This window comes from Eumetopias jubatus, unplaced genomic scaffold, assembly GCF_037043125.1.
Source record: "Eumetopias jubatus isolate StellerSeaLion01/CBP00866 unplaced genomic scaffold, mEumJub1_p1.0 scaffold_5, whole genome shotgun sequence".
Taxonomy (NCBI): Eukaryota; Metazoa; Chordata; class Mammalia; order Carnivora; family Otariidae; genus Eumetopias; species Eumetopias jubatus.
The window spans coordinates 153697953-153754086 of NW_028274811.1; the positions used below are offsets into that span (position 1 = coordinate 153697953).

The following is a 56134-nucleotide window of genomic DNA, read 5'->3' on the forward strand; positions in this document are numbered from 1 at the left end:
CCACAGGCACTCAGATGGGACCGGGCCCACCCCTGCTTCCTGGCAGGCCAGAGCGGCTGCCCTTTCCCTGGCCACTGTGGAGGGAGCCGGAGCCCCAGGCCCTGCCTCTGCTGGGTGCCCCCCAGCCTCTGGCCACGTCCCTGGGTGAGCCCCGGCCTCAGCCACCAGCTGTTCTGTCCTCCCTGGACCATGCTCTGGCCTCAAGTCCCTGAGGCGCATCTTGGTGATGGAGAGATTGAGGTATCATGACCTCAGCACCAATGGCAGAGAAAACCCCAACCGGCGAATAAACGGGGACCACGAACAGAAGGCAAAAGTGTTGGGACCCCAGGAGGCGTCTCCCCACAGCAATCCCTGGAAGAGCCCTCTAAGGGCCACTTCCAGGTTAACGATGACGTGCGTGGCAAGGACCAAAACCACACTCCTGAGATGAGGGTGAGCAGCTACAAGGGTGAACGGGACACATCAGGGATAAAACGAAACGCTCAGCGCCTGGAATACAGAGCTCGGAGCAGGCGAGGAGCTTCTGGAGGCCCTAGCAGTGGCCCCTGGAGGGACCAGGCCTGGGCGGAGCCCTCATGGCCATGAGGGGTGGAAGTCGGTGCTGCACCTGGGGCCACGGGAGAGAACAGACCACACAGATGGAAACATAACAGCGAGTGTCCAGGTTCCCAGAATTAAAGAAAAACAAGACTGGCCCAGAGAGATGGACAGCAGACGATCCCAGCCTGCGGCCTAAAACCAGAGGGCATGAACCAGGGAGGAAGTCCAGGTGATCAGAAGGGGGGCCGCCAGCGAGGATGCTCGGAGTCCCGCGTTTGGGGCCACAGAGCCCCTGTCCGAGAAGCTTGTGGCGGGGCTGGAGGGGGGTGCGGACCGCGATGAGTTCAGGGAGTCGGTGGGAATAGTCAGGGCAACAAAGGACAGACCCGGAACTTTCCAACCAGCCGAGGACAACCGGTCTCGGCAGGGGCCGGCGCTAAGACAATGGGAGGGAGACAGGTGCACGTGTGGAAGTGGAAGACAGAGGAGACAGAGTTGGAGGACACAGCATGTGGCGGCAAACTGCCACGGGGGGCGGTTTTAGCCACTTCTGCCCCAAAGTCATTCCGCCGTTGTTCAAAATCCCTCAAGACAAGGAATACTCGCAAGGCTGGCTAGGAACGGGAGGTCTCGCGGGCTGGACCGGAGGGTGGCTGGCTGGGGCCGCAGTTGCCCCACTCTGTACGCTGCACCCTGTGGGGCCCTGGGCCCCCATGCTGGCCTGCGACCCTGGTTGGGTGGCTCCGAGTCTGTCACTCCCTAATGGGATGCAGGTGACGGCACAGAGGTGTTTGATTTTAGAACAAGGAGAGGGGCAGACCTGTTGTCCTGCATCACTGTTCTGGCTTTAAAAGTCTGTCTTTTCCATCAGGGTGCGGGCATAGTCTCCCCATCTGTGCATCCAACTTAAGCAACAGGTCGTCCTTCCCTTTCGTTCCAAAAGCTAGGCTGAATAAGAAGTAGCCAGATCACTTGCTAATTGTTCTCCGAAAGGGAAATAAAAGAAGCTGTGTGTCAGCAGAAAATACAATAACCCTGCTTTAGACAGTGGGTGGCCGGACCCCACCCCTGAGCGGCTCCTGCTTTCCTGACCCGGAGGGTACTTGCTCTCTGTGGCCCTCCCGTCAGCAGCCAGCTCTGCCCAGCACACCCAGGAAGGGGGACCGTCCTGCTAGATCACCACCCGTTCCCTGATTTACCCAAGTGTTAACAGCAAGTCCCCAAAGCACAGAGTAAAATAAACTAAGCCTGCCAGGTGCTCTGCTTCAGCTCACTTTGCTTTAACAGCTTAAAACTGTGTTCCTTCCCCCATCACAGGTGAACGTGCTCACAGGGGAAGGTGTTCACAGGTGAACATGCTCACAGGTGAACGTGCTCAGAGGTGATTGTGCTCAGAGGTGAACATGCTCATAGGTGAATATAGTTCTAGGTGAATGTGCTTACAGGCAAACATGCTCACAGATGAAGGTGCTCATAGGTGAATGTGCTCACAGGTGAACATGCTCATAGGCAAACACGCTCACAGGTGAATATAGTTCTAGGTGACCATGCTCACAGGTGAACGTGCTCACAGGTGAACATGCTCACAGGTGAAGATGCTCACAGGTGAAGATGCTCACAGGTGAACATGCTCACAGGTGAAGGCACTTACAAGTTGAACGTGCTCACAGGTAAATATAGTTCTAGGTAAACGTGCTCCCAGGGGAAGGTGCTCCCAGGGGAAGGTGCTCCCAGGGGAAAGGTTCATGGTGCTCAGCTCCCTGGGCACCTGTAGGAAGTATGACATACATATACTAAGTAGGGATAGCCTTAATAAAGGTGAACATCTGTGGATGGAAGAAACACCACCTCAAACACCATACAGAAAGCTGACCCAGGACACCACTGACATTAGCCTGTCCCTTCTCTTTGGTCCCAAACACAGCTGGTTCTATTTACTTCGGTTATAAATTATATGGGTCTAGGTGGCTGTTAAGCAAAAGGAGAAATTAAGATAGTCCACAGCAGGTGCCTGTCTTAAGCACAGGTCTTTAAAACTCATAAATCAATGTAAAATAACATTCTGTTAGAAAGACTCATCAAAGTTGGCTAAGCCAGCCCGGCCCCAAGAGAAGTGAACCCCTTCCAGCTCCCTGGGAAAGGAACCCAGGGTAGGGGACACAGCGGGGGACAGAAGTGGGGGAGGGACAGACGCCGCAGCACCACCCGCACACCAGTGAGGGCGGCTCCATGCTCTGCTGTCCCAGGTTCCCTGGGCTCCGTGGCACCAGGGGGGAGGGCAGAGGAGGGAGCAGATGGCGGCACGATCAGTGGTTGGCGTCCCCTCCAGACTCCTCGTCATGGTGTCCCATGCAGCAGTGAAGGTCAGATGGGGGGCAGCGCGTGGGCACAGGTGCATCCCCTCCCTGGCCCTCGGCCCTTGTGCACACGGGCGACCCTGCAGCCAGGCGAAGGGCAAAGCCCACGGCCGTCTTAGGGAACTGAATCCAGCATTAAGGGGCCAGCAGACGGGTCTTGCAATTCACAGGGCTGCTTAGCAGCTCCGGGCAACTGGGAGCAAACAGGTTAGCCCCCAGGGGTCAGTGGAGTCAGGATGGCACGTCTCACGAGGAGCTGAGGGCTGACGCAGCCTCTCCAGAGCTGGCAGCACGGCCGCGGGGCCCTTGTGACGCCGGGCTCCTGTCCTCACCACCCCTGGCCCCGGGAGAGCACGGAGGTCCCATGTGCCCAGGGCAGGCCAGCTGGAGTGGCAGGAGCCAGCTGTCAGCACTGTGACTTGGCAAACTGACCACAAGCGCAGCAAACAGCCCTTATTTTCTGAAAAACTCAAGAAGACAAAACACAAACCTATGTTAGAGCAATTGCTAACCCCGACCCAAGTGGTTGAGAGAGGGCCTCCTTTTCTTTACGGTCTCAGGAAGCGGAGCAAACGCCCTGGGAATGAGCAGACTCCGCAGCACAATGGAGTGACCTGGCCTTGTAGAGCGCTCGGCCGGCCCATCAGGGAAGAAATGCTCCAGGTGGGCTCCTTCCCAGGTGACTGCAGGGAAAAATAAAGCGGGAAAGACAAGTCTGTGCCCCAAACTAACAACAGAGTAGTCAGGACACACGGATCCACAGCTGCCATTCAATGCATTTTCTTTCTCCAGGAAAACACCACTGGGTGAGAAAACAAGAGAGGCACTAAGAGTCAACCAAGTGTGCGATGCAGAGGCTCTGGGAACACAGGCCTCCACAGAGAGCTGGAGGGGAGGCAAAGGGCTCCAACCGGCAGGGACAAGTCAGGGGCCACAGAAGGAGTATTTTCTTCCACGTATGCCAGTCAGGACATGGGGAAGAATAGTTCCTGATGTGCCTGGAAAATTAGGAGACGAAACACAAGGTTGCTGGTTGCAAATGGCAACTGGGCAGACAAGGAAGGAACATTTCCGGTTGCAAATTAGTCAGATGGCCACGAAGGACTCCCTGGTCATAAATGGCAACCCAGGCGGCAGAGAGAGAACGGCTCCCATGGCACATGGTGAGTCAGTGGATAGAGAAAGACCTCTAGTCATTAACGATAGCTTGGGGTAGAAACAGTCTGCACTCAGGCAATAGCACTAGATAGAAAAACATCATTGCGGTCATCCGTGGTGACTCAGCCAACAGGGAGAGAAGGTTCTGGTCCGAAAGGAGAATTCAGTTTTGACAGAGAAAGAATGATTTCAGCCCTACTAACCCCGGCGATGCAGACAGAGGTTTCCAGCACCACGTTATGCCCAGACGCTAGCGGAAGCATACTTCCAGGGTACACAACCAAGGTGGATACATGAGGAAAGGTGATGGAGCCACAGAGACGAGAACACAGGGGACGGCACGGAAGACCCCGTCATGAACTGTGATCCACAGGGCAGGGGAGGTTTCAAGCAGTGAGTGTGAGCAGATGAGAGAGTCTCCCGTCATAGCCGATGACTCACATGCCGGAGGAGGATTGCTTCTCATATGAAATGGTGACTGTGCGTACAAAGATGGCCTCCAATCATCGCGTATGACTCCTGGTGAGGAAAGAGACCGCTAGTACAAACGATAACTCGGATGATGGGGCGCGCAGGCTCCGGGTCGCAAGTGAAACTCCCGCGACATGGGGAGAAGGGCCCCAGGTGCCCGCGATAGCTCGGGGGATGCAGAAAGGTTTCCAGCGACCATTCACAAGTTGGGTGATGGAGGAAAGCAGACCTCGTTGTAAGTGATCACTCGTGTGGATGAGGAGGGGATTGTCAGCCCTAGCTGTGGACTCGGCAGATACTCAACAGCGTTCAGGTGACAGAGGAGGATGATTTCCAGGCAAAAATGAGAAATCATAGAGGAAGGAAGGCAGACCGTGAAGGATAAGTCAGGTGGTAAAGACAGAAAGTAGCCAGTCATTGGATTATAACTCCGGTAACCCCGAGGGAACATATTCAGCCAAAAATGACAACTCGGGAAAAGAGAAAAAAAAGTTTCCAGAAATAAACATTCAGTAAGTTGGTAGGGAAGTAAGTGTTGCAGTCACAAATGGGGATGGGAGAGAAGGGTGGGTTTCCGTCAGAAACTACAACTTAGGAGATAGAGAAGGATCCAATCATGAATGGCAAGGGAGTTTGGTCGTAAACGATCATCAGGAGATAGAGGAGAAAGATTTCCACGGGAAGATGACAACTAAGGTCACGGAGAATTCTCCAGTCATACGTGGGAGCTCAGATGAGAGTGAAGAGGGGCTGCCTCGGGAACTGGCTGACGTGATTGGCCATGTTTCCCGTCGTGGCTGGAAAGTCCGGGCACCAGTGAACTTAGGAGCCAGGGCCAGGAGGTCTGCTGTCATGGGTGACAGGCGGGAAAGCTGTCCGCTTACCGACAACTCGTGGGAGAGGCGGAAGAATCCTGGCCGGACAACGGTGTCTCACACGACAGAGAAGACAGGCTTGACTGTGACTCCTCTGGTAGAGAAGCGTTCCTGGCCCAGTGAGAGCTCACAGGAGCAGCTTGCATCTGTGACGCGTCACGCCGGGGGTTGGCCCTGTCACGTGTGGGGACAAGAGGGAGAAGGGAGCGCGGGCTCAGACTGCCTGCTGTGCCGCGAGGGGTGACGACCCCTCTCCCACCCAGGAGGCTTGAGTTTCCCGCCAGCATCCGTGAGACGTCTTTGTTCTTGACTGCCCCCCAGAGCGGTCCAAGGGACCAGGCCTTTCTCCTGGCAGGGAACCCTACCAACAGGCTAACAAAGTCCAAACCGTGGGGTCTGCTTGGCAGTCTGAAGGCCCCCACGCCCAATCCCACTTCCTGCCCGGTTGGGGTGCCCACTGCCTGGTGGGGCAGGTGCCCAGCCAGCAGGGACACAGGAGGCTAAGCGTCACTGGCACTCGAGCCGTGGGATGCACTGGCCAGAGGGGTGTGTGAAGCGCTTGGAGGAATGACAAATGCAAGAACGGTGGCACTGGGTGGTCCCTACTAAGGTGTGAGGGTGTCCTGCATGCAGGACAGGAAAAGCTGAGAGCATCAGACAACAACTGTGAAGGAGCGTGAGGGCCCGGGATTCTCCAGACACTCAGAGAAGCGCAGCTCATGTGGCAGAAAAGCGGAGAATTCTGGGGTCAGGGAGCTGGACTCAAGACGATTGAGCGCTCCGTCGAGACACCAACGTTTAGGGGCCCTGGGGGATCCCAGACCATGACCCAGGGATGGGGCATCTGCGTGAATGGGCCCAAATCTAACTCCCAGACTCCTCAGGTCTTCTGAGCCTGCATTAGTGGCCCCAGAATGAGGGCTAAGTAGCACAACCCAGCTGGGGACCTGCCCGGCCCCCAGCGGAGGGAAGACATCGCACTGCCGAGGAGCACCTGAGCCAGACTCGGGGTGTCGCTGAGGGAGCTGGAGGGAAAGAGGTCTGTGAGAATTCAGGACTTCAGGTGTTTTCTCAGGGCATGGGCTTGGATCCCCCAGCGAAGACCCAAGGGATGAGCAAACCCACCGTGCAGGAGCCCTTAGAGGCCTGGAGAAGCTGAACGTGGCCACGTGGAGCCATGGCAGCCAAGGAAGGGGAGGGCAGGCCCCAGGCCTGTGCGAGGAGGGGCCGGGCAGCCGAGGCGGGGAAGGCCCACAGGAGCTGCATCTTCCAGCGTGTTGTTGGGAACGAAACAACATGCTCAACGTTGGGTCCCTGCTTGGTGAGGAGAGCCGGGGAAAACGGAACTGACCCCCCACAACAGCTTACCCAAACCAACAGCACGTGTTGGGGAAGGGTGAGGGGTGCGCCCAGCCCATCTGTTCACTCGCTGCCTGGTCCTTTCAAGGCCAGAACCCTGTGATGACCGTTGACCGTGGACTCCCTCAGGCTTGGCTAAGTGGTGGCCCCCCTGGCCCTGGTCCCCACACCTTTGTGCCAGGCATGGCCTCGTGGCTACAGTGGTCCATGGGGTTCCCATGGCCCCTGCCGCCCCCTCCCCTGCACAGAAGTCCATGGATCAGGCCCCTGATTTGGAGGCCTCAGAAGGGGCCCAGAAAGGTGGTCACACATGCACTAACCTGCCTGTGTGGTTCTCTCTCCCACGGTTCAATCTCCTGGCCCCTGTGGGCTTCTGGAGACAGCACTCTGGCCTGTTTCACCAGTGAGGAGTGGGCTGTCCACCAGAGGAACATAGCTCCACCTGCCCCTCGTGGCCAGGAGAGCCCCTTCCCCAGCCTGGCCCCAAGCCCATGGGAGCACCTAGCCGTGCTCAGCGATGAGCATCTGTCGGGGTTTGGCCACCACCCACAAAGTGCCCATGACAGCCTGTGCCAGGGGAGGAGCCCAGGACCTGTGTCCTCTGTCTGGGGGCCCAGGTGTGACCCCCTCCTCACACTTTGGCCCACCCATCTCCAGCAGGCCTCAGGACGGCCAAGTGGGTGGGATGGCCCACATCCCTTCGCCTTACGCGTGCCTGGTGAACAGGTCCTGAGGAGGCACTTGTGCTCCCCTGGCCCTGCCGCCCTCTCCCCTGCACATAAGTCCATACCCACGCACACCCCGAGGCACAGACATGCACACGGGAGGGGTGGGGCCACAGCCTGGCAGGGTTGGCGGCCTCTGCTAAGCACCCTGTCCGCCCTGGGGCCCCCGCTGAGCTCTGGAACCCCCTCTTGCCCCACCGTACGGGGCAGTGCCACCCTCTGGTGGCTCACGGGCAGACCCATCAGAGGCACCCACAGAACCTCTGGAGCCCACTTTCTGGGAAATGGGTCTTGGTCTGGTGGACGTCCCCACCCTTAGATCTCTCGTCCTCTGCCCGCAGGATCTGGCTCTAGGGCCGCACCCCCACCCAGTCCATCCCCCTAGGCCTCTCTTCCCCCTGCCCGTCTCCCGCATCCTGTTTTTCCACCTGTCTGCACCAGCCTGGTCCCTGGCCCCTTCCTTCCATCTGGGCACCTGTGGGCATCAGGCATTTTAGTAGCAAACTCACAAGATGAGGCTGTCTCAGGGTCCCCCAATCCTGGAGTATGGCATACCCCTCTTCTCCTGACCCTAGTCCCCAAGGACTGCACTTTCACCCCCACTACAGGGCCTCAAGGAAACCACAGAATCAGGCTCTGGTCCCTAAGTAGGAGTGGGTCCAAGCTCTGAATCTGGCTCTTGGTGCCATTCCCATAACAGGCTGTCCCTTCCTACACCTCAAAGCATAAAACTGGCTAAAAGCTAAACAATCATGTGAGTAATGTTTCAATAAAACTCAGAGCACTGGGGAGTGATAAGAAGATCAAAATGAGAAAATTCTGGGGAAAAGTTTTAATACTTAAAAAAGTTCTGCAACAAAAGTTAACATGTTCTTCAAAAATGTATATAAAACACAAACATGAAATTTTAGCGTAAGAGCAAAATACAACATTCCATGAGGCACGCCGATTAGCCAGTATACTTTACATTGTTAACGTGAATCTGCACTTGGGCCGCAGGAATGTGACTGAAGGAACAAAATGACAGGCCGAAGTACCACGTGATACTGCCTGTTGTGGGTGGCAGGGTGTGTGGCAAGAGCCAACCCGAACGCCGAGGCTGCACTTTCCCACAAACAGCACCGTGACTGATTATCATGAAGAACGCTCTACCTGGAATTTTTTTTTCCATTTCTAGAACACAGGAATAGGGTTTCTTTATTCATTAAGTCTCTAAAATGTGTGCACTCAATAAAACAAGCTCAGGTCAGAAAGCTGCCTTCTATCTTCAGTGCGGGAAACGTTTTTAATGTTGTGATTACTTTATTATAAGGTGATATAGTTTCTCTTTTGTTTCTTAAAACCTATGGTGACTGCCTCTTTCAAACCATATTTGTCAGCATTTTGTGTCTGATCCACCAGACACAGGATATGGAACGAGCACATCTAGACAGTTCTTCATAGGACAGAACGTGAATTAACGGCTTTCAAAATAGTGAAACTGACAGGCTGTTTGTCTTAAAACCATGTAAATACAACACACTTCTTTGAACACTGCTTAGCCTCAGGAGCTTCTGGCCTAGAGACGTGCGCCGAGTGTTTGGAGACTTCTGGGCAGCTGCTGCCGTGAGCAGTAACGTCACTTGCGACCCACAGGCAGGGAGCTCAGATCAAATGCAAGACGAGAGCGTCTTCCTTTCTTCAAACTGCTTGTCCACTGCCAGAGACAGGGCCTGCAGGAAGCCCTCGATGGTGACAGTGGGGGCCTGGAAGGAGACACAGGCACGGGGGCTGCTCCTGCCCACGCTGGGGCCACTGGCACCCCCCACCCCCACCGACAGCAGCAGGGGTGCACCCACAGCACAGGGCAAGGGGGGGGAACCAAGGTGCTGTTCTGCGTGAGCACCCCTGTGGGGGCCAGGGAGGGCCCAGTGTGGGCTCTCCATGAGCCACAGAGGTGTGTGAGGCACCAGCAGGCCATCTCCTCACCACAGAGGCAGCAAGGCGCACTCGTCCCCCTACCCAGGAGCCCATCACTTAGACACGGAGATAAATCAGGGTCCCGTGCAACTCCCGGCGAGGCCATACGCGGCCACACAGCGGTGGTGGGGACAGCAGAGTGCCAGAGGCAGGGAAGGCTGCGGGTGACTCACCTGGATGTACAGTGCGTGAGCCAGAAAAGGGAGTTTCCTTAGGACACGGCCACTGAGGCCCTCGCTCTTCCTGTGAACAGAACCGCGTTTGGGGACAGTCTCAGGCCCGTTTCCCTCCTCTCTGAAAGTCCCCTCCCCCATGGTTGGTCTCCCCCAGTCCTCAGCTACTGCCCCAGGCAGGACAGGGTCCTTGCTGCCCTAATGCGCCACCTGCCTAGGAGTGTGCGCATGACACAGTGGGGCACAGCTCCTCAGAAACCAGGCTGGTCCATGCCGATTTTTGTGAAGTGTCTGAACTGCCCTCCCTGCCCCATCTCAACCAGTTTAAATCTCTTCAACAGAGTATCCAAAAAATAATCTGTTCTTCAGGCTATCCCTTTGTTCAAAACCTTCCACAAGCCTCATGGCTTCGGAATGAAGTTCAAACTCACTGGTCAGAGCGTGGCCTGGTGGCCGCCTGCCACCACCTCATGTCCGTACTAAGACCCACCTGAGGTCCCCTGCACACATGGCACCTGCAGAGATCCCTGTTTCTCTCCAACTTATGCAAATTCTGTCCTTCGAGGCTCTGCTCCATCTCCCCCCTTCCCTCCTCACGCCCGATTACCAAAGCCATCTGAGAGGTGACAGCGCTGTCGGCTCTGGCCCCCAGCACACGTGTAGCCGTCGTCAGTGCTCGGGTATGGAGTGCCCCTCTCCTGACACCCAGGGCAGCCGGGCCATGCACTTCCCCTTACTTCCCAAAGCACCGAGTGTAGTACTCTGCAGTTATTCACTCTACTCACTCAAACAGAAACTTCCACTTTTTTCTTCTTGCCAGTTTGTACAAATTGAACAAATACCATTTTAGAAATCATCAGTATGTGAAGAGAGCCTTAATGTGAACGTCTATCTTTTCAGAGAGAAGCACAGCACTGTTTTCTGTTTTCTAAAGCTGCCTGTGGGAGGGCAGCTGACCTCTACCCTCTGGCCCAGGAATCCGGGGCCAGGGTGGTCGAGGGCTCTCAAAGCTCCCCTGGCACATAGCGACAAATGCCTCAGGATTCTACTCCCTGTCCTCTGACCCCACACCACCAGCCCAGGCTGCTACAGTCAGCTACAACCGCCCATTACCACAACAGACACACTTCTCTTGGTTACAAAAATGAAGTCAATTCACACCTTGAAATTTCACTCAAAAGGAGGCTCAACTTTGACACGTTGTTTTCAATGAAGCCAATCATCTCCAGCTCCCGGAGGGTCAGCAGCTGCTGGCGAGGGTATATGATCTGACACTGGAGACAGAGACGGGGCATTAGGGCAGGGTCCACAGGGCGGAGTGCAGGCCATCTGCCACGGGGACAGCCCCCAGAGAGCAGGCAATGACATCCCCTCTCACAGAAACACAAGCAGACACACCAGCACTCGGGCGGCTCCCTCTCGCTCACACACATGCCCCCACTCCTTCAAACACAGGTAAAAATACAAATGACAAAACATGTCTCAAGAGACGGGCAGCAACCCAGGCTCTTCTGTGCTTTTGGTCAAGATGTGTCTTGACCACATGTCAGAGCAGGGAGGGACTTGGAGAGGCTGAGGCCAGCCTGGTAATGGGTTCAATGGTATACCACAACCCAGTGGAGCAGAGTTGGGTCCAAGAACCAGGACTTGGCCTGCCTTTCGAGGACAGTCTCCACTTGTTTTTAAGATCAGACTGTTGTGTGGTGCAAAGGCACAGCCTGACCCTGGATCTGGGCCCCCGAGTTCCCTCATAGGCCAGGTGTCTGCCCGTGGGATACTCTTTGCCAGGTCAGGGCGCTCAGCGACCACTACTGAATGACTTCTAACGTGAACTCTTTTGACTAAGAAACCAGGAGAGAAAACAAAGAACAAATGGCTTTCTTCGTACGTTTTGGAGGTTTGGTGAAGGGTGTGGGTAAATTTAAAAGACAGGGTTTCTGTGGGAGTGTTCTCAGCTTTCTAAGTGACACTCCCTCAGACCCCCTGCAGCCTCCCTGGAACTGCCCCCCGCTGCCCCTCCCAGCGACATGGCCATCCAGGTGCACGTGAGAATTGCCAGCTCCTGACAGAGTGGGCCAGTCACATGCGACACCCTTCAGGACCGGCCAGATCTCCACTACATCATCGGAACATCCTAATTTCCTGTAAACCATCTGACTAAACCTTAGAACGTCTCCTGGATGCATGGCCCAAGTGCAAGTGTGACTGCGAGCAGGGTCCCATCACGCTGACCTCTCAGCAGCAACACTTTCTGGAGTCCACTTGGGACCTCAAGTCAAAGCTCCACGGGGCCCCTCCCTTTCTCCATGCCACCGAGAAGCAGGATGGGATGCACATGCCACGACCACCAGCTCACCCATCCCCATCACAGGCTGCGTCATCCTTGCTGAGGGCATCAGGGCCAGCTCCGTGAGCCCGGGCAGGGGTCAATCCCACCCCACCACCTGGTTATAGTGATACCATGACAACAATCACATGTAACTCCCTGTCTTTTGGCTGGCTTGGTTACTGCACATTTCCCAGATGCAAAGGTTCGAGGAATGCTGCTGTTGGAGCAGGTACTGCCTGCCTTGGGCCTGCTGTGCCCAGTGCCAGAACTCCTGGCACCCAGGTGCAAGACAGGTCCCTGTTAAAGTAATTCACATGAGATTGACTGTGACCATTGTCTTGCTCATGGCTGCTGTTAGAAAACAGGACCAAAGGGACATTAACACTGCAGCCAATGACAGCCTGTAAATGACAACCTCCTTAGGATGACCTTCCCGGCACTATGAGCTCCAGTCAGGAGGTCTCCCTGTGAACTAGGACCTCTAGTCAGGATGACCTGTGAACTATGATCTCCAGTAAGGATGGCGCCCCTGTGAATGACAATCTCCAGTCAAGAGGTCTCCCCATGAATGACAATTTCCCAGTCAGGGTGACCTCCCTGTGAACTATGACCTCCAGTCAGGATGACCTCCCTGTGAGCTCTGATCTCCAGTCAGGATGACATCTCTGTGGGCTATGACCTCCAGTCAGGATGACCTCCCTGTGAACTATGACCTCGAGTCAGATTGACCTCCCTGTGAGCTATGACCTCGTCAGGATGACCTCCCTGTGAACTATGACCTCGAGTCAGATTGACCTCCCTGTGAGCTATGACCTCGAGTCAGATTGACCTCCCTGTGAGCTATGACCTCGAGTCAGATTGACCTCCCTGTGAGCTATGACCTCGAGTCAGGATGACCTCCCTGTGAGCTATGACCTCCAGTCAGATTGACCTCCCTGTGAGCTATGACCTCGTCAGGATGACCTCCCTGTGAACTATGACCTCGAGTCAGATTGACCTCCCTGTGAGCTATGACCTCGAGTCAGATTGACCTCCCTGTGAACTATGACCTCCAGTCAGATTGACCTCCCTGTGAGCTATGACCTCGAGTCAGATTGACCTCCCTGTGAGCTATGACCTCGAGTCAGATTGACCTCCCTGTGAGCTATGACCTCCAGTCAGGATGACCTCCCTGTGAGCTATGACCTCCAGTCAGATTGACCTCCCTGTGAGCTATGACCTTGAGTCAGATTGACCTCCCTGTGAGCTATGACCTCCAGTCAGATTGACCTCCCTGTGAGCTATGACCTCCAGTCAGGATGACCTCCCTGTGAGCTATGACCTCTAGTCAGGAGGTCTCTCTGTGGACCAGGACATGCCGGCAGGCTACCACAGCCATTCCCCTCCCACTCACTCATCCCCGGCAGATAGGTAGATTAAATAGTCATGATCATCCCGTGCCAAAAGAACAAAAATACTGAGTCAGTGGCCACAATTTCAACTAACAGCTCAACCTGCCAGACACAACTGCAGTTTTCAACTTTTTAAGACCGTTAATGCTGCATTCAGATAACTCACTCCATGTTGGAATTAGCTACTTTGAGCTATGTCAGGGAATGGAAAAACATGAGAAATCTGCTGCTAGAAGAGTGAAAAGACACCCAGCACCTTCATCAGTTCTTCCAAACATGAGAGGTAGATTTTGAAGATGGCTGCTGCAGACGGCGGTCCAATGTACTGCCTAATGTCAGCCCTGTCCACGAAGGCCACGTCGATCCTCTCTGTGATGTTGGAAGTGGTCAGAATCACCACGTTGCAGTGCCTGAAGGTAGAGGAGTGTGCGCCAGTCACCGGGTACCTCAGTGACTCCCTCACACCCTCCGCCCATGAAAGTTCCGGTGTTCAGCCAGCATCCTAGCCACTGCACTCCAAGTCCCAACACGGGCCTACAATGTCTTCCGAGGCTCACGCCTGAGTGTCTGTGGGACTCCCAACTCCCCACCAGGCTCTCCTGGCCACAACACAGTGCACCAAACAGACCCTCTGCTCCTCTGCCTTCTGGAAAGTTCTCCTAAACTATCACTTCACTATTCCCTCTCCTCCCTCAACCGCGGTACGGTGAAGCTCTCACTTGTGTGCAGTCCTGACTGCCCCATCAACCTGCCTGGGCATGCCCAGGTGACTGCTCTCCACGCCGTTCTCATGACCCCCACACGTTGCAGAGCTGAACTATTTATCCTGTTTACCAGCTGCTTTCCCCTTTAGCTTCTAAGCTCTACAAAGAGAGCACTGTTGCCTAGTCTGTTCACTGACATGGGCCAGCACAGAGAAGGCCCAAGGCACTCTGGGGAGCATGTTCCCCTGCGGCCCATGGTTGGTATACAGGCTGCAGGAAGCTGAATGGCTAGCTTTACCTAGTGTCTAGCAACAGGTGCATAGCACAGGGTGAGCAGGGGTGAGCCAGTGAGGGTAGGGGCAGGGAGTATAGGGGTCCTAGGAGCCTAGAGTCAGATGCACACAAAGGAAGGTCTGGAAGGGTCACCTTGAGGAGCCTGAACAGGGAGCATGAAGTAAAGGGGGACAAGAAGGTACGAGGGAAACCAGAGGCCCACGTGTCTCTATTCCCTCCTGAGCCCACACCTGCTGGCAACAAGAGGGGCATTGGGGCTCAGTGGGAACCCTGGAAATGGGGGCTTCAGAGCTGAATGACTGGAGTGTGCCTGATACCTGGTCCAGGTGGTCCTGCAGGCCTCTAAGAGGTGAGCGATAGAGGGGAGAAGGCTAGGCATGGGCTGCCCAGGCTGCCCGAAGAGATGAAAGGCCAGTGGTAGAAACTGAGATGGTCTGGAGAGTGGAGGCTGGGGAGGGGTTGCCAGGGGTCAGATGCTGTAGAAAACTCCAGGGAGAACAAAGGCCCTCAGGTGAACAAGGCACAGGGGTAGAAACCAGACTGAGGAGCAGGGGCAGGGAAGGAAGCAGAGATGAGGAGGGGCTGCGCCTCGCACGTGGCTGGCCTGTTAGCAGGGTGGAAGCAAGCAGCCCCTGCAGTCTGCCCCAAGAGCCGCATCTCGGGAAATCAGAGCCTCTGTGGTAAAACCACCCTGAAGGCCTGGAGGAAACAGCCCTTAGCACAATTCAGTTCCCCGCGAGTCCACATGCAGTAAGCTAGCTTCCAGGCGGTGCTCTGGAGTCTGGCACCCTCAGGGGAGGACAGCACTCCCAGGACTAACCGTGAGAGCTGTTATCAGCAGAGGGGGCGGTGAAACACTGTGCAGAACACACAGGGGCTCTGGTTTGGACATTACTTCCTTGTGAGTCAGGTTAGTAGGAGTCACTCCCTAAAGCTGGATCAGCTTAGGGCACACTGACCACAGGCTCTGGACCTGCAAGGCTGGACTGGCCCCATGAAGGGCATGCAGGTGACACTCACCTGCCCATCGCCAGCCCTTCAAGGCCGACAAACCCTGGGCGGTGCTGGCACCAGTGCTTGAATGTGGCGTGTTTCACTCCTTGTCATGTGCTTCTCTGCAGCATGTGAGTTTTCACCACACTCAGGTTTTGTGTTACATTTTTGGTAGTTTAGTACAAGTACGTAATTCCTAATTATCACATTTAGCATATATACCACCTCAGATGGGCAAAGACAGAACCGATACTTAGCAGCAGCCGTTGTTTCCAGTCAGAGGAGCTGGAAGTAAGGTCTAGGGGTGTGCAGGCACCTCACACCCTGCCCGTGGCTTCTCACGTGAGGCCACCACGTCAGCATTACCTCTTAATCTGATCGATCTGGGTCAAGACGGCATTGACCACGCGTATGGCATCCGAAGGCTCGGCGCCTGCCCTGCAAGCATTGCGGGCAGCCGTGAGGCTCTCCACCTGTGGGGATGGGACAATAGGTGGAGAAGGGTAGCGCCTGGCCCCACGGGCAGCCATGGGATGCATCGAAGGAGCAAGTGGGGAACAAGTGAAGGGGTGTGCGGAGCCCACTCTGCCAGAAGCTGCACATGCGGGACACCGAGGAGGAGCGTGCTGCACGAACGGAGTGCTGGACGGAGGCCGGGCTCAGCCAGGGGTTGGATTTGCTTCAGTCACAGGTGTGATGTCCAGAGGCGCATACCTCATCAATCAGCACAAACACCAGAGCATCTTTGTCATCAATCAAGTCCTGAATCTTCTGGAACATCTTAGTTACCAGCTTGCCGCTCTGGAACCAAAATACTCCTTTAGTGTTGACTTGCACTCTTCACACTGCCTGGTGTATACTTGTACACCCATGGTCCCCAGCCAGCCTCAGACCGGGCCCAAGGGGCCCGCTAAGCCGACTGTCTCCTGACGGCCCCTTGGAGAAATACCTAAATCCAAGACACCAGGGCCACATGGAAGGAGGCCGACCACACGCTGCCTTGCCCTGTTCCATGCGCCAGGACAGCGAGCCTGAACCCACGCCGGCTCAGCTCTGGGCTGCTTGGCATGGGCGCCTCACACGCCATGCACTTCCTCCTTCCCTTTCCCTGCCATCCCCATGACCAGGAACAAGATGGGTCACAGATGCAAACATGCAAGCTGGGAGGTGCATGCCTTACAAGCGCTCCCTGTCCTGGCTTACCACCCACCAGAGGGATCTACTGCCACAGGCGCCTGGGCGGCATTCTCCTGTGCTGAGGGGCACTTATAACATCACCTTGGCTGAGCCCTGCGATTAAGAGAGAGGAACGAGGTTCAGGGCCCTGAGGGCGTGCTCAGCTGAGGATGCGGCCCTTGCTAGAATGAGGGTTCTCTCCCTAAGAGAAAGTTGAGTGTCTGTCCCACCCAAAGGTATGGATGTGACGAGCAGAGGGTCCTCTCAAGGCCGCACACTACTTCCAAGTTACTGCTTAGCTCGGGAACTTCCCTCTGACCCTGAAGTCAGCCACACAGTCACGTGTTGCCTATTTCTCATGTTCTTGGAGGAGAAGATTTGCCTACTACAGGGGGCACCTTTTCAACTACAAGGTTGGCAATCCTGAAAAGTAGAAGTGATGCTAATACTTACTTCCGAAAACCACTTAGAAAAGAGACTGTGGCTATTTATTTCAATTAATTGGCCATACCGGTACCTAGGAGGGTAAAACAGAGTTAAGACGACTGGTTTACAAATCGGGCACCCCCGTGGCACCCACTCCTTCTTTAGCACTGCCCACTAACTGGTTAATTCACCAGGGACTAACCAGGGCTCAAGGCAATCATGAATTACAAGGTAATACCAACAGGGGCTCAAATAACTGTGAAAACCTAACGACCTGCAGCCGGTGGTTCTGGCTGAAGCAAAGTGTTTTGAATGCAATAATATCTTCATTTGAACCAAGGCAAGAGTAAAATCTCCCTCACTTCTAATCTACTCATAATTCACATCTCCAGCGTTGTAAGAAATGTTACCAGTAGTAACCTAGCAGGCAAAACAAAACATAATCGCCAGAAACTTTCTGGCTGGAGCTGAACATGCTTTCTTCCTTCCCTAAAACTGAAGTGAGTGTGACAATCTGTTTCGCAGCACAAAATTACTTCCCGAGCCCGGGGCTGCCCAGATGCCGCAAAGTGACCCTCAGCACATACTGACTGAAGTCTACCACTGACCCTCTGCACGCACGGGAGGTGGCTGAGACCTGAACACGCTTAGCTCTAACTAAAAGCAGACAGGGAGCGAGACTGAGGCAGAAGGGAAAGCCGAGCCAGGTCCTTGCACCTGGAAAGTCCACACAAGAAAAACAGTCACTTTCAAAAAAATTATAACTGGCTTTCCATTTGCCAATTCTGTCTACAAAAGAGGGAAGGGGAGAGACAACCTAACGAAATAAAGATGGGGACGGCTGTACTTCCGGGAGTTGTATTTCTGGCAGCCACATCTTCAGTCTCCCGTGTTTTAGGAAATCACCCCAAGAGATCTTTAAGGCACGGATGTGTTTCAGTCAAGACAAAAACCAAGTTGCCAAGCATAGAATAAAGGACAGATATAGAGCAACTTCCCAACATAACAATACCTACAGGACATTTCTGAAAAGAAGAATAAAATATACCTCATAGGATTCCCTCCTCTAAAGTCCCACTGAGTAATGAGCATCAGATTAACCCTCTGAATTAATCAACCAGAAAATGAGACAAAATCACAAGGGCAGCTGCGAAGGGACTGGGTGGCAGGCAGGGAGGACTGTCAGCCCACACGGGACCTGAGCGGGCCGTAAGTGCTCTGGCTCTCTGCCTGCAGCACCCTCCAGCCACAGCCCTGGAGGGGACCCAAGAAGTGTGCAGCCACTGGGCCGACCTGGACTCAGAGGCCTGAGTTCAAGGAACCTGAGGCAGCTGGAGGCAACTAAGCAGAGTTCCAGAGGGGACGCAGATACTAGGAATAAGTCTCCAGGAATCATCACAGGGTCCTTCTGGGTCTTTGCTGAACACTCAGGGATGTGAGAAAAGGGAAATCCCATGAGGCTGGAGAGCCGTGAGCTGTACGGTTCCTGGTGTTCACAGCTGGGAAGTTCACGTTCCTAATGGCTCAAGTGGACAGTACCCACTATGACTCAGGGGGCTCCCCTGAGACCCTGGAAGGGCCTCACTTCAGCATTCAGTCTAGACCCCACTCCAACAAAGCTTAAGAACAAACCTCAAGAGGATCACACTAAATCACAAGTAACTGAAATGCCTACCAGAACAAAATCCAACAAAAACAAGGTCTGCATTTGATCAAAGCTTAACTGACACGCAGCAGAAACTGACCCCGAAGCAGAACCACCCAGCAATAGTGAGACTCAGAACTGACAACAACGATGGAATTAGCAGAAAAGAAAGTGGAACTGCTACTGTGTACACTTACTCGAGCATTTCAGCAAGGACACAGCATCAGAGAGTCGACAGGTGTAAAAGGAAACAAGCGGAACCTCCCGAAAAGAAATACACACTATCAGAAATGAAGACGTCGCTGAATGGAATTAAAAGCACATTAGATATTTTCAAAAATGGCCCAAAATGGAACACAGAAAATTCTAAAAACCTTTTGAGAAGACCAAAAAGCACATCAGTGGCCCGTGGGACAATATCAGGTCACTGAACCTGCAAATCAACAGAAAATGGGGAAGGGGTATCTGAAACAACAGCCACATAGAATCTAAAGGGGATGAAGCAGCCAGAGCTCAAGAAGAAACAGATCCAGCCTGAGAGACTTGGCCACTCCTCTCCCAGGTGACGGAACAGTGACCATCAGCAAGCATCCTGAGCTGCCACCCAACCATCCCACCCCTGAAAGCAGAAACCTGTTCCGATGCGTACAGGGGGTCACCAGAAAGACCACGTGCTGACTGTAAAGCAAGTGCCATCGATTTAAAAAGACGAGATTCTAACTTGGCACCGCTGAGTACTGAGGAATTAGTTAACCTGCCTTGAAAGAGCGGGACTATGTAGAGAGTCAAGGGAAATGATGAAAAACTAGAAACATCTCTGCGTCACAAATGAGAAGCAAGCGGCCCCACCCTGCTGCTCTCCTTTCTCAAATTACCAGAAGTTACCTGCATGAAAGTCTAATGGTCAGTTTCTGGGCTAATGCTTTACACAGGGATGTTTTTCCAGTTCCCGGAGGACCTGCAACAAAACCCAAGCAAATGTTAGGCCAGTGTTGTAACAAGTGGGTGCATTATGCACAGCATACAAAATAGGGAGAGCTCAATGCTATGAATGCTATTCCCCCAAGCACTGCTTGCTAACTACAAAGAAGCCCGCCAGCAGCGTGAGTGCCGTAAAATATCACCAAAACGCTTCACGAGTCTTTCCCTTTTCCTCCGAGTTTGAATTCAGCTCGTGTTTCTGGTCTTACCTCCCACGCCCCCAACAGAGCACTGCCTCCTGGCACGTGGGTCCCCTCAGCATCCCAAGAGGGCTACACTTCCTGGTTGACATCTTCAATGACACCCCCCTTGTCCCCACGTGTCCTTTGTAAAATCAAGACACCTGGCGAAAGGTCAAACACCTCTCATGACACTCAATTCACCAGGGCCGATGCTAAACCAGAACGGCAGCCAGGGGAGCATGGCTTCTTCCCCGTGGGCCACTTAGCACAGAGCCTGGCAGCAGCTCTGAGACCAATGTGAAGGACAAACCCATCTGTCAGGACAGGCACCTTCAACTCTGATTTTCTGCACACATTCTCAACAATTAAAAAAAAAAAAAAATTCTAAAGAGAAAATTAGCTATTTCACTAATTAAAATACCTACTGATTGCCTACTCAGAACCTAGTATTAGGACAATGTCCTGAGCGTGTTTGCTGCTTAAGAGACACTTTTTAGGACTGCATAGCAGCCTATAACCTTAACTGATATAAGAAGCTAATGACTTTGCACCCCTATTTCACTTGGGTATTCTCTCGATTCCTTTCTAACCAGTGACATCAAGAAAAACCCAATGCTTTTTTTTTTTAAAGATTTTATTTATTTATTTGACAGAGAGAGAGTGTGTGTGTGTACAAGCAGAGGAAGAGGGAGAAGCAGGGTCCCCGATGAGCAGGGAGCCCGATGTAGGACCCAATCCCAGGACGCTGGGATCATGACCTGAGCCGAAGGCAGACGCCCAACGACTAAGCCACCCAGGCGCCCCGAAAAACCCAATGTTTTCCTCAGAGGAGATTCAGACAGAATTTCAGTAGAGTATGGCTGTCATGCTTTACAGTCATAAAGGGAAGCTCCAAGGACACTACAAAGAAACGTGAGGCAATTTCTGCCCTAAGAATCATATGATCACTTGGGGGATTAGGCAGTTATTTGAAAAGTTTGATAATAATGTAGAAAAGTCACGAGGCAGTGATCAGGTGGCTGCCAAGTGGCAGGTCAAGTAGCAGATGCCCAGAGTAACATGAGCTAGATTGGCTTCTCAGGGAAAGGACATTCTAGGGCAACTCTGGCTACATCAGAAAACAGAGTGGTAACTCCTCAAAGATCAACGGGATGAGTAAAGAAGCCCGATTTCACACAGTTTCTCTTGTTAAATAAGTAAAAGCCCACATGCTTTACCATGCAGCAGCACCACCCGGTTCCAGGCGATGAGATTGCTGTCGACGTTCTTGTCTGAGAACAGCAAAGTCGTCATCACATAGTCAAGGAGCTGAGTGAAGAAAAGTAAAATGCAGTGGAGGTTCCCACCAGATGTGCTCATGGAGCTTACGCCCAGGGAGTGGGGACAGGCACCGGGCTGCCCCTTGGAAGCTGCCATCAGTGCCACCGGCGATGCCACATGAGGACACGCTGGCTGTTACAGTGTAAGCGTAAAGGACAAACACGAGGCTCACTTTCACAAAAGATGCCAAGATCGCACAAAGGGACGAGACTGGTCACGTGACAAGCATCTCTGACCTCGGGGACAACAGGGCAGTGGGCAAGCGGCAGCACATGTGCCCGAGACAGCAGCCAGGACTCTGTGTTCTCGCAGCCTGGGGGGAACGCAGGGGTGAACCCCCAGAGCCCCCCACAGCACGCAGAAGGGCCCTTCCCCCTGACGGGTTCAGACGAGCTAGGGCTTGCTCAGGCCTGCCCACCTGCTCTGTCTGACCTTTGGCTCTGCCTCCTCAGTCCCAATGGTTCTTAAGAGCACAATCCAATCAAAGTTGCCTTCACATTGGGCACCCTCCCCTTTCTCTCCCCAGAGACCACTCTGCTGGGGGGCAACCCCAGAGGACAGATAAGCAGGACACGAGCTACTGGTGCGCCTGAGTTCCCAAAGCCTATTTGAGTCAAAGGGCTCCAAGATGCTGGAGAACAACACAGTATTGATCCCACTTCAAATAACCGGCCTTCTTGGAAAATAGCACAAAAAACTTACATGAGATTTGACTTCCACATCATATACCAGGCTGTCCCAAAGCCCATGGAATTCCGCTGGGAGAGAATAAAACAAAAACCTAATTTTAGGAAAGCAGGCTATTACACTGACCACTGAGGTTTGTTCTGAGCCGCTGATGCTCTCCACTGCCCCACCCCTGGCCAGCTAAGATTCTCATTATAGGGAAGTTAAATTTTTGAACTTTTTCTTAACATCTGAATTCTTCTTAAAATTAGAGATGCTAAGTAACTGCCAGTCACATACCTTTTGACAGATAATTAAATGGAGTACAGAGTCACTTTCTTGTCATGTTACCCCACACAATTGTCTTTTGTGGACCTGCACTCTGCCACGAACACGACCCTGACCCACCACTCTCCCCGCCAGCCAGCACTTCGGCAAGGCAGCGGCAGGTCTAGTCCAGCTGTCAGGACCTCAGACATAAGCCCTGAGGACTGAGCTACCCACGACTCCACCTGCTAGAACCATGGCAAAGTCCTCAGAGAAAGAGAAGGCGGGAGGAAGGAGGTGCGCAGCAGGTGAGCAACTGGGCAGGAAAAGAACACCTTCAGATTCTCAATTAGCACCATCTTAGAGGGACCTGCCTGAAGGAACACAGTCTTACAGTGAAGATCTCTACTTTTCTCTCTTATGATATGCTTCCCATTTCACAAGAAATAAGACATGCTAAAAGCCTACAAAACAAACGGACGAATGCAAACTCCTCAGCTAACTGACTTGGAGAGCTCAGGCCACGTGCCGACGTCTGACCTTGTGTCTCGAGTGCGGCCCGCCTGTTGTCACTGTCACGCACCTGCAGGCAGGACCCAGTGACTTGCTGCAGTGATGTTCTCAGTCTCCTCTTCCAGAGTCTCACTGCTGGGGCCGCCCTCATTCAGCTGGAAGACGTGAAGTGCAATTGTGCAGGCACCCAGATCAATGGGCTGTGGTGAGAAGGGAAATCAAATAAATCCACAAAAACTGAAAAATAACTCACTTCTAATTCTAGTCATCAAAGTTAGATGGTAACATCCAAAAACAAAGGTCGAACATACAGAATGCTGGAAACCAGTTCTTAGATTAGATAGAAAAGCTACCATGTTCAGGTTTAGTATTAGCTCTTTTTTAAATAGCTCCCTCTGCCTTTATTCAAGAAAGGACTTTACTATTCTTTGTAATCATGAAAGTTACATGCTTGTTGAAAAAATACAAAAAAACACAGAAGGAAGAATGCCAAAGCCCCCCCCCAACATCCAACCTCGCCCACGTTTTGGTCTATGACACACCACACACACTTGACCAGACATGGATTCAGCTGCAGTTTTCTAACTGTGCCTTTCCCTCTCAGTAGAGCTTGGAAGCATTTTCTGTCAGTAGATAAAAATCTGGTGTGTGCTTTTTCACAGCTATACCACATTGGGTGTGGATGTATCATTTCCTTAGCCAACCTCTGACTGGTAGATAATTAAGATATCTCATAATTAAGATACCTCAAGTCGTTAGCTATTATCAACAAAATACATAAAGTATAGTTCGCATATCTTTACAAAGTTACACAATGAAGACAAATTTCTCTAGGTCAACGTGCCAACTCAAAGATAAGAATGTTAAAACCTGTCCTTTAATCTGTCCTCCCTCAGTAGTGCGGAAAGCTCTTCTGTTTCCTTCAGGCTGGCCAAAATCAAGTAGGATGGGTAAAGCTGACAAAGCCACAAGGGTTAGTCCCAGTGTACGAATGGAGAGATCCACCTCGCAAGCAAAATTTTAGTGCCAAGCCAATTCTTCCAAATTGATTCTTTACGAGACGCGAAGCACACAGACACAGGCGATGCATCTTCCTGAGGCAGACACTTCGGGTTGTTTTCCTACTGACAGAAGAGCCCCAACACAGCCACCCTTTCCACAAAGGTCGGGGGTGAGACGGTCCTCACGGTGGACTGGATGAAGACCATCCCCTCTGTAGCCGTAACCCCCATGTCTCCCATGGTCCTACGCTGGCCTCAAGAGCAGGGATCGGGCAGGGGTCCGGTCAGGGCAGCCCACCACCCCACCGCGCGGCATTCTGCCTCTGGTTTCCCATCTGTCCTCACGCTGTGCTGTGAGCTTCCGGACAGCGGGGTCCCATCTACTCCCAGCACCTGGCTCTTCACAGAGCCGGGGCCCACCTGAGAAACCATTAGATAAATCAGCCAGTTTCTGACAAGAGACCAGCAAAAAAGCACGCACGCATTCATGATACTTCTTTGTTTTTTTTGTTCTAAAAGTGAATTCTCCCTCCACCGTGGGGCTTGAACTCACGAACCCAAGATCAAGACCGCACAGTCCACGGGCTGAGCCAGCCAGGCACCCCCACGACACGGACTCTGTCTTCAGCTACGAGTTAAGGGTCCTCCTCGCAGTGAATTAGGTACCTGGGGGTCTTTCACCTTCAACTCCGTGTCGACAATAGACACGGAGTGCACGTTTCTGGTCAGAAAAGGCTCATCGAACTCAGTCCACGTGTAGTCCCCGAACACGATGTTATGTCTGTTGAGTAGCTTCCTAACGCTCTGCTTTATGTCTTCCTTCTTCGCGGTGCTGGCGAGACAAAAGACACGGTAGGTGACAACTCGGCGCGGTGACGCTGAGGCCCTCTCCGTTCCGGCCGCCCCGCCCCGCAGGGAGCAGCACGGGGCCCGCCCGGGCGTCGGCCCGCTTCTCCCTCCAAGGGGCGGCAGCCGTGCTTCCGCGGCCCCCGCCGACCGAAGGTGGGCACACGCTCGGCGCCCGGGCTCCACGACACCGCGGACCTGCCCGCGCTGGGGGTGCGCGCCGTGGCGGGAGCCCAGGCCTGCGACTCCCCCGACGCGACAGCGGCGCTCTCGGGGCGGCTCGGGCGGCTCCCGGAAGCCCTCCCAGGGCGGCGGCTGGCTCCGGGCGCACGGCTCCCTCCGCACCGCGCGCGGCCCTCGGAGCCCCGGGACCGCCCCTCGGGGGCCGGCAGCTCCGGGCGGGTCTCCCGCCGCCGCGCACAGGCCGCGCCCATCTCCGCGGGGTGAGCCCGGCGGCGGCGGCGGGCAGACGCCGCGCACGGTCGCGGGCCCCGTCCCCGCGCTCCCGCCGGAGCCTGGGGCCCCTTCGGTCCGGGCCGCGCGGGCGCCCCCGTACGACGGGCCGGGGCCCGCCGGGCTCACCTGCCGCCGCGCTGGTGCACCTCCACGTGCACGGTCTGCGCCTCGGCCACGCAGGGCAGCGCCTGCTTCAGGTCGCCCACGGCCTCGTCCATGGCGCCGCCGCCGCCGCCGCCGGGAGCAGCGGGGACCCGGCCGGAGCGTGGCCGCCGCCGCCGCCTCGCGCCCCGCGCCGCCGCCACCGCCGCCGCCACCGCCCGGGCCGCTGCGGCCTCCCGCTCGCCCGCCCGCGCTTGAAAGTGCCGCGCGCGGCGCGCCGCCCCCTGACCCGGAAGCGCTGGGCGCCGGCGGGGCGGGGCGGGCCGACTTCCGGCCGCGGCGCCTGCTTCCGGCGCGGCCCGGCGGTCTCCGCGGGGCGAGGCGGGCGGCCAGCCAGGGCCGCGGCGGCGGCGGCGGCGGCGGCGGCGGCGGCGGCCACGCTCCGGCCCGGCCCGCTGCTGCCCTCGGCCCCGCGCCCCGGCCCCGCGCCGCCATGGGCAAGAAGCACAAGAAGCACAAGACCGAGTGGCGCTCGTCCTACGAGGGTGAGGCGGCGGGCGCGCTTTGTGACGCCGGGCGGGCGGGCGTTCGCGGCGGGCGGGGGTCCCGGGAGGCCCCCCGGGCTCGCGGGCGGGGTCCCAGGCCCCAGGGCTCCGGGAGCCCCAGGCGGGGCTCCAGGCGGGAGTGCAGGCTGCCCAGGCGCCTGGCTCGCCCCCCGCGTCCGTGAGGGAGGAGCGAAGCACCTCTGTCGGCCCCGGTCGGCGAGAGCCCGGTGCCTGTCTGCCTCGCCTCCTGCCTGCGGGTTCCGGCGGCAGCCGTGAGCCCACCCCGGTGCCTCCCGCAGGGCGGGGGGGGGGCGGTGAGCACGGGCCAGGAGCTTGGGCATGGGGCGTCAGGCTCCCGGGTGCCGTCCCTGCTCCGTTCCTGCACCCCGACGGTGAGGCCCCCTGCTTTGCTCCAGGCCCCCCTGAGGGTGGTGCGGCCGAAGGGGGGAGAACAGCCGGCGGCCCCGGGGCCCGCCTCGCCGACGTCCCTTGCTGGTTCTGCCGCCGCCCCGCCTGCCGCCTTAGCCTGGCCGATCCCGCCACCTCCTGGGGCCTCGGCGATCTCCTGGTCACACCCGCACATTGGGCCGGCCCCGCCACGCATCGCGAGCGCCCGGTGAAGCCTGCTGTCTCTGTCCACAGATTACACAGACAAGCCCCTGGAGAAGCCCCTGAAGCTGGTCCTCAAGGTTGGGGGAAGTGAAGTGACTGAGCTCTCAGGGTCTGGGCACGACTCCAGTTACTATGATGACAGGTCAGACCACGAGCGCGAGCGACACAAAGAGAAAAAGAAGAAGAAGAAAAAGAAATCGGAGAAGGAGAAGCACCTCGATGACGAAGAAAGAAGGAAAAGAAAGGTAAAGCACGGTCGCAGTTGGCATGTGGTGGCGCCAAGCCCTCCGGAGGGCCGCCCGAAAGTGCTGCGGGGCCTCAGGAAAGGGCTGTTCCGTTTGTAGCAAAACACAAATCAGGAAGGCCCTTCACTGTGTTTCCGGCTCTTTGTGCATCGTTTCTGACCCAAGCTGCGGGGTGGTCGTCTAAGGTGGGAATCTGAAGCGAGAAGTGCTTCTGGAGGGGGCTTTTCTCTCTCAGCTTCGTGTTTCCCCCTCAGTTACAGGAGATCTGTTTAAAACTGCTTGCCTTGCTCTCGCTGCCCTGACTCTGCCTCACAGGAAGAGAAGAAGCGGAAACGGGAAAAAGAGCATGGCGACACGGAGGGAGAGGCCGATGACTTTGATCCTGGGAAGAAGGTGGATGTGGAGCCACCCCCTGATAGGCCCGTGCGCGCGTGCCGGACGCAGCCAGGCGAGTGGAGCACTGTGGAGGCTTTCCTGGAGCTTCATGGCTCATCTCTGTGACCTCGTGGCTGGCGCTGGCATGCCCACCAGCTCCCTGGGAGGAGCACGGGAGGGAGGGAGTGCTGCTTTCCCAACACGAAACGTAGCTGGGCCTGAGGTCTTACTGTCCCCTCTGAGCTTCTAGAGCAGGGCTTGGCCAGCGACTTTTCCTGTGTTCTCCTCCTCTTGAAACTCCTGAGCTCATCGTGGATGGGAGGAAACTAGTACTCGGGTCAGTCACTGAGGCTGTCAGAAACCACGGGGGGGTTCGGTGCCAGCCTCACCAAAGGAGAGGCTCGGAAATGCTTGGGAGTCTCTGATCTGTGTGCGGTCACTTCCCACAGGCTTTCACGTAGTCAGGAGGCACTGAGAGACGCAGTCTTGTCTCAGGCGTTTCTTTTCTGGACTTTGGGTTTGACTGCCTACAATTTGGGAGGGAGGAGGGGGTGTTGTATTGCAGGCATTGTGGGGGTGCTGCGTTCCTGCAGTCCCCGTCCCCTGTGCAGGTTAGTGTCATGGTAGACTCGGGGCCGCTAGGCACGGTGGGGCACAGAGAAGGTCAGGCGTGAAGTCTGCGGAGTTTGGACAGTCTCTGGTCACCATGAGCTTAGTCTGAACCGCTGCTCGCTCGAGGTCACATGTGCAGTGCTTCCCTCACCGTGTGCCTGAAGAGCTGCTCCTCACACCTGCCCTGGTCACTGTCTCTGTTGAGGACCCACTGGAGGTCTGCACTTCTGTTGTGCTTCAACCCTGGAACCAGCCATCACCCCAAGGAGCCCTGGTTCCTCTGCGCAGCATGGCATTCAGAAACCGGGGTCTGGGTGCTGGGTGTGGCCCTCGGTGGGTGGTGGCACGAGGATAGATCCCACGCATTCTCACAGCTGAGAGAACAGAAGCAACGCTGGCAAAAATCCACGTTTTCACACGGTGGGCCCGGAGACGCAGTTAACGGCAGCTCTCACGAGAGCCCTGGCGCAGTGTGTATTTGAGTGCCTTTTTCACAGGTGAGGAACGGGCATGACCAGAGGTTTAGGACTCCCAAAATGATAATTGGTGAAGCTCCAGCTCTGTGTCCAAAGCCTCTGTCCTCTTCTTTGTAGTGTGTCTGGGATGTACCGGGCCCGGTAGTGACCTGGACGGCCATAGACTGATGAGTGACAGCTCCCTGTTGTTGTGCTAAGGGTGTTGGCACTCTGAGGGGTTTTGGGGGCTGACGCTGTGATGGAAGTCCTTTCCCACCCAGCTGAGCTGCTTGGGGGCCAGGCCTAGTCTGGTTTATTCTGGTACCCGGTTCTGATTGGAACCTAAAACACTGAAACATGAAATGGCTAATACACACTGTGGAGTTGGAGCTCTCCAAATACCAGAATCTCTCGACTCATCTTTATTTTTTTATTTTTTGACTCGCCAGCTGAGAACGAGAGCACGCCTATTCAGCAACTGTTAGAGCACTTTCTCCGCCAGCTCCAGAGGTAAACAGATTTAAGAGCTTGAGCTTGGAAACATTTGGGGTGTCTTCCCTTGTGAGGTGTTCTTCTCCCAGCTCTACCACCTGTGGAGCAGACCCTCGCCTAGTCTGGTGGGGGGTGGTCAGGCGTGTGCGGGAGCAGTGTGCAGGGAGAGCTGCGTCTGCCAAGTCCTTGCAGGTCGGTCAAGGCTGCCGTGATGCAGATGTCATGGCTGGAACCGGGACGGCAGTTTGGGAATTTTTAGTCATCAGAACATCTACTGCAGTTCTAAAGAGCATAGGTTTTATTTTTAAGATAGTAACTTAAAACTTGGTGAGTTGTATTACGTATTTATCATGAGGGGTTTTGTGTCACTTGAAAACCTAGATTTATGGTTTTCCCAGTTTAAATAAAGATGTTTTTGTTTTCAGAAAAGATCCTCATGGATTTTTTGCTTTTCCCGTCACGGATGCAATTGCTCCTGGATACTCAATGATAATAAAACATCCCATGGATTTTGGCACAATGAAAGACAAGATTGTAGCCAATGAATACAAGTCTGTCACAGAATTTAAGGTAACCTGGTTTCAGTTCCTGAAATCCCTGCTATGAGGCTCTGTGTGTTTATGTCCAGTGAACACTTTGTCCACTTTAGCTTGTTCCCGGTTGCAGATTTCCATGGGCATTTGAGTGTTTGGTTTGAGGTCACCCAAACACAGCATCGGGGGGAATGGGTTGGCCGAAATGTCCTCTGCATTTTTGTCTGGAAGCCCGACCATATGTTGCAAGCCATAGGAACACATTGGGTCATGCAGGAGTGTGTCGATTTGGTCTGGCTCCAGAGTGGGTATATCTAGAAATGCAGTTTTCCTAATTTTTAGTTTTATAGTAACTGGGAATTTAATTTTTTTGAATAATAAATTCTTAATAACACCTGAGTACATAGCTCTTAAATCCGTTTCTTGCTACTACCTATGAGGTGGAAATTATATCTCGGCTTTGAAACCCAGGGGGGATCAAAATGAGTGCTTGACAGCTTTGGCAATCATGTCATTTATGAAAGGGCTTTCTTTCTTAGTTTTGGTTAAATTTGGAAGGCTTGGCTTTTTTACTTTCATTTCCCGGTGATGTGACAAGGTTTGCCGAGCTGCGGAAGCAGTGCCACGCGAAAGGGTATTGCATAGAGTGGGTGTTTCCTCCGGAGGGTCGGGCACTGCCCCAGGGCAGATGGCTAGTGGCAGCCTGCAAGTCCTTCACTTTCCTAACTTGGGTCCCAGTTTGGTCTGCTGCCCAGTGACCGTCCTGGATGTGAGCAGCATCCCCCTTTTCCTACGTTCTCAAGACTGGTACCTTGGGGCCACCGAAGGATGGGGGCTTCACGGCCTCAGGCCCAGCCCCGGGGACCTTGGCGTGGGGCCGTGCTGGAGCTCGGGAAGGGCTGGGATAGTTTGCACTGTGTTCCCTGGCTGGCTTTAGCTGTCCTTGTGCATCCTGATGGCTGACTCACCTGTGACAGGTGTGTGCCATATGCAATTTGTTTAGGGTGACAAAATACTGAGGTTTCTAATAGTTTATTTTTAATATAAGTTGTTCAGTAAGAGTTTCCTTGTGTTAGTGGAAGTGTTTGCTCTGATACTTGTAATTACCCATAGACAAAATTCTGAATTCTGTGGAAAAATCCCAGAGATAGAGGACACAAATGTGCCCTGGTCTCCGCTCATCCCTTGGCTCTAATGAAAAGAACGTGGCTGTCGGTTCTTGTTCCTGTTTATGTCTGAGTTTCTCCCAAAGCGGGAGAACTGGAGACGGAAGAGAGGGCTGCCGTGTTCTTACAACATGCGTGTGTCACACTCAGGAGGAAGTTTGGGGCTTGGCAAGCTTCTCACTGTGTGCAGGGAAAGACCAGTGAGTGAACAATTAGGAACATTTTTCTGAAGGTCTGAAAACTGTATGTTAAACTGAAGAGCCTAATCTAGTTGTTTCCCACTCACTTTTAGCCTCTTGATAGGAATCCAGTTTATGCTGTTGTCTTGGTGGTGTTTCAGATTGGATGGTACTATTTTTTTTTCCCTTTTCAGGCAGATTTTAAGCTGATGTGTGATAATGCCATGACCTACAACAGACCAGACACTGTGTACTACAAGTTAGCCAAGAAGATCCTTCACGCAGGCTTTAAGATGATGAGCAAAGTAAGAAGCCCTTTGGCAGCGAGGAGCCACAGAAATGAGAATTCTCCTCTGTGTTTTTATGCCTAAACAGAACCTCACCCCAGTGAATGACATGCTTCCATCCATCCGTCACTGGCCGCGGTGTGGATCCCTCTGCTCTAGGGTAGACGTCCCAGGCCACCCTCCCCTCCAGGCTGGCGCGCGCGCGCGCGCGCTCTCTCTCTCTCTCTCTCTCTCTCTCTCTCTCTCTCTCTCTCTCTGCTCCTGCTCATGATCCAGCTGTAATGTCTCCTTAGGGTTGGTGGAAAGTTCTGGATCTGTTGATCTGAGCTTGGGTGTCTTGTCTCACTGGATTGCAGCCAGCCTGTGATTTGTTGTTTTACGTGGCTGCCCACTGAATCCAGATGGGACATCTTGGCCGTCCGGCGTGGCTTCCCAGATCTGTCCCATGAGCCAGGTTGCATGTGTCATGCATCTAGGACCAGTGCCTTGTGCCTGATCAGCCTATAGGTGAGGTGCAGCCCCTGTGCCCTCTGGCCTGTCCCCTCGGCCAGCCCCGGGTGCTCCCGGCCAGTTGGCTGCACCGTTGGTGCTGACTCCCACCACCACCTCCCACGGTAGCGCCGTGGGGATCAGCTGTTAGGCCAGGTGAGGCTGTGGCCACATCCCCATCCCACCCATCGTCATGGCACCCTGGCTGTGAGGCAGAGGTAAAGCCCTGCTGCTCTGTCCTTTTTGATTCTAGGAGCGGCTGTTAGCTTTGAAGCGCAGCATGTCGTTTATGCAGGACATGGATTTTTCTCAGCAGGCAGCTCTTCTGGGCAATGAAGATACAGCTGTCGAGGAACCTGTTCCTGAAGTGGTACCTGTACAAGTAGAAACTGCCAAGAAATCCAAAAGGCCGAGTAGAGAAGTCATCAGGTAAAGAGAAGTGCATTTGCCTATTGCGTGGGACACGCACCTCGGGAAGGCGGGTGAGGGGGCAGCCCCTGCTGGTGCCCACGGCCTTGGAGGAGCTCACAGACGGGCTGCTTGTGCAAGGTGGGGGGAGCACAGTCCCCAGGGGCTTGGGTCCACGCTCTAGCCTTAGGTGTTCCCAGGTGGCCGGCAAGCAACCTGGACCAGCCAGGACTTGTCCTGCAGGAGAGTCACTGTCACGCTGATGGACATAAGGTGCTAAAGGCGGGACAGCCCCTGCCACCACACACGGGCTCCGTCCTGGGTGTGTCACCGGAGCCCATCTGGCCACCGCTGTTCCCACATGCGTGTCGTTTGTGAATAATTGTTGGCCCTTCACTCCCAAGAGGTTCCCTCCCATGCAGAACGCATGCTGATGGCCTGGCTTGGCTGTCCCCTGCTCAGGGGACATAACTGTGCTGTGTTGGGCAGGCTGCATGCATGGGAGTGGGGGCTTCTTTCTCATCGTACTCCCTGAGCCCCCAGCTCCTGCAGCCGTACACCCTGAACCAGAGCAAGGGCCTTTTTGTAGGCTTGGGGTCCCCAGGCAGGGTTTGCTCCCACAGCGCCTTAGAAGGGATCTACCTATTTGTTTCTAGACCCTTTCACAGGGGAGGCCACCTCCCTTGAGTGCTGCACCCAGTGACTCTTGACTGTTTAAGGAAGGAACTCCTTCACATGGGGCTTGTGGCCACCTGCTGGAGGCTTGGGATGCCCCTGGGGCCTCACGGCCTTGTGTTCATAGCTCATATTTGTTGCGGGTGCTTCAGCCCGCCATGGAGTTCTGCCCTTTTTCTAATGGTGCCTTGAATGACACTGGGTTTGTGAGCTTCCTGGCAGGTGGTAAGGTTCCCTTTGGGCAGCTCTTAGATGACTCACAGGTGAGGAACGTCTGGTGGCCGTTTGGGTTGCCCCCACTCTTGGTGGATGTGTTTTGTGTTGCTGTGGTTACAGCTAAAAGGACAGGGTTAAGGTGTGCTTCCTGCTACCAGCCCCTGGTGACCTCGAGGCGTGTTAGGGGCTGGCCCTGGGGGAGGTAGGAGGGGCATGTGCCCTGGCCTCCTGGTGACTTGTGCGCTGTTCCCGCTTCATAGCTGCATGTTTGAGCCAGAAGGAAATGCTTGCAGCCTGACGGACAGCACGGCGGAGGAGCATGTCCTGGCCTTGGTGGAGCACGCAGCTGACGAGGCTCGGGACAGGATCAGCCGGCTCCTCCCAGGGGGCAAGGTAGCGTCAGGAGGGCTGGGCAGGGCGGCACCTAGTTGATGCATTGGTCACCGCAGGGTCATGTTGGCTCCTGTCACCGGCCTCATCTCCTGGGTGGGAGGGGGCTTCCAGGGGCACCTTGGAGGCAGGACCCTCACGGAAGTGGTGTGTAGTTATAGTGCGTGGACGCCCGTGGACGGGCTCACCCTTTGGTGGGATGCTGATCACTGCAGCTGGAACCTTGTCCCGGTGTGCTTGCGTCCCTGTACCGCTCTGCAGTGCCCCGGGGGTTCCATGTGACCCAGGCATGGCCCGTGGGAGCCGCCCCAGCGGCTGCTCATCCTCAGGAAGAGGCCCCACCATCCTTTGAGCACCTTGCCATAAGAATAGACCAGCATGTCCAGTAGAAACCGCGAGGGTCCTGTGTACAGTTTTAAGTCTGGTAACGAGAACAGAGGTGAAATTAATCCTGGTGCCTTTTACTTGACCTGGTATATCCGGTCTTATGTCAGCACGTACTCTGTATAAAAAAACCTTTAGAACCGTCCATCCTTTTTTCCACATGAAGGCTTTAAGATGCGTGTGGGGTGGTACGTAAATAATTTTGAATGATGGTGTTTTAGGTATGCTGGGTTATGTGAGATATCGAGGTCAACGTCTTTGTACATCTTTAAACCTTCCTGGTGAAAAGTTTGAAGTTTCCTGTGTAGCTCGTGGTGTTGTGCTGCTGGACCCACTGGTCTGCACACCTGTAGTGCTCCGGCCCTGGGGTCTCCAGGGAGCCCGGGCCCTGGGTGGCGCCCTCCTTGGGTGGGGCTCAGAAAGACCCAGTGCTGACCTGCGTGTACTCGAAGAGTGTGTCCACACCCAAACCCCCATTGCTCCTGGCACCATGCCTGCTTCGCTCGTCTCCGTCTTCCCTCAGCCCTGTCTTTCGGGTGTTTGAATTCCACAGCGAGAAACCTGACTGCAGTTACTCGGTCAGTGGCAATGGATCCCCTGTCTTCGCTTCCCCTCCCCTCCCAGCCCTGCACTCAGGCTCCACAGGCTCCAGGCCTGAAGGCCACCCTCCTCCCGTTCCCCACACCGACATGCAGGTGTCCCTCTTCCTGGACCTTTCTGGTGGCCTGAAGAGGAGTGGTTTTGTTTGGTGGTTGGTCTTTAAGTGGAAGTGAGCCCCTTGTGGTTTAGAGATGGAGCCTCTAGGCCGTCCACAGACATGGCCCTTGGTGACCAGAGTCTTGTTCTAGCTCATCTGGCTCAGGTTCTGATGTCCTGTAAAATGGTTGTTTCTGGGTAAAGCCTCCTGTTTCAAAAGCTCTTTTAGAAGGGTCACAAGGAATCTGAGTTCTTCCAGTGCACACAGGTCTGAAATTAAGTTCGGAAAGGTGTGAGAGGGGCCTCGGTAGCCTTTCCCACAGGGAAACCAAGAATCTCCTGGCTTTCTGGGATTCATCCCAGTTGGGTCATACCGGAAGGCCTCTGTTTTGTTGGCATGTCCGTAGAAACTGCAACCACAGGATGCCAGTCAGGGGACGGGCATTCAGTTGTGCTTTCTTGCAGATGGGATATCTGAAGAAGAACGGGGACGGCAGCCTGCTCTACAGCGTGGTCAACACGGCCGAGCCAGACGCCGATGGTGCGTGTGGCCCCTTGCAGGGCTGGGCTTCTCTGAGGCCCACACACTGCTTTGTTAGTCTCTGCACTGGCGAGGATTTTAAAACTTCGTAACCTGTTTGAGATCGGCATTTCCCCTGCAGAGCGTGGCACCAGTAGGAAAGCATAGAGATGAGTCCCCGTCTGGTTTCGTGCTCCTGTATATGTCCCCCTTGACAGGACCCGTGCGTGATAAATGGACAGAGGGCAGTCGTCCTGTGGGGCGGAGGTCCTGGTCAGACCACTTCTGCCCGACAGTCCCCAGCACAGGCAGCAGGACTGGAGCTGCACTCCCCCAGAGCTGTGGTTCTAGAAACCCTCACGGCCTGACTTCCTGGTACTGTCACAAAGGATTTACTCAGTTAGGGCTCCCTGTGAGAAACCAGAGTGCTCAGTCTCCCACTCACCATGCTCGAAAGAGGCCTAGACGTGAGCTTTAGAAGAAGTACCCCATTTGATCGTTGTGTTAAGGAAGATCTTGGTGGAGACACAGATGCTGGATTTGTGCACCTGTGCAGTCTTTTCTGTGGGTTCTAAGAAGCATTTATGTACTTCTCCATCTCTTTGAAAAGTGCCTCGAAGGCTTGCCTTTGAGGAAAAGCAAAGCTCACTTGCACTTGTAATACATTCTATTCTCTCGCATGGAAAGGAAAATAAAATACTCTCCATTGTTCTCGCCCACCTGGGTGTGGGGCCACTCCCGCCGCCTGGGGCTCTTGGCAGTGTTCTTTAACGTGGACCTAGATAGGGACTTAGTGTTCTCTGACATGTACCCCCTGTGGACCGTGGCTGACTTCTCTACTCTGGCTGAAATGAGTGATAACTCCTAGCTTAGAAAGAGAGAGTGAAGGTTTGAGAATTGTAGTGGCTTCTGTAAAGCTGATCTTAGCTGGTCTTTGTAGAGACCCCCTGAGCCTCCCTAGGTGTCCAGGTGAGGCATTGTGGGGGCTGGGAGCTCCCCAAGCCACCTGCTCACAGCCTGGTCCCTTTACAGAGGAGGAGACCCACCCCGTGGACCTGAGCTCGCTCTCCAGCAAGCTGCTCCCGGGCTTCACCACACTGGGCTTCAAAGACGAAAGAAGGGGCAAAGGTGAGTGAGGCGGCAGGTAGGGGCAGGGGGTCACAGCAGAGGTGTGGACCCTGAGTCCCCCCGCCAAGATCTTCCTGGCTTACCTGTTTTTAGTACCGTAGTCACACGCTGGCTCTGAAATAGCAGTGACGTTCAGGTCATTTGAAGTGAGGGGAGCAAAAGTGAGCGGGCAAGCTCCTGCTGTCTGCTCTTACCAGTGGGTGGGTCTGAGCTCCGTGCTGATGCCGGGGAGGGTGCACGAAGGTGTCTAGAGAATGATGGCGGGCAGGGGTGGGCGCAGTGGGGGAGGGGAGGGGGCTGACTGCTGTGCGGGCTGCACCTGTGCTTCTGTCTGACAGGCATTTGCGGCTGGCTTGCTGGTTTTGGGGTGTGTCCGGGCGAGCAGCAGTTTTGTTCCCAGGGGACATTTTCTGTTCACACTGTGGTCCTACTGGCATCAAGTGGGGAGAGGCCTACAGGGCTCCCCCGCACCGTTCCTCTCGAGCCCTGACTCCGCATGGAGGTGCAGCGATGCCTCCTTCAGGGCACGGACCAGCTGAGTCCCTTGACCTGCCCTTGGCAGGCGCCTGCCCTCCCTGCAGGCTCTGTCCCCAGTGCCGTCTGGGGTGGGATGGGATATGCTGGCGCTCTGGCCCCTGCAGAACACACACACTTCTCTGCGGTCACGGCTCAGACGTAGAACGAGGTGCTGAGGCATTTCTGCTGGCTAGGCCCCGAACGCTGCTACTCTTGGGGTGTGCTGAGGGGCGGCATTTGCATGCAGAAGAAAGCGCGTGACAGTGGGGGCTCGTGGGGGGGCCTGGTGGGGGTGCCCTGCCTGCAGAACGCCGGCACGCATCTCATGCCCTTGTGCTCCCCTCTCGTGCTCTCAGTGACGTTTCTCTCCAGCGCCACCACCGCGCTGTCAATGCACAACAATTCCGTATTTGGCGACTTGAAATCGGACGAAACGGAGCTGCTGTATTCTGCCTACGGAGACGAGACGGGTGTGCAGTGCGCGCTGAGGTGAGCAGGGTTGGCCTAGGCGCGCGCGGAAACGCGGACTGGCTTCTTGCCCGCTCTGCGGCGGGAACATCTCCCCGGCCCGCAGTGGGCGGCCTGCCTGTGCGTGTGTGGGGGCGACGGCCGGCGGCAGTGGGTCCGCACAGCAGAAATTTCCACGTTACTTCCCGTCAACCGCAAGTGTGCCGCAGGTTGATGTCGAAGCTCTGGTAACTCAGCTGGTAGTGCGAGCAGGTGATGATCCAGGTTGTAGTTGGGAAAGGAATGTGTGTATGCGTAACCCGTGCTGTGCATGTTGAGTTTGTTTCGTGACTGTATTGAAATGTGGCTTCGTGGCTATAGTAGTCTGCTTGGGCCACCAAAACAGAGCACCGCAGACCGGATGGCTTAAATAGTAGGCATTTATCTTCTGGTGGTCCTGGAGGCTGTTGGTCTGAGATCCAGGAGCAGACAGGGCTGGTTTCTCCTGAGGCCTCCTTGGTTTGTAGACGCCGTGGTCTCCCTGAGTCCTCACGTGAGCGTCCTGTGTGCGTCTCTGTCCTGACCTCCACTTCCTTTACAGACACCAATCATAATGGATTAGGGCCCACCTTGAAGACTTCGTCCTAACTTAATCACGTCTTAAAGGCCCTGTCCCCAAATACAGTCCACATTCTGAGATACTGGGGTTAAAGCTTCAGCGTAAGAATTATGGGCCACAGTCGAGTCCCTGACAGTGATTAAGATGTGGTCTTAAAACCATAGATGCAATACTGTGTTTTTGTAGAACTGTTTTTGTGTGTATTTTTTTGCTTTGTGTGCCAAGTAGAAGTGGGTTACTCTTACAGAAGTTTAGTAATTTTCCAGGAGGAAAGTGAAATTTTGCCAACCTCTAAGAAATGTTTTTTTTTTTTTCTACATTAGATCTTTGTTTAATTTGAAACCGAATACAGGGTATATTTTAAAAATGAACAGTGAGAAATCAGTTAGTCCTCATTACAGTAAGTGAGTCTGTAACCAGGTTTTTGTGAGACCAAAAAGTAGATAAGTGGAAAACCAAGGAGGGAATTTGTTGTGGGCGAGGACAGTGTCACAAGTGGCGATCCTCTCCTTGACCCCACTGCCCTGCGGTGCTCTGCGGTGTCACAGCCCTCCAGGGTCAGCAGCCACCTCCAGTTCGGGTGGCCTTGTCCGGCGCCCGCTCCTGAAGCACATATGGACTCTGGGTGCCGGACAGCGAGGATCCCAGGCTCGTGGGCAGCATGTGGAGGCAGGCAGACAGCGCTCCTCCCTGCGTCCCCACGCCACCTCCCCACGTGCTCTGTTCTGAGGCACTTCCAGACCACACCTTGAGTGTTGCGACTGCTCCCTGCCCCTTCACACCTCAGTTTGGTGGTTTCTCCTAAAATGCTCCTGGTGCAGACTTGTGTGTTGTCACGGTTTCACTTCCAGACCAGCCCTCCTCACTCTGAAGGTCTGACATCTGGAAGCCCTTCTCAGCCTCTGCCCAGGCTTTGATGCTAGGACTTAGGCTTTTGATCTCTGCCTCCTTTTTAAATATTTTGGTTTTATTTATCTATTTATTTATTTAGCATTCCTGTTATCCAAAAATCAAAATGACCCTCTAGGGCATATGCAGAGAGACGTGCTTCCGTGTTGATCTCTCCCCTCCCCATTGTGGAGCATCCTTTTCAATCTACTTATGTTTTTAAATCCAATAAAAAAAAAAAAAAAAGATAAAATTATCCTTCTTTTACAGAAGTTAGTGTAAGATATCTGGTTGACCCTTGAGCAACACGGCTTTCAATTGTGCAAGACCATTTACCTGCGGCTTTTTTTCTTTTCATTAAATGTAGTACAGTGTTGTAAACGTATTTTCTCTCTGTTCATTTTCCTTGTAACGTGTATTTTTTTAGCTTGCTTTATTGTGAGAATATGGTGCATAATACATATAATTTACAAAATCTGTATTGATCAGTGTTTTCTGTCATCAGAAAGGCTTCTGGTCAACAGTAGACTGTTGGTTAAGTTTTGGGAGAGTCAGAAGTTAATATGCAGATTTTCAGCTGCGGGGTTCAGTGCCCCTAATCCCGTGTTGTTCGAGGGTCAACTGAATACATATAGACTGTCGTTCACTTTTTTTAAAAATAATTTTCTCTTGAGATGTTTTTAATCTTTTTGGGTCACGGACCACTTTGAAGATCTGATGAGGACTCCTCATTCCCTCCCTAAAACTATATCTGGGAGGTTGGTGCGCCCAGTAAGACCCTCTCAGGGGGGAACGTCTGAGGAGGTGGGCTGACAGGGCGGGCTCCTGAGATCAGGACCTCCGGCATTGGTGGGAGCAATCTGGACGGCCGGAGCCGGGGCTGCGGTCTGGTCATGTGCTCTCGCGGCCCTTCCAGCCTGCAGGAGTTTGTGAAGGATGCTGGGAGCTACAGCAGGAAGATGGTGGATGACCTCCTGGACCAGATCACCGGCGGGGACCACTCACGACTGCTCTTCCAGCTGAGGCAGGTGGGTGCGCCGTGCGGGCCCTTGCTGGGCACCCCCGCCCTGGGCTCCGGCCACTGGAGGCGCCTGTCCAGACCGACGCCGTTCTTGCTGGCTGTTCTTCCCTTACTCTTTTTTTATTTTCCTTTTTTTTTTCTGTAAATGGTTAATACTCTTTCAGAGGAACTTAAAAATAGTTGTCTCTATTGACCACATATCCACCATTTCTGGCACTCTTTATAACTTTTTTTTTTTTAAAGATTTTATTTATTTGACAGAGAGCACAAGTAGGCAGAGCGGCAGCGGAGGGAGAGGGAGAAGCAGGCTCCCCGCAGCACAGGGAGCCGGACGCGGGGCTCGATCCAGGACCCCGGGGTCATGACCTGAGCCGAAGGCAGCCGCGCAACCGACTGAGCGGCCCAGGCGCCCCTCTTTATAACTTTTTATATACCGGAATTTCTTTCATCTACTGTTATTTTCCTTCATCCTGAAGAACCTTCTTTAATATTTCTTGTGGTATAGACTTGCTGACAGTGAATTTGCTCAGCCTTTTTTTTTTGTCTGAAAAACATTTTTATTTTACCTTTATTTTTGAAATTCATCTTTCCTGGGTCTGGAATTACAGACTGTTGTTTTCCTGTCTACTTTAAAAGATGCCTGACTGCATTGTTTCCGAAGTGTTTGTGGTCATCTTCATCTGTGTTTTCCACCTGTCACCTCTCGTCTGGTCACATCAAGGATTGGCAAATGTGGGCCCATGAGCTGCGAATGTTCTTTTACCTTTCTTAAAGGCTGTAAAAAAAAAAAAAAAGTGTGCTACAGACCTCACATGGCCCACAAAGTCTGAAGGATTTGCTCTTTGGTCCTTTGGAGAAAGGTTACTGAATGCTGCTCTAGATGCTTTTATTTTTTAATTTTTATTTTATTTTTTATTTTTTTAAGATTTTATTTATTTATTTGACAGAGAGACACAGCGAAAGAGGGAACACAAGCAGGGGGAATGGGAGAGGGAGAGGCACACTTCCCGCTGAGCAGGGAGCCCCATGCAGGGCTCGATCCCAGGACCCTGGGACCATGACCCGAGCTGAAGGTGGACGCTCAACGACTGAGCCACCCAGGCGCCCCTGCTCTAGATGCTTTTATTTATTTATTTATTTGTTTTAAAGATTTTATTTATTTGAGAGAGGGAGAGAGAGCACATGAGGGGGGGCAGGGTCAGAGGGAGAAGCAGACTCCCTACTGAGCAGGGAGCCCGATGTGGGACTCGATCCCAGGACCCCAGGATCATGACCTGAGCCGAAGGCAGTCGCTTAACCAACTGAGCCACCCAGGCGCCCTCTAGATGCTTTTAAATTTGAACCCTTGTAACTGGTTTTCAGTGGCTCGTTGTGTCTTGGTGTTCTTCATGTTTATTTTGCGTACCAGTTGTCGAGCTTCTTGGACATATCAGTTTATAGTTTTCATCAAATTTGGAAGATTTTTGTCCATTATTTCTTCAAATACCATTTCTGCCCACACCCCACTTCTATCATTTTTCTAGGACTTTGACACAGGTGTTGGATATCTGGACCTGTTCTGCATGCTGTTAATGCTCTGTTCCTTTTTAGTCTTTTTTCCATCTTTGCATTTGGTTTCTGTTGCCGTGGCTCCAGTGGAGTGATCTGGTTTAGAGCCGCGTCTACATCTGCTGTTAATCCCATTCACTGAACTTCACTTCACGTGCTGTGTTCATCTGCCTTTCTTTCACGTTATATTCATGCTTTCCTTTAAATCTTTGGACCTATTTACAATATTTAGTACAGCTGCTTTTAAAGTCCTTATTCGCTAATTCTGTCGTCTCTGTCACTTCTGGATTTGCCTCTCGGCAGCTTTTCCTCTGTTTATAGGCCACAATTTGCTGCTTTTTTGTTTGATTGGATCCTGGGTGTCACATTGTTGAGTCTCTTGTGCAGACCGTGCTGATACCGCAGCCAGTGGCCACAGGTGGCTGGTGGAGATTTTACTGTGGCTCGTCTGAATTTAGATATGATGAAATGTGAGCTGCAAACCAGAATTTTAGAGACTAGTACAAAAAATGAAACGTAAAAATTTTTCATTGATTTATTTGGATCGTACATTAAATGTTTTCAGTACATTAGGTTAAGTAAAATACATTAGTGCAGTTGCACGTTAACATTAATTTTCGTTGGCTACTAGAAAATTAAAGTTTGGTGTATGCCTACGTTATATTACTGCTGGGCAAGGCTGGTCTGGTTTACCGTGTTCCTTTAAAGAACATTGATGTTCCTTTAGGCAGAGTCCTTGTGAGTCACCTGGTTTCTTGGTGTTTGTTTTTAAGCTTTCTTAGGGCGGGTTTAGGAGGCCTTTATGTTGGGTGAGTTTGGCCCTGATACTAAGGAATGGCTCTTCTGGGGTCTCCTGTGGTCGCCAAGTTTCAGTGAGGACTTAGCTCTGGCCGGGTGGAGTACAGATGTGTGTCCCCATACGTGCCTGGCCCCGCAGTGTCCCATCTGTTTGTGCACAGTTTAGTGTCAGCTGGGTGTGTTCCTCCCGGATTTGTGGAGCTCCTGCTGGGAGCTGTGTTTTCCTCTTCAGACTTTGCCCCACCAGCCGCCAGCCAGTGAACTCTCACTTTTCAAGGTGTGCTTGGCCACAGTGCTCCAGATGCTGTTTTCTGTACTGTGGTCTGAAAGTTTACTCCTGGGGGTGCCCCTGGGCACAGCGTCTGAGCTGTGACTTTATGTTGTGTGGTGCTTATAGCAGGACATTAAAGTAGTGGCGATATTTATTTTTCTACTCAAGTTTATAAAAATTGCGCACGAGGGAATTTCCAAAACATTATCACAAACAAAAGATCTCAGGTGCAGAAGTTTGTAAGCTGAATGATTGTTTTTAGGTACATGCACACAACGAGGGTATTTTGAAGGTGATGCTCCTGCCAGATTGTAGAACAGTTAGGTTTAGGCTGTGATCTCCACACGTGGCCACACGTACCTGGGGGTCCCTACAGAATGTGGTCACGTGGTAGTGGTCCCAGGTGACTTTGGGTCCCACTCAGGTTGTGGTCACACAGTAGTGGTTAAGTGTAAGCCTCTTGTAGGTATTGTGCAGCCTGAGGAGAAGGGTAGTGGCCCCGTAGCCCAGGCCATCTGAGGGCCCTGGTGCTTCTTCATCCAGTAGGTTAAACCACCAGGCCTGGTATTTTTCCCCCGTGTTACCCCTGAGACACAGGGTACAATGTTGGACTTTTACTTTGTGTTTTAAGCTGTCCAGCGCTGCAAGAACAGTTTGGGTGCTCTCCCACTTCCTCTCTATCCTGCCCAGGGTGCTCCCAGGGCGCTTGGCCCACTGGGGATCTGGGCTGGGGCTACGAGAGTTGGGCCCTCCATGGGTCGAGTTGGCTGCCTCGCTCAGTCTCTGCCATCTCCATGGAAGCAGGCAAGGCCCAACTCTGACTCACAATATGGTGTGAACGTCATGGGGACAACCCCAGCAATAGTGAATAAGCTGTTTTTAATTCATACTTGTGTACATGATGTCAATGAAATGTTCTATATAAAACTTTCGGAAAAACTGGCTTCTCACCTGTTTTGATTTGCAGAGGAGAAATGTTCCAGTGAAGCCTCCAGACGAAGTGAAGGTGAGTTGTACGGTCATGTAAGTAAAAACCCAATTATTAGCGTTCCTGTGGGGAACGGTCATGTTTAGCCTCTGATACTGGGTGGCTGAGAAGAGGTGCGTGTGGTGTTCTATTGAGAAACTGATTAAGTGGTAGTCTCCTCCGCCGTGATTTTTAATGACTGGGGCGAGGGATGGAAAGCCACGGCACTTCCCCTCCAGCCCACACACAGCAGCTGCAGAGCAGTGGCCACGCCGGGGGCTCTGTCTTCACAGGTGCCCGGGAGGGGAGGGCCTGCTGGGGCCTGTGGAGCGAGGAGCAAGCTTGGTTTCTGGTGCGATGGGTTCTTCCGGCCCTCCCAGGAGGTACTGTGTGCTGTCAGCCAGGTGCATGTGCACTGCATACTTGTGAGTGAGGCCAGCTTGACAGATCCATGTCCTCAGGGCATCCCCAGCACCCAAAGTAGACTGCATATGAGGAAACTTCATCGTGGTCTGGCCTCGGTTTCCCCATTTTTCTTGTCCCTTGGGAGTAACTTGGAGCGTGCATGTTGACAACAAGCTTTGAACACAGCCTCTGTGTTGGAGCAGAGGCACCAGGCCTCTGGGTAGGCTTGTGGGGGCCTGGGTCACAGGTGTTACCTGGCCTCGGTGGACGGAAGGCCCGCTCCGGAGGCACGTCAAGTGCCCATCAGGTGGGGCTCATCGAGTGACAGAATGGGGAGGGTGGCATGGGTGTCTCCCCTGAAGGGTGTGCCTTGGTGTGGCCAGATTTGAGATGCAGGCAGGGCTCTGCTCAGGGTCTCTTGGTTACGCATGGAGCACAAGTCCCACGTGGTGTCTGTGCTGTCGGCTGTCTTGAGCTGGCAGCCCAGCGCTCCCTCGGTCCTGCCGCCAGCGCCTGCACGCAGACAGCCCAGGGCAGCCCAGGGAGCTTTCAGAAGGGGCCTTCTGCAGTTCCAGGGGCACCAAGCCCCGGTTCCCCACCGTCCTCCTCAAGCCTGTGGTAGCAAGCAGCTATTGTGTGTCTTTCCCGTTGGCAGGCGGTGTGCGGCCTGGCATTGGCGAGGAGGCGCCGGCCTCTCCTCATCTCGCTTCGTTCCGTCGGTGCTTGCACCCCCCCATGGCATCTGTGGCAGTGTGCTGCCGGCACCACTTGGGGCTCCCAGACATTGCTGCAAATACAGCAGTCGTGTTTTTCTTTAGACTTAAATTTTAACACACACTCAAAGGCACAGACTCTAACGACAGTGTTCTTTTCAATGCTACCTTGGAGCGTAGATCTCCGTATTTAACAAGTACGCAGAACCGGCTGATGGGAAGGTGGGCACCAGAGGAGTTTCCTGTAGGGGAGCCACAGGGCACTCTCGCCCCCGGGATGCTTCTTGGGGTGTGTGGGGGACGTGGCTCTGTGTGGTTTCTAGGGAAAGAAATTGTGAGCAAGCCAGCTTTTTACAAATTGTTCTTACAGGCTCCACCTTGCCTCATGTTTTAGGGTCATCAGATAAACCTGTGAAACCTTGAAAGCCATAGCTGTGGGATGATTGTCCCAGCCATGTAAGGAACAAGGGCCTTGTGCTGGGCCCTGGGCAGGATGACAAACAGTGCCAAGCCTCAGTCTCTGGTTGCAGAGCAAGGTGGTAATGCTGGGGTGGTTGTAAGACTATGGCAGCACTCACCACTGGTGTCTGGCTGCTGCCGTGCGCTGTAAATGTGAGCTCTGCCTGGTGTGTTGATGGCCCAAAGTCATCACTGTAACAATTCGTCTTGAGAGAAGTTATTTATCAGAGTGTAGACAGAAGTGACTTTTATGAGAGTCGAAACAAGCAAATTCTTGGATCACCCCAACGAGACAGTCCAACAGAATGGGGTTCACACCCAGATGAGACAGCCCAGTGGGAGAGGGCTCACACCCAGGCCCAGACAGTCTGATGGGAGAGGCTCACACCCAGAGAAGACTGATGGGAGAGGCTCACACCCAGGCCCAGACAGTCTGATGGGAGAGGGCTCACACCCAGAGAAGACTGTCTGATGGGAGAGGCTCACACCCAGAGAAGACAGCTGACGGGAGAGGGCTCACACCCAGAGAAGACAGCTGACGGGAGAGGGCTCACAGGCCTGGTGCCCCCTTGCTGAGTAGCAGGAGCTTCAGCTTCCTCCTCCAGGTCGCTGTGAGTCGCTGGGTGGAGGTGGACCCCTGTCCGTGCTGTCCAGGCTGGTGGGGACCCTGCATGAGCCTTCAAGCTCTGGGGAGGGCAGAGGGTGGGGTGGGGGCATGTGAAATGCCCCTGCGCAAGCCAGGCCCACAGACTCTCTGCATCTGCCATAATGTGGACTCTTGTTTAACTATTTGGTGAAGAAACTGTCCCTCCAGGGCATGTGTCAGGAGGGCACTGTTACTGGACAGTAACTTCCCATCAGTGACTTAGGATCCAGCACCAAGGTGAGAGTGTGACTTGGCAGAATTTGAGGGCCTTGGGGTCTTAGGTGGTAGATCTCCCTTAAAATACCAGAGATGACCCCTCTGTGATTATTTTAAAAATAGCCATACGTTAGCTATTATCTTAGTATCTTTGAGCAACAAACGGGCATGGACGGTTTGTGGGTGGCGGGGAGTAGGTCTCGGGCCGCACAGCGTTGTTTCCGTAACGATGCAGAGCAGGGGCTTGACACAGGAGAGGGGCAGGGGGTCCTGGGGCAGCCGCAGAAGGAAAGAGAACATGCTGGCTTGGAGTCTGCCATGCTGTTAAGTGTGGTCCCTGAGAAGTAGCCCTTCAGATCCCGTGTGTCTGCCTGTTGCAGGGACCTGTCCCACATGCCCTCAGCGGCACCCACTCCTGAGCTCACCCCAGTGGTCGTGGGTTGCAGCGTGGACTGGACACAGTGTGGTCTCACCTGCTTCCCGGGGAGAGCGGGCCTGTCCCACCTGTGGCTGCAGGGCACTGATGCCCCTGTCGCTCCCGTGAGTTCAGTAGCTGGTGTTAACTGCCCACCCAGTGACATCTCTCCTTTTCTGCTTGGTCTCTCCCTGTCTCCTGCAGGCTGGGGACTCACTGGGCGACGGCAGCTCCGTCCTGGACTTCATGTCGATGAAGTCCTACTCTGACGCCTCTCTGGACATCTCCATGCTCGGCTCTCTGGGTAGGTTGTGCTGGGCTCACTCACACCATCAGGCTCTGCTGGAAGCAGTGGACCCTGTGCTCTTGTCCCTGGTGCTGCATTAGTCTGCTGGGCAGTCCCCGGGGGCGCAGGGCTGGGGCACTGAGGCCTGTCCTTGCTTCCAGGAGTCTGGCCGCCGTCCTCAGGACCCCCTCCCAGATGGCCCCAAAGCGGGGTTGCCCCAGTCTCCTTTCGGATGTCAGGCTCCATGTGAAGGATCGCCAGGGTCCCTCAGCCTGGTGGTTCATGCAGGGCTGGGCTGCCTGCTTCGGTTTGCTGTTCGTGCGTTTGTGTGTGCACGTGCATCCACGCGGCCCCCAGCATGCGAGACGTCCTCTGTGCTCTGCACGGCACTCGGGGTTTCGGAGTCTCCTTGGCCACCCGCCTCCCTGATGACCAGTGGTTCTCATGGTGCTCCTTCTCCTCTCCTTTACTTTGGACACACCCGAGCTTTACTGTGGGGCTTCTCACCTGAGAGCAGTAACCGCCCCCCCCCCCGCCATTGCGTGTGGCAGTGTCTGGAGACATCTTTGGCTGTCACACTTGGGGTGTGGCGCTTCTGACATGGAGGGGCAGAAGCCAGATATGCTGCTAAACATTCTAAAGCACAGGGAGCAGCCCCCCAAGAACGACCCAGCCCCAGGGGTCACTGCTGCCGAGGATGAGAAACCCTGCCTACGTCAGAAGTGGGTGTCGTCAGACCTGCAGAGTGTGTGAGGCCAGGTCTTGCTTTGTTATCCAGCTCAGCAGTCTCTGCCTTTGGTTAGAGCGTTTTTAGACTGTAGTTAGTGCAGTAACCCTATCTAGGTCAGGTCTAACGTCTTGCTACTGGTTATTTTCCCAATTGTTTGAGGGTCCCCCGCCTACTGCCAGGTTTGCTGGTTCCCTAGGACTCCTGGGATTCACGGCTCTGGTTTGTTAGAACAGAGGGACAAACCAGGATCCACAGAGGGACAAGGTGCATGGGATGATTCTGTGGGGGGGCCAGGTGGCACTTCCAGAGCCCTCTCTGCTTGGCATGTCCGCAGATCCCAGGCTCCTGGAAGCAAAGCAGGTGTTCGGTGGAAACCACATCGATTGCATGGACAGTTGAGGTGCAGGGAGCCCCTCTGTCACTGCAATGGTGGGGACCCTTCGAGATCCACGCTCACCAGCCAGGGCCCAGCTCTGCCTTGTGGGCCGGCGGTCTGAGACTGCGGAATTAACACTCTGCCAGCTACTTTTTGTGTTTAAGACTTTCTCCTTTTTACTGGGTTTTGGTAGTTGGGTTATGACTTGCTTTGATGTGCTTTTGTTGAGATTGATCTTCCCAGGTTTGGTTCATCTTGTTGGCCCCGGGGCTTTGTAGGGTTCATCCACTCTGGGAAGTTGGGCCATAATTGCAGCAGTCGGCTGGGCCCCGGTTCTGCCATTTGTCACGGAGTCTCCTCTGCTTCGTGTGTGGCCATCCCTTCCACTGTGGCTGGCCTGCCATGGCCCTTCCCAGGGTGGGGTGCGGGTCGCTGCGGACACCCCTCTCTCCCTGTCCAGGGGCTCCATCGGTTTTTCCAGCGTCTCCCCTTCTGCCCTCGCCACTGTTTTCCTCTGCCTTTTGAGGAGCCAGTGCTCGGTCCCTGATGTCACGCCCGTCTTGTTCATGCCCTTCCTCTTGAGTTTGGTGGGGCCGTTTCCCTGCCCTCTACCCTCCGGTAGCAGTTCATCACAGGCCAGACTCCGGCTCCACGGTCAGGTGCTGTGTTGGGTCACACGCCCCGGAGCTGTGCTGGGTCTTGTCTGACAGGCCATCAGCGACTTGCAGCCATTGGACCCTGTCCATGTTTTGCTTTGAGATGTTCTTAGGGTGGCCCCAAGCCACATTTAGTGTAGGCGGGACATAGTCCTACCATGGGGCCACACCCTTCTGCAGACTTGGGCCACGGATTCTTGCAGACGTGTGTGAGCTCCCCGGTGGGGCTGTGTCCTCTCGTGCACACACAGGTCCCTGTCGGGCCAGACGTGGGGGCTCTCCAGGCAGCCCATCTTCAGCAGCTCTCAGCCTGCCCACTGCCCAGGGCACCCGCTGGCTCTGGCCTGTGTCCTGTCATGGCGTCTGCAGGCCTCTGTAGCACACGCTGTCCTGCTGCTTACTTGTGTGTGCGGTGGGGGCAGGGGGCAGCAACCGTGTGTGTGAAACGGCTCAGATTTGACATGGCACCTGGGTTCTTGTCCACTCGGCAGCCCTGCCTCGCCTCTCATCCTGAGTGTGCATAGAAGTGAGGGAGAGACCGTGCCGGCATGCTGCGCTGGCCTAGGCAGCCGGATGCCTGATGTCCGTCCGTCCTGTTTGCACAGGGAAAGTGAAGAAGGAGCTGGATGCTGACGACAGCCACTTGAACTTGGATGAGACAGCGAAGCTCCTGCAGGATCTGCACGAGGCACAGGCAGAGCGCGGGGGCTCCCGGCCGTCCTCCAACCTCAGCTCTCTGTCCAACACCTCCCCCTCCGACAGGGACCAGCACCACCTGGGTAAGGTGGCCCCGGTCCCCAGCATCTGTGTTACTGTGCAGGTGCTGGGCGGCATCTGGGTAAAGGGCAGGAGGGCCGGCAATCCTGGCACGTCGGAGCTAATGCAGGCCGCATGTCCAGCCTCCAAGGAGTCCAAGGGCCCTGCTCCCTCTCCAGGATGCCCCCTGCCCCCTGGGGTTCCGAATAACCTCTCCCTCGTCAGGCAGCTGCACGGGGTGAAGTGTGTGAGTGGAATTTACTCAGTGTTCGGCATTGTGGGTCTTGTCTGTAAGGTGCTGGTCTTCTCAGTGTCAGGAGCCACATCCCGAGGCCCTTGGACTGGGCAGAACGAGGCCCCAGACGCTGACAGGCGTGTTGAATTCACCTCTGGGGATGTTTGTTTCTTCCTGCTGTTCCCGTTTTTAGTCCTAAAACAGGGTATTGAGAAGTACTTTGTTCTTCCAGGACCCTGATTTGGGGAGAGCAGGTGACCTTCCTTGGCCTGGGGCTTTCTCTCTTTAATGAGTGACAGGGTGGGTAGGTGCATGGACCCCACCAGGATTTCGGCCCGTCCAGGAAGGGAACCAGATACTGCTCCCTGGCCTCTCAGATCTGCTCAGTGAGCTCCCCATGCTGCTATTCCAGTCCCTGATCCCAGCAGTGACTCTGCAGAGCACCTCCTGACCTTGGGCAGTCAGGGGGCGCTTATCAGCTATAGACGTTTGAGTCCCAGCCCGGGGACGTGAGGGGGGGTGGCCCAGGCCCTGGGAGAACGAGTCACAGGACGTGTTTCCAGCCGGGGCTGAAGCACAGCGTGTGCAGACCCGTCCTGTGAACGCCACATCTTTCCCACACTTGCAGGAAGTCCTCGCCTCAGTGTCGGGGAGCAGCCGGAGGTGACCCATGACCCGTACGAATTCCTTCAGTCTCCAGAGCCTGCAGCTTCTACGAAGAGCTAGCCTTGTAGTCTTCCATTTTTTTTTTTTTAATTTTTTTATTTGCATGTACAGAGTTTTTGTCTTGAGACAAAGACTTTCCTTTTGTCCCCTTTGGCGAGCGGGAAACAGCCCCGGGGAGGTGGTGATATCATGTCAGCCGTGCACAGATCCAGTGTGTCTGTGCACAGCCCTGTGAATCCTGAATAGTGGAGATCACACAGAACGGTGTGTGGCCGATGGGGTCGAGCCGGCGTGTGTCTGAGCTTTGCGCTGTCTGTAAAGCCCATCCGTGCAGCCGGCCTGGACACACCTTTCTGCCCCAGCACCCTTCCTGAGAGCCTCTTGGGAAGCAGACGTACCCATGGGCAGGGTTCCTGCCTGTTCTCTGCCCTGCCTGCCCCCCACGCCCCTGCATCTCCGAGGGAGGTCATGGGGGGCTGCACCCTCCTGGCCCGGGACAGGCTCCGTGCTCCTTGTTCCTGTGCTGGGCAAGGCCTGCCTTCTGCTGGAAGACCACACTGCCTCCTGGTAACGGCCACGTGCTGTGTCCGTAGACCTTTCTGTCCCGGATGTGTTTACTGGATGCCTGTTTACATTTGCAAAACAGAAATCTCAATAAAATACACAGAGTGATTGTGTATAATTGTTCGTAGCGCTGTAAGTATCCACTTCTGAGTGACCTTTTAGTGAAAACCTTTGTCAGGAGAGGTCGACAGCGTCTGTTCGTGATGCTCACCTCCCCTCTCCTCTGCGTCTGGCCCAGGTCTCCCCCTGCAGTGACGTCCGACTTCACTCACCCTGCACAAGTTCTGCTGTGTTCCTTTTTTAGAAAACAAAATTAGGGGCTCTGTTACGTCCTGGGGTGGAGTCAGTCCTGGGAGAGAGTGTGGACCTGAGGCAGTGGGCAGTGCGACGTGCCCCAGGCCACGAGGCCACTGCCTGCCGGGTGTGCAGGGCCCCTCGCGGACGTCAGAGGTCTCCCAGTGTTGCACAAGCAAGCCAGCGACGGCAGAGGAGTGAGCCCCCTGCGAGGGTGAAGCCCCCAGTCAGGCTGCAGACCTGCCCCCAGCGCCCCAGCTGCCGGGAGGTCAGGTGGCGCCGTCTCTTATTTCCCACCGTGGCATGGGGGTGTGTTCTGCCCCGCCCAGGGCTCCGAAGGTGAGGTTCTGGGCAGGGTGTGGCCCTGGGTTCTGGTGCTGGAGTTGCCTTGCTGAGCCCCCGTTTCTCCTTGGCCCCCCAGCCGGAGTTCGCAGCCATGCCTCTGTGACATGGACGTGGCACATGTTTGCAGGACCCGCTGAGACTGTATGAGCCGTGGAGCCCCAGACCCACCCGAAGGGAGTGGTCTCCGGCTCGAGGGCCCCACAGATGTGCCGGCAGCTTTAGGTGCTGCTGCCTCCTGATCACAAGCCTGTACTGCAGACGGGCAGATGGGGTTGGGCGGCTTGGAGACCCTGCTCTGGGCACGGCCTCTGCAGAGCCAGGGGCTGCCACTCAGAAGGCCACATACCCGGCGACAGGGAAGACCAGGGGGGCGTCTGAGGACAGGAGGGCCCTCCAATCTTTATTTCAGTGAAGGTCACATGGTCTGAAATTAACCACTGACTGCTTTAAAGTATGCAACTGAGTGGCATTTGGTGCATTCACAGTTTCGTGCAACCAACACTTCTGTTGAACTCTGGAATATTTCCATCACCCCGAAAGGAAACCCAGTCCCCATTAGCAGCGCCCCTCAGTCCCTCCTGGAGCCCCTGGTAACCACTCTGTTTTTGGCATCCATGGATCTTCCTGTTCTGAGCATCTTGTTGTAGTGGAGTCTTACACTACGTGGCCTTTTGTGTTTGGTCCCTTCCCTCAGCACAGTGTTGGTGTGTCAGTATGGGCCCAGGGACCCCCTACCCTTGCCACAGACCCCATCAGGGCTCAGGCTGCTCCTGGGTATGTCACAGCCATGAAGCGGGTCCAGGGGCTTGGGTTGTCTCACTGGGCCTTCTGCTCAAGGAAGCCAGCAGGGTCCTGGTCATAGCCCACGGATGCTCTCGGTGCTCAGAGTGAGCAGGTGCCCAAGGTAGGGGGAGTGTCCCTCAGAGCCACGCTAGCCAGGGATTGGCCACAGACCGCACAGCCGGACCACGGTGCCTCAACCACACTGTTGACGTGCCAGAGAGAGGGGCTGTCTGGGTGGACAATGCTGGACGACAGGGATTCATCTTCCTGCTCTCTTTCTGCTGAGAGCTACACTCAGAGCAAGACCAGCGATGGGGAGAGTTTGCGCACATGTTAGTGCGTGTGCATGTGTGGGCTCCTATGTGAATTTGTGTTCATGCACGTGGGTACACCTGTGAGCGCGAGCATGCACGTTTACGTCCGGGCACGTGTGTGTAATTTTGGTGCACATGTGCACATTCGTGTCAGTACGTGTGTGTAGGTGTGTGTGTGTTAGTGCCTGTGTACATGTGAGTGCCTGCGCCCTACCTATCCTGCACTCTGCGTTGTTCCCCACCTCCCCCACAGTGTTCACCTTGCAGGGGTGGGGCATCTCAGCTGTGTGCGCAGGGGGATTGCAGGCAGAGGCTTAGAGAAGCACCGCTCATGATGAAGGTCGTGAGTGACCTCGCTGTCAGGCAGAGTGATAGTCGTACTGGGGAGTGCTCTGCGCTCCATAAAAACAGTGTGGGCATGGCTCTGAGGGCACAAGAGTGGGTTGCAACGTGGGGGCTGATTGCACGCTTGTCCCATTTGACTTTCTGGGCATGCAGCTATGCGTGGGGAAGGTCCTGGTTGCCCTGGGCAGGGGGCTTAGGGCTTTGCATGCTCTGGTTTTACATCTGTTTCTTAATGTTTTTGTGGCGAATAGGCCCTGATGTTTGTAGCTTCTAAAGTCATTTTCATGGAGCAGAGGTGTCTCTGAGGGAAGGATATTTCTCAAAGGCGTGAGTGGCTGCGGTGGTCGTGGCTCTGGGTCTGCTGTCTGCAGACTCGGGGCGCCCTGGGGCAGTGCCTCCGCTGCCCCACTCCTCAGCGGCCTCCTTCAGGGTCTGCTGAGCTGCGGGGCACCGGGTGTTGAGGTCACAGGGCTCCGCCCCCCCATGTGGCAGCCTGTGCAGGTGTATCTGGACAAGCATGTTCCGTGCAGGAGGTGGAGATGTCGCTCATCTTCATTTACCGAAAAGCACTCTGAAGCTCTGTAAAGACACCTTCCAGCGTCTCAAGCGATGCTTCGCTGCGAACAGGGACTGTGGCCTTGTTGCCAACGCTCGCACATGTTGTCCGAGACAAGGCCTTTCGAAGGTGAGCGTGCCGCAGAAGGACAGCAATCTTTCCAGGGGCCCTGGCTTTGTGTTCAGTCCCCGCTGTCCACAGCCTCTGCTGTACCAGTGGCTGGGCTCTTGGGGCCCTGAGACCGTGGTCAGGCAGCCTGGTCGTCTGCCCTGGGCCTCTCTGGTGGCGCATTGGCCTGGCGGACAGTGGACAGTGGACGCCGGCAGCCCAGCTGCAGAGTCTGTGGCTCCTACCTCACAGGGACATGGTTCCGGGTGAAGGTCAGCGCCCTGTGGCCCACCGGTGCCAGCCCAGTCCTGCCCACGCGCAGGTGCTTGTGTGCAGGGTCCACAGGAGGCGGCCACTCTCGCCACTGCCTGGCTCCTCGGCCTCCAGCCCCCTCACTCCTTGGGGCCCCTTATCTGGGGCCCTGTCTCCTGCTGCCCACCTGTGGGCAGACCAGGCTGCCAGGATCAGCGTCCCTGTCATCCCCATGGATGCTTTGCTCCTTGAGATCTCCTGGGACATGTTGGGCTGGACAGCAGGCTGGGTGGAGCAGAACTGACCCAGACATGAGGTAGGCCTCGGCACCAGCCACGTGGACCAGCTCCCCGCCCAGCACAGAGATCCCCAGTCTCCCCAGGAGGGCTCTCTTGGCTGCTCCAAACTGACCCCCGGCCCCTGCCCACTGGTTTCTCTTCATCTTGGGCCCGGCCCAGCTGCCTGGTCGGAGGCAGAGCCCCTGGCCACCGCAGGTGCCACACACAGTGCACACGGAGGTGGCTCAACCCACCCGGCTTGGGTGGCTTCCCCAGGGAGGTGTATGTCCCCCCACCAAGGAGGCGATCGGGATCTGAGAAGGCCATGTGGGGGTTCTTGGGCCCAAATGGGCACCGGAAATGTCCTGCACTTGACAGTTGAGACCCTGAGGGGAGGGAGAGGCAGGGAAAGGGGCTGCTGAGCCATCCTTGGGAGAGACCCCTTCCCGGCACACTGTCCATATGCGCTTCACCCCTGCCTCTTCTCCTGCCCTGGCCCTTCTGCAGCTCCTGAAGGGCAGACTTTGGACACTGCTGTCCCACCCGACCTAGACGGAGCATGCGAGCGTGGGTCCCCGGGGCAGACTTGGCCAACAAGTCAAGTGTCATGAGGAACCTTGAGATCGATGCCCCGGCCTCTGAAGCAGAGGTTGGGGGCCAGGAGTCTTCCGCTGGTTCACCGAGGGGCTGCCATGGGAGGTGGTGTGGTCAGAACTTGGGACCGTATATGGGGGTCCTGCCCACCAGCCCGGCCTGTCTGGGACCCCTGTGCCTTCTCTGCACCCCACCCCTCCCCCCAGCAGGCAGCGGGGGCTCGGGGGGGCAGCCCTGGCTTTATGAGGCACCTCCTTGGGTTCCGTCACTGCCGTGGCAACCAGGGGTCCTCACTTGGGTCTGGGTCGAGAGAGAGGCCCATGCCTTTCTGTCCAGCCTGGACCAGTGATCGGGTGGGGAGAGCAGGCTCTGACTCCCAGGAAGGTGGGTGCCTTCTGCTTCTGGTGCGACCAGGGAACTCGCAGGCATAACCTCTGTGCATCCCAAGCGGGACAGAGAGCAAAACAGTGATTCAGAAGCTGTGAGGACCTGTGTCAGGCGATGGGGTTCAGAAGGTCACGTGTGCACAGTTGTGTCCTAGATATGCAGGTGGGGGTGCCCAGGACTCCAGGTTCTCGGGAGCATGGTAGGGCAGGCAGGGGGAGGAGGGACCGTCTGCAGCCGCGTGGGGCCAGGAGAGTGGTCCCTGCACAAAGCTCCTGCGAGTTGGCCATGCTTGTGCTGGGGACGTGGAGGTGACGATGGCCTCGTGGGAGCATCGCGGCACCAGCACACCTTGCACCAAAACAAGGGCTAGAACCCTTAGGGATGACAGAGCACAAACGTGAGGGACCAAACTTGGGCTCAAAGGGGACCCGGGCCCCACCAGGGCTGACTTCCCGAACCCACTGCCTCATCTGCCCAGTAGGGGATGACGAGGCTCCCGTCCTGCAGACAGTCCAGAGGACCAGCTTCAGCAGTTACAGAAGGAGTAGATGGGGGCCCAGCTCAGACTGGACAGGCGTGTCAGGGAGGTCATCCAGAGAGAGTGACAGCAGGACAGGCTCTAGAGGCAAGACGGCTGTTAGTGGAGGGGGGGCGGGGTGCGGGTCCAGGCCAAGGAGATAGCCCAGGAAAGGTCGAGAATGAGGAATGGGTCCAGAAACGCTGTGTGCGTTGTGTGGTGCGTGTGGTGTGCGTGTTGTGTGTGGGGTGCGCATGTGGTTACGTGTGTGGTGCGTGTGGTGTGCGTGTTGTGTGTGGGGTGCGCATGTGGTTACGTGTGAGGTGCGTGTGGTGTGTGTGAATGCGTGGTGTGCATGTTTGTGTGTGGGGTGCGCATGTGGTTACGTGTGAGGTGCGTGTGGTGTGTGTGAATGCGTGGTGTGCGTGTTGTGTGTGGGGTGCGCATGTGGTTACGTGTGAGGTGCGTGTGGTGTGCGTGTTGTGTGTGGGGTGCGCATGTGGTTACGTGTGTGGTGCGTGTGGTGTGCGTGTTGTGTGTGGGGTGCGCATGTGGTTACGTGTGTGGTGCGTGTGGTGTGCGTGTTGTGTGTGGGGTGCGCATGTGGTTACGTGTGTGGTGCGTGTGGTGTGCGTGTTGTGTGTGGGGTGCGCATGTGGTTACTTGTGAGGTGCGTGTGGTGTGTGTGAATGCGTGGTGTGCATGTTTGTGTGTGGGGTGCGCATGTGGTTACGTGTGAGGTGCGTGTGGTGTGTGTGAATGTGTGGTGTGCATATTGTGTGTGGGGTGTGCATGTGGTTACGTGTGAGGTGCGTGTGGTGTGTGTGAATGCGTGGTGTGCATGTTGTGTGTGGGGTGCGCATGTGGTTACGTGTGTGGTGCGTGTGGTGTGCGTGTTGTGTGTGGGGTGCGCATGTGGTTACGTGTGTGGTGCGTGTGGTGTGCGTGTTGTGTGTGGGGTGCGCATGTGGTTACGTGTGAGGTGCGTGTGGTGTGCGTGTTGCGTGGTGTGTGCGTGTCTGGGGAAGGTGTTGTCTCCACGGGTGTCTTGTCCACACACGGAGCCTGCATTAACTGTGCCTGTTTCGCCCCAGAAGGAGACAGGAAGCGCCACATTTGTTGGGAGCCTAGTGTTTGGTGGCGGGTTTTGAACCGATGGGATCCCCCAAGAGCTAAGGATCGAGCCAGAAGATTCGCGCTTTCCCTTAGGCCATACTTCAGACTAGGTGAGGGGAACACGTGGTTTTGGTGAATGGAGGTGTGTGAGCGAAGCGCCTGCCACCGGGGGGGGGGGGGGGGGCGGGTGAGGCTGCCACCCGCGTGTGCTCTCTCCAGGACCCCTCATCCACCAGGGCCCGCGCAGCCGCGGAGCCTGCAGGGACAGACTTCAGCCACGCCCGCCCCGCTGGCCCCCGTGACTGTGGGTAAGTGTGCGCCTCCTGCTGCCACTCGGACCGTGGGCCTGGGCGGGGGTGACCCACGTGCCGTCCTCGCGCCTATGAGACGCGGCCCCTGCGGTAACTAGGATGCGCTTGCCCACCATGGAGTTCTGCCCTTGGTGCCTCCCAACTTCTCAGGGCCACTTGCAGGTGCGACGCGGGGGAGCTTCCCGGAGCCCCCAGGGGAGCAGGGACTCGGTGTCCCCACAGGCCTCACGCGTGGCCCCCGTGCTCTCGTGACACCAGGGCTGTTTAGCTTCCAACTACTCTCAGAACCTGAAGAATCGCTCCTTTAAATTGTACAAACTCTGATGCCAGTTGAACTTCGGGGTTTCCACACATGATCATGGTGACCTTTGCGTCCTGGGAACCCCTGCAGGATGGAGTCGCGCCCCTATCCTTGCC

General features: G+C 55.1%; 2 protein-coding genes across 4 annotated transcripts; one reads left to right on the forward strand and one right to left on the reverse strand.

The window, feature by feature from the left end:
* Nucleotides 1-8302: 8302 nt before the first annotated feature.
* Nucleotides 8303-25075, reverse strand: TRIP13 (thyroid hormone receptor interactor 13). Its single transcript, XM_088023543.1, has 13 exons — nt 24937-25075; nt 24175-24340; nt 22578-22707; nt 21764-21819; nt 20959-21049; nt 19464-19536; nt 16961-17024; nt 16046-16132; nt 15698-15804; nt 13597-13750; nt 10782-10894; nt 9621-9690; nt 8303-9233 (listed from the first exon to the last, which is right to left on the reverse strand). The coding sequence occupies exons 1-13, from the start codon at nt 25026-25028 to the stop codon at nt 9138-9140; spliced, it is 1299 nt and encodes a 432-aa protein (XP_087879669.1). The 5' UTR covers nt 25029-25075; the 3' UTR covers nt 8303-9137.
* Nucleotides 25076-25335: 260 nt separating this feature from the next.
* BRD9 (bromodomain containing 9) lies at nt 25336-49635 on the forward strand. 3 transcript variants are annotated; one of them, XM_028089980.2, is made up of 16 exons: nt 25336-25457; nt 26100-26314; nt 26630-26762; nt 28206-28266; nt 28674-28818; nt 30321-30431; nt 31156-31331; nt 32462-32594; nt 34137-34212; nt 35224-35319; nt 36192-36324; nt 38706-38817; nt 42395-42433; nt 45453-45552; nt 47902-48075; nt 48916-49635. In XM_028089980.2, exons 1-16 carry the CDS (start codon nt 25406-25408, stop codon nt 49011-49013), a joined length of 1854 nt encoding a protein of 617 aa, XP_027945781.2. In that variant the 5' UTR covers nt 25336-25405; the 3' UTR covers nt 49014-49635. The 3 variants fall into 3 exon arrangements, with proteins under 3 accessions (XP_027945781.2, XP_087879668.1, XP_087879667.1); XM_088023542.1 differs by having other exon boundaries at nt 31219-31331; XM_088023541.1 differs by having other exon boundaries at nt 25337-25457; nt 31216-31331.
* Nucleotides 49636-56134: the final 6499 nt, after the last annotated feature.

Excerpts from the sequence above, each read along its gene's own strand:
- TRIP13 (XM_088023543.1), bottom strand. The coding sequence starts at position 25,028 with ATGGACGAGGCCGTGGGCGACCTGAAGCAGGCGCTGCCCTGCGTGGCC. Across the intron at positions 24,341-24,936 it reads GTGCACCAGCGCGGCGGCAG|CACCGCGAAGAAGGAAGACA; the intron begins GTGAGCCCGGCG and ends TTGTCTCGCCAG. Across the intron at positions 22,708-24,174 it reads TGAAGGTGAAAGACCCCCAG|CCCATTGATCTGGGTGCCTG; the intron begins GTACCTAATTCA and ends TTCTCACCACAG.
- BRD9 (XM_028089980.2), top strand. The coding sequence starts at position 25,406 with ATGGGCAAGAAGCACAAGAAGCACAAGACCGAGTGGCGCTCGTCCTAC. Across the intron at positions 36,325-38,705 it reads GGTGTGCAGTGCGCGCTGAG|CCTGCAGGAGTTTGTGAAGG; the intron begins GTGAGCAGGGTT and ends CGGCCCTTCCAG. Across the intron at positions 48,076-48,915 it reads CAGGGACCAGCACCACCTGG|GAAGTCCTCGCCTCAGTGTC; the intron begins GTAAGGTGGCCC and ends CCACACTTGCAG.